Source organism: Pan paniscus, chromosome 3, assembly GCF_029289425.2.
Source record: "Pan paniscus chromosome 3, NHGRI_mPanPan1-v2.0_pri, whole genome shotgun sequence".
Lineage (NCBI taxonomy): Eukaryota > Metazoa > Chordata > Mammalia > Primates > Hominidae > Pan > Pan paniscus.
The window spans coordinates 150,508,079-150,580,167 of NC_073252.2; the positions used below are offsets into that span (position 1 = coordinate 150,508,079).

Here is a 72,089-nt window from a genome sequence, read left to right on the forward strand (position 1 = left end):
ACCCCCCCACCTCCCTCCCGGACGGGGCGGCTGGCCGGGCAGAGGGGCTCCTCACTTCCCAGTAGGGGCGGCCGGGCAGAGGCACCCCTCGCCTCCCGGACGGGGCGGCTGGCCAGGCGGGGGGCTGACCCCCCCACCTCCCTCCCAGACGAGGCGGCTGGCCGGGCAGAGGGGCTCCTCACTTCCCGGTAGGGGCAGCCGAATTTTTTTTTTTTTTTTGAGATGGAGTTTCACTCTGTCACCCAGCCTGCAGTGCAGTGGCTCAATCTTGGCACTCACTGCAAACTCCGCCTCCCAGGTTCAAGCAATTCTCCTGCCTCAGCCTCCCGAATAGCTGGGATTACAGGCGACAGCCACCATGCCTGGCTAATTTTTGTATTTTTAGTAGAGACAGGGTTTCACCATATTGGTCAGACTGGTCTCGAACTCCTGACCTCAGGTGATCCACGTGCCTCAGCCTCCCAAAGTGCTGGGATTACAGGCATGAGCCACCATGCCTGGCCTACTAGAAATATTTTTAAAAGTTATATTCTCATAAACAATTAAAATTTCATTCCTTCATTTAAAAATGTTTTGTAAGGAAGAATAAAGACAAGAATGTGTAATAATATATTTTAGATATGCAGAAAGTCTACTTAATTTTTAGGTTAGTCAATTTTATACAAAGCAGGTCCCTTTTTGAATTGGTATTGTTTCGTTTATTTAAAGAATTATATGGATCAAAAGAGGGCAATTAAGAATTATGAATTATGAATTCTTTTTCATAGACACAGAAATTAAAAGAACTTTTCCTTAGAAAGATGCATAATTCACCTCTACTCTTAGTAAATAAAACATTTCAGTAAACAAATATCTTATCCTCAAATACACTTTTATTCTAAATATTGATATTAATTACATAGAAATTCACATAGAAGCTATTCATTCTTCATATCTTATAGTGCTTTATTTTTAAATTTACAAATGTTTTTCAATCTATCACTGCCAAATGAGCAATTTAGCACACAAACATGTACTTATTTTATTTAAAAAAAATGGAGTTGAGAATAATTTATATATACATATGTATACTGACATTTATAAAATTGTAAATCATACTGGAAAAATACTATACATATTATTCTCAGTATGCAAAGTAGGAGAAAAACACCTAAAACCTTTAATCAGTCTTAAAATTCTGATAGTTTTACAAGTTAGTTCTAATCCGTAGCAATGGGACCATTTCTTTTTCTTTTCTTTGAGACAGAATCTTGCTCTGTCACCCAGGATGCAGTGCAGTGGCACAATCTTGGCTCACTGCAACTGCCGCCTCCTGGGTTCAAGTGATTCTTGGGCCTCAGCCCCCCGAGTAGGTGGGATTACAGGTGTGTACTACCACACCTGGCTAATTTTTGCATTTTTGTAAAAATGGGGTTTCACCATGTTGGCCAGGCTGGTCTCGAACTCCCGAGCTCAGGCAATCCACCAGCTGTGGACTCCCAAAGTGTTGGGAAGTAAGCCACTGTGCCTGGCTGGGACCACTTCTAATATGAGGCTTACAAGGTAGAATTTATATGCTGCTGGGACAAAAGCTAAGTGGTAAATATAACATCAGATGATCTAACTGACGTTCTTAGCAGATACTCTGCATCACTTGTAAAACAAAAGAAAGTCAAACACAGTGTTTTTTTTTTTTACATAATTTTCAGTTAACTTTAAATACAAGATACACATGTGTTAAATTATTACTAATCTACCAGATTATTTTTTAACTTGTTGAATACCTATAATCTCTGCTTTTTCTGAAAGCTGGCATTTATTAAACATGTGGAGTTTTCACATGTTCCTGGCATTATTTATAATTTGAGGTGTTTCACCGAAGTCAGAGTAATACATTGCTTACTCTCCACTGATTTGTACACTGGAAAAATGTTGTTTGCTGCAGTGTAGTAGCTACATATCATTCTTTAGTCCTTTACATGCAGACCAAAGAAATGAAAACTGGCTGGGCATGGTGGCTTATGCCTGTAATCCCAACATGTTGGGAGGCTGAGGTGGGCGGATCACTTGAGCCCAGGAGTTTGAGACTAGCTTGGCCAACATGGCGAAACCCTGTCTCTACTAAAAATACAAAAATTAGTTGTGCATGCAGTTGTGCACGCCTATAATCCCAGCTACTTGGGAGGCTGAGGCAGGAGGATCGCCTGAGCCTGGGAGGTGGAGGCTGCAGTGAGCCAAGATCGTGCCACTGCACTCCAGCCAGGGCAACAGAGCAAAACCCTATCTTAAAAAAAAAAAAAAAAAAAAAAGGAAATGGAAAACTGTTAAGAATATGCTTTTCATAAAAGTCCAGTTACTTATTTACAAAATACTAAAGGCCAATGATAAGGTGATATGAACTGAGGAGTACCATTACCCAAGCCTTCTGTACCTGAAGTCCAATTGTAAAAAAAACCCCAAAGCCCATCCACCTTTGTCTTAAACAGGTCTACATTGTACTTCTAAACTTGTACAGTCTTCATGAAATTAACGTCTTCATGTTATCTTAAGCACTTTGGTTTAGAAACTTCTTAAAATATCATTCAAAAAGAGCTTAGAGCATGTACAGAGTTCATATAAAGCTCTATTTTACATAATTGTATATACTGCTATCTCAGGAACAAGATATGTTATTTAGAAAAGATAGTAGGGCAAAAAAACAAAACACGAGGTCCAGGTACAAATAATTCCAGCCAGTTATGGTGGCTCACGCCTGTAATCCCAGGACTTTTGGAGGCTGTGGTGGGAGGATTGCTTGAACCTAGAAGTTCAAAACCAGCCTGAGCAACACGGTGAAACCCTATCTGTACAAAAGATACAAAAAATTAGCCAGTCCTAGTAGTGCACACCAGTAGTCCCAGCTACTTGGGAGGCTGAGGTAATAGAATCACCTGAGCCTGGGAAGTTGAGGCTGCAGTGAGCCATAATCACACCATTGCACTCCAGCCTGGGCATCAGCATGAGACCCGGTCTCAAAAAAAGAAAAATTAAAAAAAAAACCCAAAAACTACCCCCAAGAGGACTAAGAAGGAAATAAAACTTTGGTGCCAGACAAGACAGTATCAAGATAAAGCCAAAGAGTTGCTAAAAACAAAAAATAATAATAATTCAGGCAATTGGTTGTCTGGGTTCTGCAATTTGAAATAGTCCACTCGACACTAATATACAGGAACTCTTTTGGTCATTGTCACATAGCAGAAATGCTGCTATATGTGAAATTGTTCTGGACTGCCTGTTATAGCTATTAAATGGAAACCCCAGAATTCATCCTGAATGTCTCTGAATGTGAAAAGTCACATGCGTTAATTTAATTCACTATAAAATTTCCATGTTCTCCCACAAGGAGGATTTCAGCAGTGTCTTCCCAGCATGAAACCATGTCTTATCACTCCACCAGATTCAGAATTGGTACTAATTCTGACAGAAGCTGAAACTAAAGCCTATGTTTTCTTTAGTCAACATAAGGCCTTTTTTCAGAGATGGTGTGAATTAATCGTTTAAACAACCAAAATAAAAGAATAGACAAGTATTTTCTTAACATATCCATTTCCATTGCTAGAGGTGCGGTGATCAGCAGAAGCATCTGCCTGGCTGTCAATATCAAGGTGGATCCAGGCTGTTGGAACTGCTGGATCCAGGGGTTGGAACGGAGGAATACTAAAAATGAGACTTGGAACTTGGAAGGCCTACACCATGAGGGCCAATTCTGCCATAAGCCCTATTGCCCAGATATGTTACATAAAACATCCAGATATTACAGTGAAAGTCAGTGTGTGGCCAGACACAGTGGCTCACAATTGTAATCCAGCACTTTGGGAGGCCGAGGCTGGTGGATCACTTGAGGTCAGGAGTTTGAGACCAGCCTGGCCAACATGGTGAAAACCCCATCTCTACTAAAAATACAAAAATTAGCTGGGCATAGTGACACAGGCCTGTAATCTCAGTTACTTGGGAGGCTGAGGCAAGAGAATTGCTTGAACCTGGGAGGCGGAGGTTGCAGTGAGCCGAGATCGTGACACTGCACTCTAACCTGGGTGACAGAGTGAGACTCCATCTCAAAAAAAAAAAAAGTCAGGTGAGAAGAAGTAGCACATAGTGAAAATGAATATAATAATTTTACAGCTGGTCGGGCTCAGTGGCTCATGCCTGTAATCCCAGCACTTTGGGAGGCTGAGACAGGAGGACTGCTTGAGCCCAGGAGTTTGAAACCAGCCTGGGCAACATAGTGAGACCCTGTCTCTAAAAAATAAAATAAAATAATTTTACAGCTTTTGGTTCTCCTGTATTATACAGCATAACTAGGAGAAAAAAAAACTATGAAATTATTTTCCCAAGACCAGTTTTACTCATCTTTATCACATTTGTTTGATGTGGGTTATCCAGGAGCCACCTACATCAAGGTGGATCCAGGCTGTGGTCTTGCACTGGGTAACAAAGCCCTTCCCAGAGGGAGGAGTCACACCATTGGGTCAAGAGTCATGAATGGGTATTTTTACATATTTATTAAAACAAGTTTCCTGAGAAGTTTGACTAGGCTATGTTGTTGTTAACCTAGTTTGCTTAAAATGTACAAAAATGCAATCAAACTTACATATCTTTTAAATATTTGAAAGTCAGATTTTGTTCTGATTGCCCTATCCAATTAGGGAAAATTAGTGAGGGTTTTTTTGTTTTTTGTTTTGTTTTTCTAACAATAGTCTGAAACATAAAATTAAGTTTGGGTTTAAAAACAATTCTTGAAACTGTCATAAACATATGATATCTATTGATTAAACAGTAATAAAAAGACACAAGGTACAAGAATTGAGGCTTGGCTGTTCTGGCTGTATACTAACTTCATATACCCTGACAGAATAAACTATCTTTTTAAAAAGTGCTTTGTACGCTGCACAATTATAGCTTTACCAAATAAAAACTCAATGACATGTCACTGAAATTTGCTTCTTCTAGAATTTGAAATTATTTAAAATACTGCCTGAGAATACTTTTATCATATTATATAATATGACTTCATCAACATGAAGTTCCAGGACCCCAGATACTTCTCTGAAAAGTTCATTATTTGATAGGGTTGGATCAAATGTAAAGGCCCAGGTGTTCAAAGATCTTAGATACCTAAAGAGAGAAAGAGGCAAATGGAGGCTGTTATGAGAGTCAAAATGTTGATGAGAAACAAACTGAAAGTAGCACACATAGGCAGAAAAATAGACAAGTTATGATTCAGAAAACAATTGTATGCAATTTTGGCATAAATATCTGAGAGTCACTGTGGGCCATGAGTTGAAAAGGAACATGCAAGAGAGCAAGGAAAACACAAAGCCTCATTCAGATGTGCTGGTGAGAATATGACAGAAAATCTGTTGAACTTATGTACCATGAAGTCTGTCTTTTGTCAAAGCTCTATGCAGTCCCAGGATAGCGTGATAGCAGTGGTTAAACACAACCAGCTAGTTATAGCTTTCATTGTATGGAAAGACCTCTCTAGTCTGGAACTCTGCCTTTGAAATTATCCACATAGTTCAGAAGGCAAGTACTTGTTAAAGGGATCCCAAAAGGTAGGAGACAAGTAGTTTTTGTTATGCATTAGGGCAGACTTTCAAGCACAAGACACAAAATTGAGCAGCAAATGTTTGGGTAGTCCCATCTCCCTTCGGTTTATATGTGGGTAGTAAAATAAATAAAATTTTCCTTCTTTGTCTCTTTCTCGAAATAAAATATCAGGTATCCAAGGAGAGCTGAGGATTCTCAATTTGCTAGATTGCTTTAAAGGGGTCAGATTTAGAAAATTAAGGAATAAATGGAGAACGATTTTATTGGAGTAGGTGTGGTCAATAGGCCCTTTTCCATTTTGTGCCATTGCTTTTAGCACAAGGATGTCAAAAATATCACATAGAATGTCATCTCTGATGGACTGACAGAGACCTCCTGTTGTGCTGTGTTAGGACATGAGGCTTATCCCAGCTTGGCAGGAGAGAATGCTAAGCATGATGAGTGAGATCTGCCACAGGCACGGATATTTCCTGCTCCTCTTCTGTTTGTTTCAAACCACCTTCAGGATCTCTGAAACATAGAAGGCTGACAGATGACTCCCACCTGCACATACTTCCTACCCACATGTCACATCCAAGGGAGGTATGGTGAAACAAGTGTGAGCTTTGCAGAAATGCTGACAAGCAAGGGAATTTCAGCTGAGGAGAACATTAGTTCTTTCACTGAAGATTCCTAGTTTCTCTGAGAAGTTCTTAAGGGTGACCAGACCTGGCCATGCTAGGGTCTACAAGTTACCAAACGCCACCTCATCAGGACTGTGGACCCCTCTCACTGTGTCTTCTTGGCAGGCAGAGCTTACTGACCCCCTGGGATGGTGTATTCATTAAAATACTTGCTGTGTTTGGTGGCTTTTCCATGACATAACACTCCTCGAGAAAAGTTCCTGCTGAATGTAGTTTACCTGTCCCAGGACTTGAATAATCAGAGGAAATTATCCAAAGCTGGTTAGTGACCCAAAAGGAAACCATCGATAAAACAGCTTCCTGATTTAGGCCCTAAGGAATGAAGCAGAAAGGTGATGAACATTTATCATGACCAGAGTGAGTGCAGTGAGCTAGAAGTTGGCTGAGAGGAGGCAACACATGTTGATCAGAAGTGAGCACATCACCCGCCTCCTTCTCCACCCTCAGAGGCAGCGATGGATGGCAGCCAGGCCTTTTCCTAGTACTTCTCAATTGCACATTCTTCCAAGTGCAAGTGATGCCATCATTAGGAAGAGTGGGCGTTGGAAGAAACAGCAAAAGGTTCTTGTGTCTATGTTGATTTGAAATTAATTAAATTTGTATCCTCTTCATCCTCTGTTGGCAGCCTCAGCAGACTCCCTCAGGGGCTGCTTCTCTTGGAAAACATGAGCGCCATTCAGGTTTAGGATTCACTGTCACTGTAAAAAAAAAAACAAAAAACGCACACACACACACACACAAAACAGTAATATATTTCTTTCTTTTTTTTTTTTTTTTTTTTTTTTTGAGACGGAGTCTGGCTCCGTCGCCCAGGCTGGAGTGCAGTGGCACGATCTCGGCCCACTGCAAGCTCCGCCTCCCGGGTTCAGGTCATTCTCCTGCCTCAGCCTCCTGAGTAGCTGGGACTACAGGCACCCACCAACAAGCCTGGCTAATTTTTTGTATTTTTTTTTTTTTAGTAGAGGCGGGGTTTCACCGTGTTAGCCAGGATAGTCTGGATCTCCTGACCTTGTGATCTGCCCGCCTTGACCTCCCAAAGTGCTGGAATTACAGGTGTGAGCCACTGCGCCCGGCCAACGGTAACATATCTCTAAGAAGCTAAAGAGAGCTGGTCACTCCATTATGGAGGTGACTGAAGAGATCACAAACCGTCAGGAAGCCAATGGTGTCCAGCTTACAATTTCTGAAACGAAGGTCAGTCTAAATTTTATATCTGATCCCTGAGGAAGAAATCCATGAAAGCCAAAAAATAATCCCTAGCTCTTTCTCCTCATAGCCCTCCCCAGTGCTGATGCAGAGAGAACCAGATGGAGTTGGGGGTTCCCCGTTTAATAAATCTAATCCCATTCTCTATGAATACGTGCCAAATTGCCTTTTTCTGAAACAAATTTTCCACATGCCGTTTTCTCTCAAGAGTTTGTGGTCCCGGCATATCTTCAATAGCCCGTTTTGTTCATACCTACGAAGGAGCTGGAGGGGCCTTTTCAGTGTCATTTAGAATTCAAACATTGGGCATCCTGGGGTGTGAGCAGACATAAATGATGAACATGGTATTTGAATATGACCATGCTGTTGGCTAATTTGGTCTTTTGCTTCTCACTTGGCTGTCTTTGCCAAGTACCTGGCTCCACACCTTTTTCCTGGTGGGCCCACGGCTCCACCAAGTCTCCTGGAAAACAGGTGGCACTTCCCTTCCTCACGCTTCTCTTTTTAGTTCTGTACTCCCTTCACTCACATCCTAGCAGGCCTCTATTTGAAGTGACCTCTGCTTTCAAGGGAGCTTGAATGATAATGATCAACAGATCTGGTATCTCCCTCGCTCATAGGTGTGGATAGTCTGCAATAGGTGATATTCTTCTGACTCCTACTTCAGTGCTCTCCTACTCAGTGAAACTCCATGTGTTTCTAAAAGGACTTCAGAGCAACGGAGACACACATAGATAGATAGACAGACAGACAGATAGATAAATAGGTAGATAAGTAGATAGATAATGGATGGATCGATCCATGAAAGGGCAGGAGACATTGTGTATAGGTTTGTGTGTGGTGTTTGTTCATGTTGTGAACACAGAGGCATAAGCTATCATAAGGAGAGAAGAACAATGGGAAAGGAGGGGGAGGACAGAATTTTATCTGAGGCAGGGAAGTGAACAAAAGGACAAACTAGGGTAGGCGTGGTGGCTCACACCTGTCATCCCAGCTCTTTGGGAGGCTGAGGCAGGAGGATTGCTTGAGTCCAGGAGTTTGAGACCAGCCTGGGCAATACAGTGAGACCCCATCTCTACAAAAATTAAACATTAGCCAAGTGTGGTGGTGCACACCTGCAGTCCCAGTTCCTCAGGAGGCTGAGGTGGGAGGATTGCAGGAGCCCTACCGTTCGAGGCTGTAGTGAGCTGTGATTGTGCCACTGCACTCTAGCCTGGGTAAGAGAGACACCCTGTCTCAAAAAAAAAAAAAAAAAAAAAAAAGACAAACCATATCAAAATGTATTTCAAATGAAAGCCTGGTTGAAAACTTAGAAATGTTTCATCTGAAGAGTAGATATGACAACCCCTTTCACTTATGTCACCCTGAATAACTTTTAAATTAGCCAAGGAGGTTTAATTTCTTAGAAATTGGGTGGTAGTAAGAGAATATTTGAAAGATCCAGGAGTCTATCTCTATAGAACATAAGTCTCTGAATTGCATGTTTTCCTTTGTGACCTTATCTTGAAATTTCAGCCACTTGAAGCAGAGTATAATATACAGCTGAACAACAAAGGCAAAGCCCTCTTTTGTCCACAACATTAATCTTTGTCCAGCTGTTGTAATAGAAGTGATTTTTAAAGTTAATTATTATAAAATTTGTCCATATTCATTGGTTAAAAAATAGAAAATACAAATAAGCAAAACAAAAATACCAATAATCTCACTACATTAACATTTTGGTATTTATTCTCCCAAAGATTTTTCTGTGATAATGATATATATTCTTTTTGTACAAAATGGGATCATATTTTATATATTGTTCTGTAATCTGCTTTTCTCACTCTCATTCACATGTAAACATCTGTCTCTGCTAATAAATATACAATATCTTTTTAGTGGCTATATAGCTTTGTATTGTCTCACTAAATCAAAAACTTTTTTTAGCCAATCCCTTATTGTTAAACATTTAGGCTACTTCAAATTTTTAATTTTTATTTATTATAAACATTGCTACATCTTTGGAAACTTCCAATAGTTACCTTTGCATGTATCTCTAGAAAAGGAATTGTTAGGTCAAAGTATATACAATTTTAAAGCTTTAATGGCCCATTGTCAAATTATCCCCCTTTCCTAGAAATTTTTACAATTTACATTCTTCCAACACTACTCTTTAGGGAACTATCCTTTTCCCCACGTCCTCTCCAACATTGAATATTATTATTTTCTTTTTTTGTGTGAGTCCAATAGGTGAAAATGGTTTCATATTTACTGTTACTCTTTTATTACCACAAAGAATAAACCTTTTACAAAGCTTAGTTGGTAATTTTAATTTCCTCCTTTGCTGAATTGCTTATTAATAGTCTCTGATCATATTTAAAGTGGAACAATTATTATTTTATTTTTAGATAGGCTCTTGCCATGTCACCCAGGCTGGAGTGCAGTGGCAAGACCTTAGCTCACTGCAGCCTCGACCTCCTGGGCTCAAGCAATCCTACCACCTCATCTCCCCTTCCCCCAGTAGCTGGGACTACAGTTGTGTGCCACAACACCTAGCTAACTTTTGTGGAGACAGGGTCATGCCATGTTGTCTAGGCTGGTCTCAAACTCCTGGGCTCAAGCAATCCACCCACCTCAGCCTCTCAAAGTGCTGGGATTACAGGTGTGAGCCACCATGGCCAGCCAGCCTATTGTGTTTTTTGAAGTACAAGAACATTGAGTTTTTAATGTAGTTAAATCTATCCCCCCCCCTTTTTTTTTTTTTTTTTTTGAGACAGAGTCTCGCTCTGTCGCCCAGGCTGGAGTGCAGTGGTGCTATCTCGGCTTGCTGCAAGCTCCACCTCCCAGGTTCACACCATTCTCCTGCCTCAGCCTCCCAAGTAGCTGGGACTGCAGGTGCCTGCCACCACGCCTGGCTAATTTTTTTGTACTTTTTTAGTAGAGGTGGGGTTTCACCATGTTAGCCAGGATGGTCTCGATCTCCTGACCTCGTGATCTGCCCACCTCGGCCTCCCAAAGTGCTGGGATTACAGGCGTGCACCACGGTGCCCGGCCAAATCTATCCTTTTCAAATATGATTTCTGACTTGTGTGTCATGCTTTCAAACTCGTTCCCTCCTTAAAGCTATATAATATTTTTCTATATTTTTTCTGGCTTTTTTTCTTTCTTTTTAACACTCAAACTCACCTGGAGTATATTTTAGTATAAAGCATGAGGTTGAGCTCTAAATTTCTCCCCAAATGTTAGTCAGTTGTCCCAAGACTATTTATTAAATAATGCACTTGCTATGAAATGTTAATTCTAATTTGATTCCAAGTGTACACTGTTTTAACTGTTGATCAAGCGTGACACGCTCCCTGTGAACCCCCCACCCTTATTCCATCTTACAATTTCACTTTTTCCTTCTTTTAGAATTATCCTGGCTATTTGCAACCAGTTATTCTTCCAGATGAAATGTGCATAGGGATTTTTAAGATGACTGGGTTGAATTTAAGATGACCATTTTTACATGGTTGAGTCTTTCATCAGGAACACAGTATACCTCTCCATTCGTTCAAGTCTTTTATGTCCCACAATAAGAATCTGAACATTTTATATTATCACCTGCATTTTTTCAGTTAAGTTTATCCCTGGGTAGTTTACGTTTGTGCCATTTTTGTGATATTACCAATGTTGGTGTGTGCTAACAAGTGGCTTTTTTAGCATAGTAGATAAGAGCCCTGGGTCAGTTGTCCTGAGTCTGAATCAGGGTTCACTTTCTTGCTATGTGACATTAGGCAAATTAACCTTTCTTAGCCGGAGTTTCTTATCTCATCTCACCTGCAAAACATACATAACTATACCATGAGCTTTATTGTTTTGTAAACAATAAATGAGAAAATGCAGGTGAAATACCATACTCCAGGCCTGACACACAGACACATGAATGAATGTTAGTAATCCTTATTTTGCAGGTTTTACATAAGTAGCCAGTGTTTGTTGGTAAAACACTAGCATGAATATTGTTTCAAATATCCAAAGGCTTTCAGCAACCATCTTCCAAAACAAACTTTAAATTTCTAAGGAGAAGCATTTTGAAGGCTCACTGTGTGACACTGTCCATCAACAAGAACTTGTTTAACTTAAAGCACCAAAGAGGAAAAGAAGCTCAAGCTATGGTGCCCACTGCCACAGCTCTGTGGACCGTGAGCAACTGACAAAGCACTGCTACTAGTTGCCTCGCCTGTGGGACATCAGGCCACTCCCAGAGTGTAGCAGCTCTTACTGGTGCTGGGATGGACATCAGGCATGTTGGTAAAGCAGCAAGCTGGGACCTGGCCCGCCACTTGTGCCTGGAGGCATTCTCTCCCAAATGCTCCTTCCTTTATTTAGTTAGATATGTTTCCTGCTGTCTTTTTGGCTATTTATTTTCTCTGTGGAATCATCAAATAAACCTAGACATTTTTAATTCTGAAAAGTCCTAGAGTTCTCTGTTAAAAAGATCTTAGCAAACTGTCACAGAATTGCAACAAATCAAATAAGTGATCCCTTTTCAAACCTTTAGTTTGAAAGCAGTTTTGGTAACTTAACTATGATGGTAACATTAGCAAGCATTTTTTCTAGGAATGTTAGATATTTTAAGAATGTGGGCCAAGTGTGGTGGCTAATGCCTGTAATCCTAGCAACTTGGGAGGCCAGGGCACTTGAGCCTCAAGGACCACTTGAGCCCATGAGTTCGAGACCAGCCTGGGGAACATAGTGAGACACTGTCTCTACAAAAAATTCAAAAATTAGCTGGGCATGGTGGCTCGTGTCAGTAGTCCCAGCTATTAAAAGTAATGGCAAAAACTGCAATTACTTTTGCACCAACCTTATACCTTATGTTTGGGTGGCTGAGGTGGGAGGGTTGCCTGAGACTGGGAAGGTTGAGGCTGTAGTGAGCTGAGATCACACCACTGCACTCTAGTCGTCTGGGCAAGAGAGTGAGACCCTATCTCAAAAAAAAAAAAAAGAAAGAAAGAAAGTGGAACACCTTTCCCAAAAGCCTGTATAGTAACAGGCTGACAAATAAAACCAAATTTAATTGATTAGAAAGCATCATTGTATTGTTTTCTTTAAGAAGGCATGTAATGGGCATGCTACCAGTTAAATAAGGACTGATGCAACTGTAATACCTTGTTTCATAATTACCCCTTTGTTGCAGTCAGGATTAGATAAGTCATCTTTGTTCTCCTGACCAGTCTATCTTGTAACAATCCCTCTTTATGACCACAGCTCATGTACTCTGTCTCCAAAGATGGCAATAAACCGATGTTAAAACTTTCTTGTGTTATGATGCTCTCTAACTCATTTTTGTGGGGAGTGCAGAGTTCAGTTTAGCATAAAGTCACATAACAATTAGATCAGGCTCCCTTTCTCTTCAATAGAATGTCCTTTCTCCTTCCTGCAAGAGGCCTGGTCTCAGGTGGAATGATTGAGGTAATGCATCTGGCTAACATCAGAGGCAAGCCTAGTCATGCGCATAGATCATGCCCGTGTTGTGGATACAATCTGGGCCACTATTCAAGCAATGCTGTGGTTTTTAAAAGTAAGTACATCTTCTCTCATCCAACACATACATGCACACACACACGTGCGCACGTGCATCTGTGTTTTAATAGTATTATTTGAGGTTATCATCCTGCAGGATTATAAACTGTTACTTTGTATCCCTCATAATATCAAGCTCAGATTTGAGAGAATCCGACACTTAATACTTGAATTACAGATGATCCCCGACTTACAGTGGTTAAGTTACAATTTTTTTGACTTTACAATGGAGCAAAATTGATATGTATTCACTCCACTCCTTGACTTATGATGGGGCTATCTCTAGATAAACATAATAATTTGAAAATATCGTGCATTTTTGACTTCAAATTTTTTTACTTACAATGTGTCTCTCTGGACCTAACTCCACTGTAAGTCAAGAAGGATCTATATACTTTTAAATGACTTTGAGGGACTAAAGAAGAAAAGAGGAAAGAAGCCTCTGCACAAAGAAAAAAATTAGAAGTGGTCACAAAGATTTAATTGAGCAGACAGGCCAAAAAAAGCTCACATAAAACTGCTGTTTTCTTGCAATTAATGGTTAAGTGTTGTCAATGACTGTGCTGAGTGACAGACACACCATTCACTGAGTACTTTCCTGTATTAGCCTCATGGTGGCTGGCTTTCTTGCTGCTGAGTGTTCTTCTTTTTCTAATCTATAATTTGTCTTTTAATTTATGAAATATCTCTTATTTTAACAAAATAATAAAAGAGAATGAAAATACATTTTTAAAAGAAACTTTTCTCTAGATTGAGCTTTATCAGCTACGAACCTGCCATGTGAACTTGAACAAGCCACTTAACCTCTCTGAGTTCTAAGTTTACTCAAATTATTTTATTTTTAACTGGTTGTTTTGACATGATGTAGACAGTGTCAGGCACATATTAAGTGCTCAATAAATGTCTTTTGAAAACCTACATCAAAAATTATACTTTCTCAAAAAATGACAAAGAGAAGGGATGAAACAGGAAGAAATCCACAAAATTCTCTATTAAACTAACCTAAATTTTTCCTGAAAAATAGTGAAGCGACTCCTTTTTATAATGACATTGAGCTCAGAAACGTAAACTATAGAATAAACAGTAGAATTATTATAAGAACAGATATACTGTCACTCTCTCTTAGTTAATTTCTTAGGCACTAGCATATAGAAAATGTGATGTAAATGTCTTACTATTGCTGTAATTATTACTGTATTTTCAAAATTATAAACCCACTTGAGCAGAACCACATCTAATTCTTTCCCTAATCTTTCCCTATGTTGCTGCTTAATGTAAAATCATCCCTGTGGTCAAGAGATATAAGAGGAAAGAAGACAGGCATTTGGCTAATATTTGCGATTCCTTGTCTGTGGTTATTCATCTGAGATTGCAGAGACAGAAACACCAAGCTTTCAGGAAACTGTCTAACTACAAATGCCTCCAGAAGAAGGAAGAGGCTGGCTAGATTGGAAGAGTCATGATAAAAGGGACTTTTTCTTGTTTGCACCACTATCTAGTGGCATTTGGGAGGGTGTTGTGAGGGTGGGGTTAGGCAGTAAGGGAGTGTGTTTTCTACACAGAAGTTAAAACAACCAACCAAAAGGATCTGTTTTCTGTTGTTACCATGTGTTGGCAATGCTTAACCAGATCAGGGATGAAATTCTCTTCAACTTGAGGGCAGACTCCTCCTAGCACCCTCCTCCCACTGACACTATGCCCCTGTGCAGCACCAGGCACATAGCAGGTATGAATCACGGAAAAGATGCTAAGATGGAAAATAAGAATATGAAACACTCCCCTCCCCCATGATTCCTTTGTTGCTTTTCCTATTGATTTCTTTCAAACATGAAAACCATAGTGTCCACTTCTCATAGTATTTTGTACATCTCTGGTCCTTATTAAAATCCTGTGCTGTCTTTCGGATTCCATAGCTCAGGAAGAATATCCATTCAATGAGGACAGAGGAAAGTAATGAACAAGACTGGCCAATGAGACAAGGATAAAGTTCTGAAAGGCCTGAGATTATAGACCCTAACAAGACAAGGTTGAAGAGTTGAAGTCTTTGCACACAATGTGGTATATTCAGTGTAGGATGGTTATCAGATTGACTCCCTTTTCCCAGAAGCATGGTGGTCGTAGGTTCTATGGACTTAATAGATAACAGAGGTTCTATGTCAGGGATGTCTTTCTAGCATCAAGGAAAGTGGCACCCTGTAAATGAATTCCAGAAGTCTTTGTTTATCAGGAGAAAGGAGAAGTGTGCTTTCCACTAAATTCAATTTTTAATGACTGTTACATACTTTCTGAAGCATTAAATTCACCTGTATACTACTTCGACGACAGAGGAAGAATCATGCACAAGGTAAAAGCCAATGGAAAACTTTGGGTGATAATGGTGTGTCAATGTAGGTTGATTGATTGTGATAAATGTAGAACTCTGATGGGGGACGTTGATAATGGGGGAGGCTGTGCATGTGTGAGGGCAGAGGGTATATGGGAACTCTGTATTTTCTGCTCAATTTTGCTGTAAACCTAAAACTGCCCTAAAAATAATCTTTTAAAATCCCAGTGTGGGAGGGGGAAGAACAATTGCCACTGCATAAGAATAATTAGTTTCACTTGCGTGGTGCTTTAAAACTTAGCTACTGCCGGGTGCGGTGTCTCACGCCTGTAATCCCAGCGCTTTGGGAGGCTGAGGTGGATGGATCACCTGAGGTCAGGAGTTCAAGGCCAGCCTGACCAATGTGGTGAAACCCCATCTCTACTAAAAATACAAAATTAGCCAGGCGCGGTGGCAGGCACCTGTAATCCCAGCTACTTGGGAGGCTGAGGCAGGAGAACTGCTTGAACCCAGGAGGCAGAGGCTGCAGTGAGCCAAGATTGCACCATTGCACTCCAGCATGGGCAACAAGAGTGAAACTCCATCTCGAAAAAAAAAATTAAGATAAAAATAAAACCTAGCTAGGTGGTTTCATTCTCTTATATCATCCTGTGAAACTAGAAGGACAGATGTTCTTATTTCCATTTTTCAAGATGAAGAAATTAAAACTCAGAGAGCTAAAGTGACTTGTTTTAGTCTAAAGAACAAACAAGCATTCAAATTAGGTCTTAAAATGAGTCTTCTAAGTCCAATGACCCACTAATGCACTTTCCATCTGTATCTATAACAATTCACAAGCTTTTAGAGAAAAAAGAAATCTTATTTTTGTCCCAGGGTAGATACTCAAAGTAAACATTTTATGGATTATCAATGTCATTAAAACATTAGGATAGGAAAAAGAAATATAAATAAAATTATGACAGAAAAGAAAGATTATCCAAATTATAAGGTGTTAATATCCTTTTAAAAACTTCAGACTGGGCGAGGCACAGTGGCTCACTCCTGTCATCCCAACACTTTGGGAGGCCAAGGCAGCAGAAGGATTGCTTGAGCCCAAAAGTTTGAAAGCAGCCTGAGCAACATAAGGAGACCCTGTCACCACAATAAAGTAAAATAAAATTAGCCAGGCATGGTGGACAAACCTGTGGTCCCAACTACTCTGGAGGCTAAGTTGGGAGAATCATTTAGGCCCAGGAGGTTGAGGCTACAGTGAGCTGTGACCACACCACTGCACTCCAGCCTAGACAACAGAATGAGACTCTGTCTCTACACAAAACAACAAAACACCAAAAAACTCCAGAGTGATAAGTGGACTATTCTGAAATCACCAACATTAATGGGCCTATGCCAGTAATTAAGGAGAACTGAAAGTCTCATAGTAGATCAAACAAATTCCTGATTTCCCAGGATTGGTAGGTCCAGAAAGAAACCACTAGGGAACACAGGGACAAAAATAATGCTTCGCCCACCAATATTGATGTGTCTGGGTCTTAGGATACAGGCTTAGGATAAAGGAAGTGAATTTTTTTTTTAATCCAGTGAGCTGGGTCTTAGTATAAAGGCAGTGAGTTTCTGTACATCAGTCTTAACTTCCTAATAATTATACTAGCAATAACCAGTGCTTATTGAGAACTTACTTTGTTCTGGGCTTTGTTCTAAATCCAATGTACTTTTCTTAGATTTTTTAGTGAATAAAAAATTAACTTTGCAATATCATAATAACCTTTGAAGTAATCAGAAAGTGCCTAGTGGTACAAAGATCTGGGACTTGCCATTCTTGGTTCTCGAATGCTGGTGCTGGCATTACGAGAGGGCATAAAGTTAGGCCTGACAGCCATCCTGTGAATGCCACACAGCTCTGGACCCACAGTGGAATGTAGACATTCCCTTTTAAAACAATAATTTAACTATGTGAAGACTCTAGCTCATTTTCTCATTATTTCAAAAATCTGACTTTTTTTTTTTGAAACAGAGTTTCACTCTTGTTGCCTAGGCTGGAGTGCAATGGTGTGATCAGCGCCCACTGCAATCTCCGCCTTCCCAGTTGAAGGGATTCTCGTGCTTCAGCCTCCCAAGTAGCTGGGATTACAGGTGCCCGCCACAATGCCTGGCTAATTTTTGTATTTTTAGTAGAGACGGAGTTTTACCATGTGGGCCAGGCTGGTCTCGAACTCCTGGCCTCAGGTGATCTGCCTGCCTCAGCCTCCCGAAGTGTTGGAATTACAGGCATGAGCCACATTGCCTGGCCAAAAATCTGATTTTTAAGAAGATTTCACTGCCATACAATTCTGTAATGTTAAGCTTCTTCCATGTTGCCAACAATTTCAAAGAGCAAAAGGCAGGAATGTAAAAACCACTGAGGGTAGTTTTTAGCATCATTGAGGGTGCTCATCAGTGATAGAGTGATAAGATACTTAAGATATTTATGGAGTTTTAGTAGTGATCTGAGCCCTATACCAGACATATACAGTTACATATTTCCAGGTAAGATCAAAACATGGGGAAAATATTCCTTTGTAATATTCCCCCTGGCATTGTTGTTTTCTTCCACCTGCTTGTTAATCAATCTCTCTCTCTCTCTCTCTCCCCCTCTCTCTCTCCCTCTCTCTCTCCCCCTTTCTTTTAGAGACAGGGTCTTGCTCTTGCTTGTTGCCCAGGCTGGAATGCAGTGGTACAATCATAGCTCACTACAATCCTGAAATCCTGGGCTCAAGCAATCCTCTCACCTCAGCCTCTCAAGTAACTAGGACTACAGGCAAGCGCCACCAAGCATGATCTGGAATCTCTTTTAAATAGGATAGAATCCTTCCTGAACTGGCAATAATCTTAACATGAAAATGCCTAGGGTGGTGATATTGACCTAAATCTACAATAGGTATAGAATTTGGCATCAGAGCTGAGGTTTGTCTGAGTAAGACTGTGGTGGTGTGATGTGAGGAGAGATTTGGGATGGTAAATTCTTAAGTAAGGTTTAGGGGGGAGACGCAGAAAAAGGGTCCGAAGATAAACACCTGACTGCCCCAACCATTGCCTAATAATCAGTATTCCCTCGCGATGCTCAGGCTTCAGGGATTGCCTGGTGACAAGTGACTGACTGGCACCAGACTTCTGGTGAACATGGAGGGAGAGGATTTATCCTGCCTGAAGGTTTATTCCATTTATTCCAACAGAAGTCTGATATCTCAGGCACAGGCTCAAGTTTTCTTCTCTCCGGGTGTCCATGAGTGTTTGCTGCCAACAACTCAGTACCTCCAAGGTCACAGCAGAGCTCTGCAGAGCCAGTCCCCAACCTTCTGAACCATCAATCCTTTTTCCTTAGAACACTTCCCATGTCCTGACAAAACAGTTCTCTAATCAAAACACCCCAAACGTGGTCATTTCTATCCTCACAAAAGATAATATAATTTAAATGAGATTGTGGAATGCTAAACTATACACCCAAACCCCAAAGCACTAAAATTTTTCTATCAACCAGAGCCACCTAGTGGTAAAATGGAACATTTTTTTAAAATTCCCATTTATTTTCTCACTCTAGTTTACAGTTACCCACTTTAAGACTGTCGCCTCCATCTGTTTTCCTTACCAAACATCTATTTATCCAAGGTAAACAAACCTACAGTTTGTCATAATTGGAAAGCTTTATGACTAAAACAGAAGCTGAAGCAACAGTGTCTCTTTAGAAGGGCAAGAAAATGTCAATACTCATTTATTTCTAAAGATAAAGAGTCCTAGGATATTTACCTTGTGGCCTTCTATTTTCTGTAACACACTTCCTCTTCTCCACACTATGCACATATCCACCCACGTAAATGATCTCATACAATTTATAGGCACGGAGAAGGCAAGCAAGAAGTGTTCCACCCTGGTTCCCAATCCCCACCGCCCCCCCGCCATATACATATAATCTGTGGTAGAAATGAGAAGTACCTTGGGTTGTGATTTGATTCCTTCTCTTCCTTCAAGGTAGGTAAACATTCAAAGTCAGCTAGGACAGAATAAAAGCAAACTCATTGTTAGTTACTGAAATTGTATTTTCTATCCACAAACCTGATACAGTTAAATACCATAGTTCTCTGATCTGTGTGGTTACTTGCACAAAAATGGCCTCACCAAGGAGTGATAGTGGTGAAAAGATTAATGATGTCAAGGCTCTTGAAATGGAAAAAGCACTAATAACACAGATACAAAACTTCAACGTGCCTCTGACACTGGAAAGGACACAATTCATCACTACTTGGTTATTCTGTCCTTGCAGCACCCCAGTGCTCCAAAAGCTAGAATCTGCATGTCTCAGGATAGACAGTGGAATAAGATGGCTTCGCCTGAGGTTCCAATGTGTCTGCAGAATGATCTCCATCAGATTGCACGGTAGGAAAGAATTGGGTAAAGTGGGAAAACAGTTGATCTTCCTATGGTCATGAGTTCTTTTCTATTACACCACTCGTTATTTTTAAGGGCAAAAAAATTCTTTGATTCTATCACCTATGTGTCAAAATAACTCAGCTTTAGTTGTCAAATAGAAATGCCTTTTCCAGTTTTCTGGTTTTAGTGAGTATGACAGAATCATGATTTTATATTTCACAAAATCTCTGGCACAAAATGTAATACAACAACATAGCAAGAAGAGATTGCCTTTCTGTGGTGAATTTTTTTCTACTACCTTTTCTTTTTTTTTTTTTTTTTTTTTTTTTGCATTTTCCAAATTCTACTATGTATGCATATTACTTTTAGCAACTGAAAAACAACAAAATGAGACTCCTGAAGGACTATCTCAATGACCTGCCCCATCCTCAAATAGAATGGCTTTACAGAGTCCTTCTTTCCTCAATATGAAAAACTGTTAGAAATTGTACAAGTTAGCTGAGTGGCTCTTTTTTGAAATCACACCTTGATAAGCCTCTGGTAGCAATAATTCTTTTTTTTTTTTTTTTTTTTTTTTTTTTTTTGTTGAGATGGAGTCTCGCTCTGTCACCCAGGCTGGAGTGCAGTGGCACAATCTCGGCTCACTGCCACCTCTGCCTCCTGGGTTCAAGCTATTCTCCTGCCTCAGCCTCCCTAGTAGCTGGGAGTACAGACATGTGCCACACCCAGCTAATTTTGTATTTTCAGTAGAGATGGGGTTTCACCATGTTGGCCAGGCTGGTTTCGAACTCCTGACCTCAGGTTATCCACCCGCCTCGGCCTCCAAAAGTGCTGGGATTATAGGCGTGAGCCACCGTGCCTGGCCTGGTAGTAATAATTCTTATAACCAGTCTCTGAATTTTCTAACTCTACTGTAGAGTGTTGAATTTGACAGACCCTAGGGTATTTTTTTTAAGATAAATGGTAAAAAATACAAATGACATGATAATGCTGGGTTTTATTAATTTAATCTAAGTAGTAAAAATAATTAATTTTTAAAGGGAATTTAAAAAAGAAAAAGCAGCTGTCATCATTTTAAAGTCCCATTATTGATTTACTAAAAAGTAAGGAACATATACTTCCATTACTGCCAGATATCAATTGGAAATTTTTATATAGGGTATGTATATCACCATCTACATGAGCAATGTCCAATAGAGCATTCTAAAGTGATGGAAATATTCTACATTACACTGTCCACTTAGTAGCCATTGGCTACTAAACACTCAATATTTTTTAATTTTAATTTTAATTAATTTAAATTTAAATAGCCACATTTGGTGATTATCTATTACGTTGAACAGCACAGATCTATGGATACTACATTTGATAAAGTTTTATATCCATAGTCAGTTTAAAATTGTAGATCTTTAAATTCTGTAATGTATAAGGTAATGCCAGATGCTAACTTTTTCCAGATCATTTGGCCTCAGAGATTTCCTTTCTTGAATAAAATACCATTTTCTGCTTCAAAAAGACCATTTCAACAACTTGTACAGAAATAAAAACAAGTGGCAACAATTAAGCTGAATATTTAAGTATTGTCAGACCAGGTTTATTATCTGCATGTACCAGATCTAATGTGGGATTGGGCTCTGTCTCACTCCAGGATTTATTGAGATATTTATAAAGCTGTTGCAGCCTTCTGTTACTAGAGAGGAAAGAAAAAAAACAAATTTAGGTTACCACATACCATTTCTATTCATGCTGTTCATCCATTTATCAAGCTCTTCCATTTCAATTTCCATAACAGAGGGTGTATCTTCCTCAAAAATAGGGCTAGAAATAGAGAGCAAAAGACTTGTTAGAAAGAAATGTGAAAGATGCCTAATTTCATTTGGAAAGAGACTAGAATGCTGATCCTGAGGAAGATGAACTTGATTCAGTGCCTTATGCTCTAGGGAAGCCTGGGGGCTTGCCCTATTCCAAACTACCAAACTTTAATAGGAAGAAAGGCTACCACACAAACAAACATACATTTATCACAGGTCCAAAAGTGGGGTGCCCACAGGCCCAACAAGTGGACAAAAAAGGGAACCCAGGAGACTGACTGCTCCCCTGAAGGTGCAAAGTCAAGTCTGCAAGGCTCCCAGGGTGAGGCCCTTCCGGGGAGTTGCCACATTAAGCATTTTAGCCTTGCTTAATTTCACTTCCTGTTCCTTGGGGTTTTTTGATCAGTGCCCCAGGTCAAGAGGCCACTGTCAACAGGCTACAGTTATCACCTGTCCCTTCAATTCCCAGGCCTTTCTCTCTTGGAGAAATGGAGCAGTTGCTTTCAGAAATTCACCGCCCTCACTTGCAGAAGCTCAAAGTGCACAGTCAGGGGACAGAGCCCGTGGTTAGTGGAGATGGGGTTGGGGAAGGATGGACCACCAGCTCTGAAAGCAGCATAGGCGGTACACTGCGTAGAGGAAGCGACAAAGTTTCTAAACCAGGAGGCTGCTTGGAAGATGGGGAAGATATGGCATCACCCCAGAACATGCTTCTGAGTGGAGGCTTGTTTTTCTCTCTCCCACCCCTCCTTGCCTCCCTCCTCTCCCTTCCTCCTGCTCCTCCCACTCTTCCCTTCTCCTCCTCTCTCTCTCCCATCCCTGGGGGTTCTTGCTGTGTGAACTTCTGCTTCGACCAGGGCTCCCTGCTAAATACCAGCTCAAGTATCTTTCCTGGTGATAAAATTTCTAACCAGAGTAAATGAACCAATGTCCTTGAAATACAGCTAGGGATAGAATATTTAACTGCTATGCACTTGAAATTGGTAGCAGTCAGGATTCTTTTCTGAATGTAGGACAACGAAATAAAGCAGTTGCCAAGCTGTCTTTGCCCAGATCACACTCACACGCTGGATAGGGTTTGGGGATGCCAGCACATCCTCCCTTAGGCTGCCAAGGATCTCCAGCCCCGCCTGGGAAGCAGGAGGGTCCCGCAAGATGTCAGAACAAAAACACCTGGAAAGGCAGCTGTCCACCTTAACAGTTGCTGTTCACACCCCAGGTGGATCAGAAGCAGCAGGGAAAACTTACACTTTCACGTTTTCACTTCCCAGATCATCTAAAAGGAAATGAACATAAAGATCATGTTAGCTTTGTTCTTCTATAACAACTTTTAATTTCAACAACAGCTGAAGTCTCCTTTACAAAGAGAGCAAAATGACATTAAGTAACATTTTTAAAGGAGCGATCATTAACTTAGAGTCAAACAAGTGCGGATTGCCATATTAAAACGAGGTCCTAATCCGTGTGAAATCTGCTTTCTTTTAGATGTGGATGGTCTGCTGAGAACGCTCACTTCAGATCAGATGTTCATCCGTCTTTATTTTTTACATCCACAAGAAGAGGAAAACATTGGTAAGGAAAGGCAAGGGAGGGTGAAACAAGAGGGCTTGCTCCTTGGCCTCCTTCAGTAAAATGTCCCAGATCTAAAGGTTGCTGCTTCATCTCCTGTGATACACCATGCTGAGCACTGTGGCACTGTGCCTCACTCCTGGCGGAGGATGTGGGATCTTCCATCAAGGGCTCCCCTTGGAATTTTCCTTTTACCCCTGCTCTTGGCATGGCTGGATCCCTCACAACTTCAGGGTCCCAGCTTAAATACTCTTTCCTCAGGGAGGCCTTCCCCACCTACTCTATTTAAAGAAGGGCCCATCTTTCCTGTTGCCCCCCAGCTCAGCACCTTGCTTGCATCTTTCATAATATTGGCCACAATTTCTCATTGGTCAACCTGTCTGTTTGATTTTTTTTTTCCTGTCTGTCTCTCTCACTAGACAAAGTACAAAGGGGCAGGGATCGTGTCTGTCTTATTTATCGTGGTATCCCCTCAGCTCTGAGCCAGCTACCACAGTACCTGGTAAATGCCTAGTCAATATCAGTGGAATAAATGATTAGGTGTTAACCTCAATTGTCCAGCACTGGGGTTCAATTCATGTCCAATATTTCAGACTTAGCATAGTGAAACTTCCAACAAGCCTATTTTTAGTTCCTGTTGGTTGAAGTGAGAGTCAGGTAACTGTTTACAAAATGGCTCTAATGCACATCAGACTCCAAATGAACAAGTGGTGAGAATTGGAGCCTGATGTCCCAGCTGAAGCCCTGTTTCATTTGGCAGTAGAACCAACACATCCAGAGAAATGAGGCAATGATGTTGAGTGGATAGCATAGGCCTGCTGCACCATTTATCATGTGAAACCTATTGAAAAGCAACCCACTTTGTAGGGGCCCACCAAATAGTCAGAGGTTTCTGATCCTTGGCAACTAAAGGCCTCCTATTGTCTGTCCTGGAGAAATGGAGGTCCTCAGTGAAGGAGCACAACCAGCAGACACCTGGAACTGAGTTCCTGGCAGCAGTGAGCTGCTGTAATTTCCTGTGGGTTGGCAAGCTTGAATGACATTGCTAATCCAGGAAAGCTGGGCACAGATGTAAGTTTCATGCCATCACCGCTTGCCTTCCAGGAGCTGCAGGCTATGTCCTCCTGCCCTCCAGTAGGCATCTAAAGCTTCCTGCAGATGCCTGACTCCTCAGAAACTTAGATGGGGGAAAGGAGAATACACACACACACACACACACCACAAACCCACACTTTCTATCTAAAATATACAGGCTATTTCCTTAAGGAATTTTACTATAAATAAAGCTCCTACACAATTGAACATCCCTGCAGGTGACCCGTAAAGCTCCTCCCCTTTTGTCACTCCCTCCTCCTCCCTCTCCCTTTTCCCCTGCTGAATAAACCCTGACTATTTTCCCAGACAGCAAGTGGCTGCATGGCCCCACCGTTGTGGGCATGGATATATCTTTATAATCCGGGTTCCCCACAGGCTTCAGGGTGAGCAAAAGCTAGCCTGCAAGCAGATGAAGGAAAACTTTTAAAAGCCATTACAAAAGTGCTCCAGATGCACCAAATGTGAAGCTCCTGTAATCAGTTTTAAAACAGAGCAAAAAGCTTTCTACGGCCTCATCTTCCCTGCTCCATGGCTATTACCTCTGCTCCAGCCACCATGGCAACAGAAAAACATCTGGGAGGGCACACAAAGAGCAGAGCATTAAACCAGAAGGAAGACCAATTACTTGTCCTCAGCAATCAGGCCCTGCCCGCTCCACTCCACCTGGCCTATATATATTTATGAATAGCCACCTATTCCCTTTGCAACCAGGAGGCAAATGCAGCTCTTACAAAGCTCCATCTCAAACCCCTACTCCATTTTCCCTCCAACAATCCTTCAATTTCATCTCCTCCAACCCACTTTGTCCTCCTCCTTCAGTTCCTACTTTACCCCCACTTAGCCTGACAGTACCCTCCTCTCAGATCCTCTCCTCTGTGCATTCGATAGTGGGGTTGTCTGGTGGAGGCTAGGGGAGGGCAGAAGCTACAGGAGCCTCTGGCTTCCTTTTCTTGTTTCCACGCTGAGCAGTGAGCAAGAGAAAGAGTCTCTTTCCAGAAGATTTACTGAGTAAGCCAGGCATCACGTAGCCACAGCCTGTTTAAAGGGGTAGTTTATCGCCAGCTGTTTTCCCTGCAGCTCTTTCAGAGAGACCTCACACATCAAGACACTGCAAATTTCATACCAGGAGGTCTAGGAAGAATGATAGCAGAACATCACGTTACTACATCATGTTTCCCTTTCCCTGAACATGAAATGGACAAGCCCAAAGGAAAAAGTAATTTCCAATCAGATGAAGTGTTCTAAAAGTTTTGGCCAAGTCCTCTCCCATTGTCAAATTTAAAGACTTATTTCCTAGTATAGTATAACAGACCAGGCTCTACCCATGTGGGGTAAGAAACAGTATGTCTGCTTCTAACTTTCCCAGGGGACATAGTGTGCAGGTATCCATGCTCTCCTATAAAGCATTTCTGTGGGAGCTTTCCAAGCAAAACGCTGGTATGACCTTCCATGATAGTTGTATTTTACCTGAAAAAAATCAAATTTTGCTAATGTAAATATTCTGCTTTTATTAACTTTTAGCATTCAGTTTTTCTGAAAAGTTGTCCATCTGTTAAGCAGTTAGTGATCACGTCTGTGTTAAAGCATTGGCTGATAAGAGAAAAAAATTCAAATAAAACTCTCTATCAAAAACTTTTGTGATAAGCCAATTGTTTTGAAATTCTAAGTTTTCTCTGTTGTTTTTTTTAAAGTTAGGCATATTTAAGGTAAAAATAATGTACCAATTTTTAGTAAGGAAAATGTACAAATTTGACTTTCCCTCTGAGAGTAGATGTTCTTTAATAAACATTCTAACATTCTTTAATTAAGTCACTTATTCAACAAACATATACAAGCAGCTAGTGTGTGTTGGGCTAGGCGTTGAGTTAGGTAAAGGGATGATAATAAGCTAGCACTTAGCACTTATGCCAGGTACTGATTTTTTCTAAGTGATTCGCCTATATAAACCATTTAATTCTCACAACTCTATGAGGTGGGTATTGAATTTGCCCATTTTACAGATGAAGAAACTTAATCAGAGAGTCACGGTGCCAGGAAGTGCAAGCCAACCAAGCAGTGTGTATGGTTTGAGTCTGGACTCTCAACCTCAATGCCCACTGTCACACAAGACAAATAAGACTAGCTCTTGGTTCTCCTGGACCTTAACGACCACATCACCCAGAAAGAAAAGAAGAAAAAAGAGAAGGAAGGAAGGAAGGAAGGGAAACAAGTCACCAACTTATGACAATGTGAATACTGTGAACAAAGAGTGTGAACAAAGTATTCTGAGAGCACAGAAGAGATGGTAATTAATTTTTCCTAGGGGAGGATTATTCAAGGCTTCCTAAAAACTGGGCCCTAGCAGGGGGGCGTGGTGGCTCACACCTGTAATCCCAGTGCTTTGGGAGGCTGAGGTGGGAGGATCACTTGAGCCTAGGAGTTTGAGACTTGCCTGAGCAACATAGCAAGACTCCATCTCTACAAAACATGTTTTAAAAATGTCAAAAACTACTCAGGCATGGTGGCACAGGCCTGTGGTACCAGCTACTCTGTAGGCTGAGGTGGGAGGATCACTTGAGCCCAGGAGTTTGAGGCTGCAGTGAGCTATGATTGTGCCACCGCATTCCAGCCTGGGCGACAGAGCAAGGCCCTGTCTCTTAAACAAAACAAAAAGAGACCTGGGCCCTGGAAAAAGGGATGGCAGTTTGCCAAGCAGACAGGAAGAAAATTCCAGACAGAAGAAATGGTATCAACCAGGCATGGAGGCATCCTGAAAGTCAAGTCAAGTTCTGGGAATAGCAAATACTTCAGGTGTTGTTAGAGTGGAGGATGCATGGACCATGTCTGAGGTTGAGGCTGGCTCTCGCTTGTAAATGGCTTTTGAACCTTGAGACTTTCACAATGAAATTCAATGAAAAATCAATTTCTGGATTTGGAGCCTAAGAGCCTCACCATGTGAGTGGATACCTCCAACATCCCCCCAACCCTTGAGTCCATTAGGTAAAACCAGTCATGGTTTGGGGAAGGAAATTATGACTTTTCCTGAATTTTAAAAAATTTAAAAAGCTCTGTTTGCTTTTTTTTCTTAAGCTTAGAAAGAAGCCTCCATATGACCATGTTATTAGGAAGTCCTGAAATTTCAAGCAGTGGAGAAACGTGTATTTCCTACTTCTTTGGAATCTATTATATGGGCCTCTGCCATGAAAGGAAATACTCTTCGGGGCTTCTTCCCCAGCTCACATTTGCCTCATCTGCTGACTGTGAAAGATTTCTCTGGCACAGAGACAGTGAGGTAGGCATGTGGGACAAGGGCATGGCCCCAAAGCCAGAGGTGCCCTGTCATGGGTGTGAGGGACATAAAGTGAGTTTTGTATACATGTATGACTATGTATTGTATTAGAGATGTTCCTATCCTTTGAGTAACTTTTTGGAAAGACTATAAAGGCTTTAACTTAAAAATCGAATCCGAGCGAGTTTTACTGGCACAAGCCAAAAGTACCCAAGTCTGCTTTGGACCTAGAACTACCCTGACTCCTAGCACGTGATGCTCCTTGAATCACAACTGAATACTCTCAAAGTGGGTCTCTGACTGAGGGAATTTTCTATAATTGGTTTTCGGATTGATGTTAGTAATCTTTAGACAGTTGAAGAATTTGATTATAAAAGTTAGCATAGCTTCAATGGGAACAAGAACAATGCTTCCTCCAGGACTTTTCAAGATCAAATTGGGATGTGGGGTGGGGGAGAAAATAAAATCTGTAACAGAAATATAGATGAAAGAATGCTCTTCTGGTGGTGATGACCCCAAGGCCTCTAGCCTTCCCATCCCTAACCCTAATCTGACCCACTCCTTGATCAGCCTTTCTCTTTCCCCAGTGATGGGAAATGTTATACTGGCTTATTGGCTAAAATTATACAGGATCCTCATCTGGATTAGGGTCAAAGATGGCAGCAGTAGAAAAGCATCCCCCAGAAATATGCAGGTTCAGGTCCAGACCACTGCAATAAAGTGAGTGTTGCAATAAAGCAAGTCACATTAATTTTTTAGTTTCCAAATGCATAAAAAGTTATGTTTTTCCTACAATGTAACCTATTAAGTGTGCAACATTGTGTCTACAGAGACAATGTATATACCTTAATTTAAAATACTTCATTGCTAGAAAATGCTAACGATCATCTGAGCCTTCCGCGAGTTGTAATTATTTTTCTGGCGGAGGGTCTTGCCTTGATGTTGATGGCTGCTGACTGATCAGGGTGGTGGTTGCTGATGGTTGGGAAGGCTGTGGCAATGTCTTAAAGTAAGATCACAATGAAATGTGTCACATTGATTGACTCTCTTTCACAAAGATTTCTCTGTAGCATACAATGCTTTGTTTGATAGCGCTTTATCTGCAATAGAATTCTTTCACAATTGGAGACGATTCTCACAAAACCTGCCGCTGCTCTACCAACTATGTTTATGGAATATTCTAAATCCTCTGTTGTCATTTCAACAATGTTCATGGCATCTTCACTAGGAGTAGATTCCAACTCAAAAAAAAACACAAAACTCTTTGTTCATTCAGAAGAAGCAATTTCTCAGCCACTTAACGTTTTATCATGAGATTGCAGCAATTCCATGGCATCTTCAGGCTTCACTTCTTATCCTAGTTCTCTTGTTCTTTGTACCACATCTGCAGTGACCCCTCCACTCAAGTCTTGAACCCCTCAAAGTCATTCATGGGTCTTGGAATCAACGTCTTCCAAAATACTGTTGATGCTGATATTTTGACCTCCTCCTATGAATCGGAAATGTTCTTAATGGCATCTAGAATGGTGAATTCTTCCCAGAAGATTCCTTCCCAGATTTATCAGAGGACTCACCATCTATGGCAGCTATGGCCTTACAAAATGTATGTCTTAAACAATAAGACTTGAAATTTAAAATGACTCCTTAATCCATGGGCTGCAGAATGGATATTGTATCAGCAGGCATGAAAACATTAGTCTCCTTGTACATCTCCACCAGGCCTCTTGGGTGACCAGGTGCATTGTCAATGAGCAGTAATATTTTTAGTGGAATCTTGTATTTTGAGCAGTAGATCTTAACAGTGGACTTAAATTATTCAGTAAACCATGCTATAAACAAATGTGCTAACATCCAGGCTTGGTTGTTCCACTTATAGAGCACAGGCAGAGTAGATTTAGCATAATTCTTAAGAGCTGTCAGATTTTCAGAATGGTAAACAAGAATTGACTTTAAGTCACCAACTACATTAGCTTCTAACAGGGGAGTCAGCATATCTTTTGAAGCTTTGAAGCCAGGCAGTGATTTCTCCTCTCTAGCTATTAATAGTCCTAGATGGCATTTTTTTTTTTTTTTTAAGTAGGGACAGGGTTTCACCATGTTAGCCAGGCTGGTCTCAAACTCCTGACCTCAAATGATCTGCCTCAGCTTCCCATAGGGCTGAGATTACAGGCGTGAGCCACCATGCCCAGTCAGATGGCATCTTCTTCCAATAGAGGACTGTTTCATCTACATGGAAAATCTATGGTTGAGTGTAGCCACCTTCATCAACGATTTGAACTAGGTCTTCTAGATAACTTGCTGCAGCTCCTACATCAGTCCTTGCTGCTTTATCTTGCACTGTTATGTTATAGAAATGGCTTTTTCCCTTAAACCTCATGAAACACCCTCTGCTAGCTTCCAATTTTTCTTCTGCAGCTTCCTCACCTCTCTCAGCCTTTGTAGAATTAAGGAGAATTAAGGCCTTGCTCTGGATTAGGCTTAGGCTTAAGAGAATGCTGTGACTGGTTTGATCTTCTACCCAGACCACTGAAACTTTCTCTATATCAACAATAATACTGCTTTGCTTTCCTATCATTGTATGTTCACTGAGTAGCACTTTTAGTTTCCTTCAAGAACTTTTTCTTTGCATTTACAACTTGGCTAAATGTTTGGCACAAGAGGCCTGGTTTTCAGCCTATCTCAGCTTTCAACTTGCCTTCCTCACAAGGCTTAATCATTTCTAGCTTTTCACTTAAAATGAGAGATATGTGACTCTTCCTTCCATTTGAACACTTACATGCCATTGTAGGGTTATGAATTGGCCTAATTTCAATATTGTTCTGTATCAGGGAATAGACAGGCCTGAAGACAGGGAGAGAGATAGGGAATGGCTTGTTGGTGAAGCAGTCAGAACACACACAATGTTTATCAATTAAGTTCACTGTCTTCCGTGAGCATGGTTTCAGGCACCCCAAAACAATTACAACAGTAATATCAAAGATAACTGATCACAGATCACCATAACAGGCATAGTAGTATTGAAAACCTTTGAAATATTGTGAGAATTATCAAAATGTAATGCAGAGACACAAAGTAAACATGTGCTGTTGAAAAAAATGATACCAATAGACTGGTTTGAGGAAATGGTTGCCATAAAACTTCAATTTGTTAAAAAAAAAAAAAAAGCAATACCTGTAAAGTGCAATAAAGCAAAGTGCAACCAAACAAGGTGTGCCTGTATTTTGAAATTCAATTAAACTTTTTTTTTTTAAAGAAAGGAATATGCATATATTCACTTCTGGAAAATTTCATTGAAATGTATTATTTATCACTTACTATTATATGTAGTCCTTGTTGCTTAATTTTAAAACATCTCTGCTCCTTCTCCAATCCCACCCCCACCTGTAGGCAGGTTTTAGGATAATACTCACATGTCTGTAAAGCACTCTGAGATCCTTGGCTAGAAGGTTCTGTATCAAAGCAAAGAATATTTTGTTTTATTGATTGTTCACTAACACATGAAGCAATTTTCTGGAAATGGAAATACACCAAATATTTACCTTGTTTGGTTCTTTTTCTTTTATAGTATGTTGCAAGGAATACCATGGATAAAAGTAAGAGGACCAATAAAATCAATGGGATTAACACCATCAGTATAAACTCTAACTGATTTTCATCCGGAGCAAAGTTGGTAGAATTTATATTTGCATTTAATGTTTCTTTGATGGTCACTGCAGCAAATGTGCTTGGAATAGTCACTTTATTTGGTCTTTCAGATTCCAATGTTGTATCTCCTGAGTTTTCTAATTCCTCATAATTACCTGTGGGAATAGATACAAAATTGAAATTTCCATGGAGACAAAGTTAGTATGTTATATTGTCAATGATTTTTAAATTATTCCTAGATATATTCTGTGATAAATTTGACCCACTATACTTGGCCTCCAAGCTAAGTGTGACACAGAACATTGATTTAACATAAATGAAGCTCAAGCTGGGAGTGTATTGAATATGGAATCAGAGCTCAGAGAAAAACCTTGCACAAAGGTAGGCAGTTTTGCATTGACCAGACATTTTAGATACGCTTAAGCAAAGTGGATTCGGAAGCTTCCTCATGTTAAGGGTGATTTTCCAAGCCAAGTAATGTGATATTACAGGACATCTCCTATAGGGTATGATAATATTTTAACAAAATGTCTGAATAAATTTAAATTCACATTTACTAAAATTAAGTACATGCCATACAGCACTTTTAGATGTAAAGAAATGCACTCTGTGTCCTAATTTTTTTTTTTTTTTTTTGAGGCAGAGTCTTGCTCCATTGCCCAGGTTGGAGCACAGTGGCATGATCTCAGCTCACTGCAACCTCCACCTCCTGAGTTCAAGCAATTCTCGTGCCTCAGCCTCCAGAGTAGCTGGGATTACAGGCATGTGCCACCATACCCAGCTAATTTTTGTATTTTTAGTAGAGACAGGGTTTCACCATGTTGGCCAGGCTGGTCTCGAACTCCATGCCTCAAGTGATCCACCCGCCTCAGCCTACCAAAGTGCTAGAATTGCAGGTGTGAGCCACTGCGCCTGTCTGTGTCCTAATATTTAAATAAAAGTTTACCTATCAATGGAAAATAATTCTTTGAAAATGAATTGACTGTGCCGGGCATGGTGGTTCACGCCTGTAATCCCAGCACTATGGGAGGCTGAGGTGGGCAGATCGCCTGAGGTCAGGAGTTCGAGACCAGCCTGACCAACATGGTGAAACCTTGTCTTTACTAAAAATACAAAAATTAGCTGGGCATGGGGGTGCATGCCTGTAATCCCAGCTACTTGGGAGGCTGAGGCGAGAATTGCTTGAACCCAGGAAGCAGAGGTTGCAGTCAGCCAAGATTGCGCCATTGCACTTCAGCCTAGGCAACAAGAGCGACACTCCATCTCAAAAAAAAAGAAAAAGAAAAAAGAAAAGGAAAATAAAAACCATCAGGATGAGAAAGGACTACTGACTTGATGACTATCTGAAAAACTTGTCCTTACCTGTCTAAGCAGTAGTCATGGTAAGATAAGCTGAAGGTCTTTGTCCTAATATCATATAATGTTGTCTACCTTTCAGAAGGGGCCAACTGAGGAAAATACCTTGTAAGTTGATGCTACAGAACTTATCAAATGAGATAATTTACAAGAAAGTTATTCTAAGGTGAAAGGAACTATGCAACTACAGAAGTCAGCTGCTTTAAACCACACTCTGCGGTATAGGTTAGGCAATTACTTTACAGAATGATCAAACTGGACATTGCAGAGCCAATTCAATAGTTCATCTATCTTCATAATCCCATGACAATGGAGTCCTCTGATTTTGGTTGAAACAATAAAAATGTTTGGTCACTGCTATGAATTGAATGTTTGCATTCCCCTCAAATTCATATATTGAAGCCCTAATCCTCAATGTGATGGATTAGGGCTAAGAGGTGAGGCCTTTGAGAGGTCATTAGGTTTAGATGAGGTCATGAGAGTGGGGACCCTATGATAGGATTATTGCTCCTATGAGAAGATAAGAAAACCAGAGTTCTCTTTCCTTGCCATATGTGGATATGGAAAGGTGGCGACTGCAGGCCAGGGAGAGAGTTCTCACCAAATACTAAATCTTCTAGCACCTTTGATCTTGAACTTCCCAGCCTCCAGAACTGTGAGAAATAAATGTCTGTTGTTTTAAGTCTTGCAGTCTGTGGTATTTTGTTATGGTATCTGAGCTAAGACAGTAAGAATCTAATTGTGTTGATTGTATGAATAAATACTTTCCGTCTCCCACATCAGGGAATTCATTTGATAATCCCTTTAGTAAATGCAACCCCAAACCATCAGAATCAATTACAAACTACAGAGTAAACTCACTGGTGTTTCTCATGTGTATATGCCAAAGGCAGAATTGAAAAAAAAACTACCAATTTTTGAAGAGAGGAGGGGCTTCAAAATGGCTGACTAGATGCATCTGGCACTCACCTCTTCACAAAAAATAACAAAAATACTGAGTAGATAAGCTACATTTTGAATTGATCATTTAAGGGAGAACACAGGAATTCAACAGAGTAGTAACAGACAACACTTAAAGCAAGGAAGGAGAGGGAAATAAGGCATCCTTCTTCGCTGAGACTGGCTGGGAGCCAGGAGAAGCTCCCCAGTATGGGGAAAGGGTAGTGGTCCATATTTCCACTGCAGACTCCTGCAGCCTAGCCATGGGAGAGCCCCTCAACTCTCACAGGCCCTGAGACTAACACTGAGAGCGCCTGTACACTGTGCAATGGCATTGCTCCAGAGAGGGACCTTATGCGGAGTCCCACACACACCTGAGCCCTAGTGGCTGCAGCACAGTGCCACTTTGAGGGCCCAGCCCCCACCAGACTGTATCCTGCCCTAGGGCCCAACAGCCCCTGCATCTCCATGTCTCTGGAGCTCCTGCCTGCAGCCACCAGCGCTGCTGGCTGCTGCTGCCAGAGCCAAGGTAGGAGCCACTGGCAGCACCCCTCCCCCCACCCCCAGCCAGCAGCGGGGCGCTCACACATGTTTATGTGTGCCTCAAGGACAAACTCCACTGTCCTCAGCTATTGCTGCTATAAACTGCTGCTGCTAGGGCCAAAGCATGAGCAAAGCATAGCCCCAGCTGGCTGCCTATGGTTGCTCCCACTGAAAGCAATCCCATCCTCTGCAGTAGCGGACAGCAGTGTAGTCACTGCTGCCTTCACCTGAGCTTTCTATCAGCAGCCTGGGGATTGCTTCACCCCTGCCTATTACAGCCAGATACTGCATGCCCCACCAGAGAGTCAAAGAACAGGTCTGCACAGGCCAGCTCTCTCCCAGTGCAGTACTTGAGTGTGCCATTTGGGGCCTGGTGATTGCCCAGCCCAGTCTAGTCCATCACCACTGGCACCACAGCATTCCTCCCAGATGCCTGAGGTTGGGACTACCCACTCGGCTGCCACCATCATAGTTGGCATCAACCCTCATGTACCAGCTACAGGCCTGGGGACTGGCCTGCCCAGTCCATTGCAACCACTGCCAACACTAGCATGGGTACTTGGGACCCAGAGTGTTGTCCTACCACTGATACTGCCAACACCCACGCCAATCTGCCTACCTGCCTGGCTAACCACTACCATTTCTAGCACCCAAGCAAGATACCTGGAAGCCCAAGAACCAGCCTGCCTGGACACACTAACACCAGTGCCAGCGTATACTGCCTTGGGATCCAAGGACAGATATGCTCAACCCACCCCTGGGGCCTGAAGACTGGCCCACCTGGTATCCTAGTCCCCAGCAATACTTCACCACAGCCTCCACTAACAACCACATCCTAAGCTGCTGGGGAAGCCACAGATACTACTGGCACTGGTTCCAGCAGAATAAATCATATGGAGACTACACTAATGTACATACCCAGAATCAAAGCCAAAGCACTCTACCTAACCAACACCAAAGAAACACCTTACTTTCATAGGGGAGAACTTTTTCCTCCCCTATGAAAGTAAATTCAGAGGCCGGGCGCAGTGGCTCATGCCTGTAATCCCAGCATTTTGGGAGGCTGAGGCAGGTGGATCACCTGAGGTCGGGAGTTCAAGACCAACCTGACCAACATGGAGAAACCCCATCTCTACGAAAAATACAAAATTAGCCGGGCATGGTGGTGCATGCCTGTAATCCCAGTTACTCAGGAGACTGAGGCAGGAGAATCGTTTGAACCTGGGAGGTGGAGATTGCGGTGAGCCGAGATCATGCCATTGCACTCCAGCCATGAGAGGATACAGAAAAACAATACCCAAAATTAGAAAACAATTCAGGGTATGAATGAGAGAAATTCACCAAAGAGATAGAGATAATAAAAAAGAACCAAACAAATTCTGGACCTGAAGAATTCATAAAATAAAATCAAATACACTTGAAAGCTTCAACAATAGACTAAATCAAGCAGAAGGAAGAATCTCAGAATTTGAAGACAGGTCTTTTGAAATAACCTAGTCAGATAAAAATAAAGAAAAAAGAATGAGAAAAGCCTGTGTGACATACGAGATACCATAAAGCAAGAAGGCAAAGAGAAAATGAGTGTTAGAAAACCTTTTTAATGAAACAAGGCCAGATGCAGTGGCTCATGCCTGTAATCCCAGCACTTTGGGAGGCCAAGGAGGGCAGATTGCTTGAGCTCATGAGTTCAAGGCCAGACTGGGCAACATGGCAAAACTCTATCTCTACTAAAAATACAAAAATTAGCTGGGTGTGGTGGCATGCTCCTGAAAACCCAGCTACTCAGGAGGCTTAAGCAGGAGGACCATCTGAGCCCTGGAGGCAGAGGTTGCAGTGAGCTGAGATTGTGCCACTGTACTTCAGCCTCAGCAACAGAGCCAGATCCTGCCTAAAAAGAAAAAGAAAAAGAAGACCTGTTTAATGAAACAATAGACGAAAACTTCCCAAGTTTCACAAGAGATTTAGACATCCAGTTACAGGAAGCTCAGAATTCTCCAAATAGATACAATTCAACAAAGGACTTCTCCACAGCACATTATAGTCAAACTGTCAAACATCAAAGACAAAGAAAGAATCTAAAATCAGCAAGAGAAATGCATGTAGTCACCTATAAAGGAACCCCTATCAGACTAACAGTTAATTTCTCAGCAGAAATCTTACAGGCCAGGAGACAACAGGGTAATAAAGTCAAAGGGCTGAAAGAAAACAAAACAATGACAACAAAAACCCTGTCAACCAAGGATTCTATATCCAGCAAAGTTATCCTTCAAAAACAAAGGAAAAACAAAGTCTTTCCCAGACATGCAAAAGCTGAGGGAATTCATTACCACTAGACTGGCCCTAAAAGAAATGCTTAAAGGAGTCCACTGAGAAGCAAAAGAACAATATTTATCATCATGAAAACAATGTTAGAACACAAAACAAGCTCAACACATGTTTAAAAATTGAAATCATATCAAATATCTTCTCAGACCACAACAGAATAAAACTACAAGTCAATAACAAGAAGAACTTTGGAGACTGTACAAATACATGGAAATTAAATAACATGCTCCTGAATGACCATTGAGTCAAGAAAGAAATTAAGGAGGAAATTTTTGTTAAAAGGCTTGAAACAAATAAAAATGGAAACACACCATGCTAAAACCTATGGGATACAGCAAAAGTAGTGCTAAGAGGGAAGTTTATAGTAACAAATACCTACATCAAAGAAGTAGAAAGATTTTAAACAGACAATCTAGTGATGCATCTCAAGAAACTAGAAAAGCAAGAGCAAATCAAACCCAAAATTTGTAGAAGGAAAGAAATAATAAAGATCAGAGCAGAACTAAATTAAATAGAGACTAAAAACAAACAAAAAACAATCAACACTACAATGAGATATCATTTCATTGAATGGTTATTTTTGGGCACAGTGGCTCATGCCTATAATCTCAGCATTTTTGGAGGTCAAGACAGGAGGATCACCTGAGGTCAGGAGTTTGAGACCAGCCTGGCCAGCTAAAAATACAAAAATTTTAGCTTTACTAAAAATACAAAATTTTTAGCTTTACTAAAAATACAAAATTTTTAGCTTTACTAAAAATACAAAATTTTTAGCTTTACTAAAAATACAAAATTTTTAGCTTTACTAAAAATACAAAAACTAGCTGGGCATGGTGGCACACGTCTGTAGTTCCAGCTACTTGGGAGGCTGAGGCAGGAGGATCACTTCAACCCAGGAGCTGGAGGTTGCAGTGAACTGAGATCACACCATTGCACTCCAGCCTGGGTGACAGAGCAAGATTCCATCTCAAAAGAAAAAAAAAAAAAGGTTATTGTTGAAAAGGAAAAAGCAGTAGATGCTGGCAAGAATGCAGAGATAAGGGAACTCTTACACACTGTTGGTGGGAATGTAAATTAGTACAGCCACTATGGAAAACAGTACGGCAATTTCTCAAAAAACTAACAAGAGAACTACCATACAATCCTCAATCTCACTACTGGGTATTTATCCAAAGGAAAATAAATCAATATATCAAAGGAATAATTGCACTCGCATGTTCATTGCAGCACTATTCACAATAGCCAAGATATGAAATCAACCGACGTATCTATCAATGGTTGAATGGATAAATAAAATGTGGTATAGATACACAATGGAATACTATTCAGTCATAAAAAAGAATGAAATCATGTCTTATGCTGCAACATAGATAAAGCTGGAGGTCATTATTTTAAGTAAAATAAGACAGGCACAGAAAGACAAATATCTTATGTTCTTGCTCATATGTGGGAGCTAAAAAAGTTGATCTTACAAAGGTAGAGAGTATAATTATAAATATCAGGCTGGGAAGGGTGTGTGGGTAAGAGTAGGGGAAGAAGAGAGGTTGGTTAATGGGTAGAAACATATAGTTAGATAGACAGTATAAATTATAATGTTTAATAGTAGAGTAGGATGACTGTAGTTAACAATAATATATTTTATATTTCAAAGTAGCTAGAAGACAGGACTTGAAATGTCCTCAGCACATAGAAATGATAAATACTCAAAGTGATGGATACCCCAAATACACTGACTTAATCATTATAGATTCTATCCATGTAACAAAAAATATCGCGTGCCCTATAAGTATGTAAAATATTATGTGTCAATAAAAATCTACCACTTACTGATCTCTGCCTTCTGAGTTAAGTGGCTTTGTCCTACATTTACAGTAGTCCCCCATTATCCAAGCGGAACATGTTTCAAGGCCCTAGAAGATGCCTGAAATTATCGGTAGTACTGAACCCCACATACACTGTGTTTTTTCTAAACATACCTATGATAAAGTTTAATTTATAAATTAGGCACAGTAAGCAATGAATAACTAGTAATAAAATAGAACAATTACAACAATATACTATAATAAAAGTATGTGCATGTGATCTCTCTCTGGCTCTCAAAATATCTTATTGTACTATACTATTTTTGGCCACGGTTGACGATGGGTAACTGAAACCACGAAAAACAAAACTGTGGATAAGGGGGGACTACTGTATAAGTCTTTAAAATTGGGTAAGTCAATAATGTATTCACATATATGTTAAAGCCTTTGATATATCATGTATCACCCTGGACTAGTAAAGGACATTTGTCTTCCAGAAAACCTCCTCATTAAAATGATTCTGCTTGGAGAACTACTGCAGCCAGATCAAATAGCATTTTCACTGGTAACCTTGGCCAGTGAAGACTGGTACATATGGGTATGATGAGGTTGGGTGTGGGGTGGGGAATGGGGTTGGTGGTTGGTGCGGTTGATGGTAATAATCCTTTTACCTAGAGGTCAGTGAATCTTCCTTGAGTATCCAGACCCCGCCCCCCCTCACTTTACTTCTTTTGGTTACTTCTATGAATACTGTAGCTGCTGTTACTATTTCAGCATCTTTTTTTGAGAATTTACTAAGAACCAATCTCTATGCTCTGCCTTGTACCCGGATTATCGATTATCTCATTTTGTCCTCACCATTTTTTCAGATAGACATTAGGGCAAAGAGGTTACACAACTTGCCCAAGATCACAGAGCTCACATGGAGGAGTGACGATTTGAAACCAGGGGGCCGATGGCAGAACCAGAGCTTATAACCCCACACAGTGTTTTCCCTCCCTCAGGGAGGAATGTAATGCTTGCAAATCATAAAGTTTGGCCATAAAGTGGTGAATGAGAGGGAACCTCCTGCTCCCATTCCTCCGCCTATACTAGGAGGTGGCTTTCTGGCACAAGGCAGGACAGAGGAAAGGGTTCCCAGAAACCTCGGCTTTACTGGGGCTCTTGCTAAGGCTCCTCAGCTCAGATGCGTTGCCAGAAAAGCTGCCCAGAAGGACAAGGTCTTTTCAGCACCTCTCTGAGGAAGGTGAATGAAGTCCCTAGAAGAACACTTTGCATCTTAGTCACCATTTGACCCGTGGCCCCGGGAAAAGAGAAAATAGGAAAGGAAACAAGCTAACAAGAATAATGGGGACATCTAAACAATCGGGAATAAAAGAGAAACGGAAAGAAGCATACCAGATGGTCCTGACCTGTGTACATTTACTTTTCAGCATGAGACAACGCTGTTCACAGGTGGCCCTTGGTGGAACGGTGGAGTTAAAGAGGCTGAAAGTTCTCTCTGCAATGTCCCCCTCCCACATGCCCTCACATATGTTTTCCGCATTAAGCATCATTTGCTCTCTCAGATTCTCTAGTGGCTATTTAAATAAATGAGAATCAAGGGATTGTTCTCTTTCTCTCTCTCTCTCTCTCTCCCCAACTCTATGATAGCTTCAAAATAATAAATTACAGTAACTGGGATGTATTGAATGCTTAGTATGTGCTAGCTGCTAGGATACACATGTGCTATCTAATTCGATCTTCACAACTTTATTGCCCACATTTTACAGATGAAGAAACTGAATCTTGAATGTCTTGCCCTTGCCCTGGGGTACAATCCTGTCGTTTATATTATTAATTTCTACTGAGTTTTGAAGGTGCATTTCCTCAAGCATAGGTGACAAATAACAGATGAGGGTCTGGTCATAGCTCTGCCACTTTGTACTTATAGAATTTGGACAAATTACTTTTCTCTTGATGACTTAATGCTCTCATCTGTACAACTAAGGAGTGATCCCCAAGGTCCCATCTATTTCCACATCTCTGTTGATTCCAAAGTGTTCTACCTTGTTTTTAAGTAGTTTTTGAATAGGTAATCTGCACATGGTACTCAGTTCAGAAAGGAAGTTTCGCTACCACCCTTTCCCCAAGTTACTCAGTTTCCTTGCCCAGAAGTAACCATCGTTTCTGCTCCTTTGAGAGAAACTCTATGCATATACAAGTATAAGTATTGTTTCCTGTTTTCTCTTTTTGACACAAATGGTAGCACAATTTATATACTTTCTGCCCCTTGCTTTTTTCACTTAAAATTTTATCTTGAAGATCATTCCATGACTGTATAGAGAGCTTTTTTCCCCATTGTTTGAATGTATTATAATCTATTCCTATTGACAGAGATTTAGGTTCTGTTGTGTTTCCAACAATACTGCAATAAACCTCTCTGCTCATCCTTCAGTTTGCACACAGGCAAGCAAGTTCTACAGTGTATCTAAAAATGGGGAGAGCATGAGAGGGTGTTAGGTGCAGGGTAAGAGGGGACAGCATCAAACTACTCTTGGTGGTCTGATCAGAAAAATTCTCTAAGACAACCCTAGTACTCCAGTTTTCACATAATGAGAATTGACAGAAACTAAGGGAAGAACCAGGTGTGCAGGGAGTCTGGGATGTCAAAGGGAGGAAAGTTGAAAACACTGGGGATCAGCTCCAAGAGTTTGTGCAAGGAGGAATCAAATGTCATCAAAAGGTGAGCTGGCAAACAAAGATGAGCCATAGAATCAGATCAGCAGCCAGGAGTGGGTTGCCAAGGTGACAAGGGTAAGAGTTAGGAAGAAAATCAGAAGTGTACACCAACAAGGTGGAAACCAGAGGAGGTGCCAAAGGCCACAAAAGTATGGATGCAGAGGGCAGCTGAAGGGATTTTCCCCCAAAACATGACAGGTGTCCCTCCCATGGCCTATGGGTTAACAGCCACTCTTAATGCAGAGGACATGGGGCCCCCTAAAACCACTGTGTTTAAAGAAACACTGACTAAGGCCCATAATCATCCATGGAGATTTCCTGCGGGCGGCATCCTGGGCTTCTTGGGTGAAAGTAACCTTTTACAACTTTGGGAGTCCAGCCACCGTGGAGGAAGGCAGAACTCTCTTTCAGGAAATAAGTCTGGAGGTGAACCCTCCAGAACACACAGGGGTACTTGCCTGTGCTGTGCTCCAGGACTCCAAGGACATAACCATAGCATCGTGGAAGGAAGACAGGATTTGAATTCAGAAGAGCTAGGCTTGAGACTGGCTGCTGCCCTCTGCACCCTTGGGGCCTGGGAAGAATTCCCTCCCTCTCTAATTCTCCATTTCCTAAAAGCCAAAAAAGTAGGCCTTCTGCTCTGTCTAGCCCATAGTGTTCATATGAAAGTAAATGAAATAAGAACTGCTAAAATGCTTTAGGAGCCATAAAGCACCATACACAGGCCAGGTATTTGTGTCTTTGTTATTTTCTTCATCCATCACCTGTTCTCTTTCCCCCATCTCTGTACTTGCCTGTTTCTCTGCTGTTCCCCAGAAGGTTAATCTGCCGGGTATAACTTCCTCATTTTACTGCAACTTTACTTCCTTATCTAAATTTGGGCATATTTCAGGGTAAAAGAGGTGGGGCTAGAGGTAAAACTAGCAAAGCTGCAGAAGACAGAAATAGGACATAGGGTTAGAGGGCAAAGAGAGAGGCATTAACAAGCAAAAGAATAGAAGAGAAGAAATAAGGAACACAACAGGTTAGAAGCAGAAAGGTGTGTGAAGGTCAGTCTTGCGTGGCTTCATGCCCTGCATGGGACCAAACTCCCAGATCACTGGGTGTGAGGGCCGAGGCTGGTAGCCTCATAAGCTGCAGATTTGGCAGAAGCCCCTGCTGTTAGGTGGCCAAGTCACAGTCATCTCAAGTGACTGCAACACGAACTCTCCCAGGAAGTCTCTCTCCGTTTCACCAGTTCTCTTTCTCTCTGCTCAGATAATGTAGCATTTTAAAGAGATAATGGAAGTGGTCAGTCATGTGAATGATGAAACTAAGCTGCAATACTTCACTTTATTGTTTATCCAAAAATCTTAAGATCACTTGATAATAAACTGCACAGTGTACAGAGTCACTTACAAATACTTATTGACGATATTCACGCAAACACATCTGGGACTCATCTTTCACACATCTGGTGAGGATGTATGGGAAAATCCTTGTAAATGGGAAGAAATGTTTGAGGTAACGCCTGGCAGCCCCAACAGCTGGGCAGCACAGTGTCCCCATTATCCCTGCTCAGGGCATTATCACTAAATGGAAATGACTCTGCTTCTCCAGGAAGCAAACTAGCTAACTTCTCTTTTTCTGAAAGTGAAACAAATGTGCAACCAACACATACGTGCACTATTTACAATAGCAAAGACATGGAACCAACCCAAATGCCCATCAGTGATAGACTGGATAAAGAAAGTGTGGTACATATACACCATGGAATACTATGCAACCATAAAAAAGAATGAGATCAGGCCCTTTGCAGGGACATGGATGAAACTGGAAGCCATCATTCTCAGCAAACTAACACAGGAACAGAAAACCAAATGCCACATGTTCTCACTCATAAGTGGGAGTTGAACAATGACAATACGTGGACACAGGGAGGGGAACAACACACACTGGGGCCTGTCGTGGGGTGGGGTACAAGGGGAGGGAGAGCATTAGGACAAATACCTAATACATGCAGGGCTTAAAACCTATATGACGGGTTGATAGGTGTAGCAAACCGCCATGGCACACATATACCTATGTAACAAACCTGCACACTGGAATTTAAAGTAAAATTTTTTTTAAAGCTTAATTAATAAACACAAAAATATGTTATAAAACTGCAACCAAGCTCTAGCTTTTAAAGTTAGAAGAAGAAAGTATTATAAACTTACTGAAAGACTGTCACATTAGTAATACAATGTGAAATAAAACAATGACAAGAGAATGCTACTAAACTCAGGATGTCATGAAGTATGTTGGACCACAGTCAGTTGCCCCATTCTTTCATTTGTCAATTATGTGAACTCCATGTGCAAATTATTTAAACAATTTTATAGTTAAGATGGTAAAATGAAAGAAAGCATGTCAGATGTCAAGCCTTCAAACTCTTCCCTGCTTTGTGGAGTAACTGACATGTTTGAATTTCAGGATGATCAAGAAATCACACCCAAAAGCCTGACTCCTTTTCATTCTCCTGTACCTCAGTATACAATGAAGAGCCTGATTAGCATTAGAAGAAGGAGAGAAAAACAAACCAAGAAGTCTTCCAGTGGTTCTCAGCCTAGTCTGCACATAGAATCACTGAGGCATCTTTCAATAACCTGATGCCCACACCATACCCCAAACTCATTACATCAAAATACCTGAGGGTGCAGCTTCTAGGGAGGCCGAAGCAGGAGGATCACTTGAGTCCAGTCCAAGGCTGAATGAGCTATGATCACACCAATGCACTCTAGCCTGGGTAATCAAGCAAGACCCTGTTCTAAATATCGATCAATCAAAATATTTAGGGGTAGAACCCAGGTCTCAATAATTTTTACAGTTCTCCTTGTGGCTCCAGGACGCAGCTGAAGTTGTGTCTCACTTCTCTAGACCCTGCCCACTTCTGGCCTCCCCTGAGCCACACCAGATCATTCCCTGTCTTGTTCTCTATGGTCCTCGGTGAATTTGAGAAAAATTAGAGGTCAAGGAGTTGGATGCCAAAGGCTTGCCTAGCAGCTGCCAACTCTATCACCAGAATACAATAGCTTAAAAATCATCACTGAAGTCTCAAGAACCTGGAAGAGTCTAGCTAGGATATGAGAGAGGGCTGTGACAATCACACCTTCCTGAATAAGCCTGAATTAGAGAGATGCATGCCAGGGTTTAAATCCTGCATATCCCGAAAATGTTATGGCTAATAGAAGAGCTATCAGTAATAGCTTTGATTGGTGCTTTAAGACAGCGGTCCTCAAACCTTAGTGTGTATTGGAAACAACTACAGCCCTTCTTAAAACACAGATTGTTGGGCGTAGTCTTATAGTTTCTGATGTAATAGGTCTGGCAGGGGGCCCAAGAATTTGCTTTTTTTTTTTTTTTTTTTGAGACAGGGTCTCACTTGGTGGCCCAGCCTGGAGTGCAGTGGTATGAACATGGCTCACTGCAGCCTTGCACTCCTGGGCTCAAGCAAACCTCCCACCTCAGCCCACCAAGTAGGTGGGACTACAGACGTGCGCCACCACGCCTAATTTTTGCATTTTCTGTAGAAACAGGGAGTCTCACTTTGTTACCCAGGCTGGTCTCAAACTACTGGGCTCAAGCGATCCTGCTTCAGCCTCCCAAAGTGCCAGGATTACAGGCATGAGCCAACAAGTCCTACCAGAATTTGCATTTTCAACAAGTAATCACGTTGTGCTGATGCTGCTGGTCTGCAGGGCATACTGGTTGAAGTTGCTCAAACAATCTCATTTAGTTGTGGCTAATTATCAGTCACACCTGTTGTTGTTCTCCACATTTGCTGTGCATCAGCATCACCTGGGAAGTTTTCAAGCCCTATCCAAATTAGTTATTTGAGACTATCTGGGGGCGTGGCCTGGGTAACAGTATTTCTTAAAAGCTCCCCAAATAACTCTAGTAAGTATGTATGTTAGGTTGAGAATGACTGAGTTAAATAATAACTGAGTGGACTTTATTTTAATTTGCCATTGTTCGTGAAGACAGTCATTAGTTTTACATGTGATTAGACAACCCTCCACAGAAGCCTTTGGGAACAAAATTAAATTTTGTAGAGACAGGGAGTCTCACTTTGTTACCCAGGCTGGTCTCAAATTACTGGGCTCAAGCAATCCTCCTGCTTCAGCCTCTCAAAGTGCCAGGATTACAGGTATGAGCCACCAAGTCCTACCAGAATTTGCATTTTGGAGTATGCACCAATAAACAGTTTAACTCTTCAGTTGATCTCTTTTTAAAAATCAATTGTTCAGCATCTGTGGAATCTGATGTGATGTGGTCAGGGACAGAATGGGACTAAAATGAGAATAACCATGCCAGACTCTTCAGGACACAATCTGGCTATGGGAGGCTGATTGTGTTTGCATGGAGACACTAACTCCAAGTGGATGGATGACACCACTGGGACACTGTTGCTCATGGACCACGGACAGTGGCGCTGGGACACCAATGCTCAGACTATAGATGGTGGTGATGGGACACCATTGCTCATGGACTGCAGACAGTGCTACAAGGACACCGATACTCACGGACTACAGATGCTGCTCTGAAGTGCTCTGTACTTTTCTCTAGTTCATTTCCAAACGGTACTAACTTATTATTTATTATCTGGAATTACTTCATTTGTGTACTTGTCTACCATCTGTCTCCTTCACTGTTTTGTACGTATCCCAGCACCTGCAACCCCATCTGCTGTGTGTGGAAGGAATGACTGAAGGAAATGTCCAATAGGCCTGGTGGGTCTGTGGTGAAATTGCCAGTCACGCTCTCACCTTCTTCTCCAGAGTCTGATCTCCTCCTTCCCCTAACAACTTCCTTTCTGTCATACATACACGGTGTATCTCTAGTCACAAAGAAAGACAAATCTAAAGTGGTTTTCCTTCAAAAAGCTATCTAAATTTTTCAAACATACAAGGGAATGGAGGAATTGCTTAATAACAACTTATGCATCCTAAATAATGAGACTTCATGTTTATAGTTTTTTTTTGTCAGGAGCAATGAGGGTGGTTCATGCATTTGCCCCCATGTAAAGGTCAGGTGACTTGATTCTCTCTGGGAGCAGGACTCGAGAAGAGGAGGGATTGCTGTTTTCTTATAAGCTCAGTTGTTCCACATATTTGCCAATTTTATTAAGTGAAAGCCTTCACCTAATATGTTTTTTCTGACTAATTTACTTGAAGAAGTTATGGACAGAGTAAATAGGTGGTTGAACAGATACAAGGCAGAAGCATTGAAGATTAATGGCAGCTTGTAAGTGCAGAAAGGTATTTGAGATCATCAAGCAATGCCTGTGTTTTGTACACTTTTTCTCTTCAGCCACCAGATAACTAGAGGTGATGATGCCTTGCATCGAAAGAACATAAAGAAAGGATTCTTTTTTCTGGTTTTGAGGAGGTTGTCTGGTAAAGCACTTTCAGCCAGTAGTCTGCTCTGGGAAATTACTCGTTAGGGTTTGTTGTATTTTTACCTCCTTGAATTGAGAAGCACACCTGCAACTGTAATTTACTATCAGATTAAAACATGTTTCACAGTGGGGAGACCCACAATGTTCCAATGTCTTTTTCATTTTAAACTTTTATTTTGATGTCTTTTTAAGAGGAAGCTTGCTCACATTTAATCAGATTTGCTCAGGCCCCAAGGCTGTTTCTGGTTTGAAGTCACTCACTTGGGGAAGCTGCATTTTTGACCACCTGACTACCTTTTTATACACTGGAATCCTACAGTAACCTGTAGCACCTGGCAGTTTTAAAGAATGTGTATTTTTAGGAGACAGAATACAAATATATTTTAAAAGCTTCAAAAAGTTCTTCGTACCATCAATGAGATAAGCAACATGAAAGTGCTTTGAAATGAAAAAAAAAGGATTATTAAATGATCGTTATTGCCAAACTGAATACTTTCCCAATTTTACTATATTTCTACTTATTTTATTATATTTCTTCTTTTCAAGGGCCAATTTCAAAATTACAATTGAAAAAGAGTAACTTGAAAACAGATACTCCCAGCCATGCCCTTGCCTCAAGACATCTGCCGTCTCCCTGGCCTCTGAGGCAGGGTGGGAAGACACCGCCACCCCATTCCATAGGTGAAGAGCTCTTTCATGGGGTACATGGGCATCCCACTCCTTGCTCGGCTCAGCACAAGCTCAGCATTGCCAGAGAGAAAAACTGGAAGACAGAGACAAACAAAACAACAACTGGTAGGTGGGTGCTTGTGATAAGTTAAAGATAGGAAACCAGGGAACGCTGTGGGCTGCCACCCCAGGGGCTTGGTCGCCACCAACAGTGAAGGAGGAACAACAGGGAGACGATGTGCACCAGAGTCCCCATCGCCAGCCTAAGCAGGAGCACAGGAGCAACAGCGTTTGATGCTTTCCTACAAGAGGCTGAAGAAGGAAACAAGTTGCTGAGGTTTTGAAGAATCGTGGGTCACATTTCCTTGGATCAGCTAAGCCCCGAACAGATCCCTAAAGCAACTGGGCTTCTGGTCCTATTTCACCTTCAAAGAGAATCAATCCTGCCCTTCCATCCTGAACAGTCTTCTAGGCTCAAGCACTCTGAATTTTCCTGTTGTGGCTGGAGCTATCGATGTGGTGCTAGTCTCACTCTCTTTGTCAACCTCTCTTGTGCATTTATTAATACAAACTTATTATTTTTTCCTAACTTAGTTTTTAACGTGATTACTTTCACAGATTTTTTAAAAGTTGATCTGCTCTTGAATTCCTGGTTTTATTCTATGTAATTATCAGTATTTTTTTTCAGAAATGGTCTCTTTTTATTTGAATGGTTGATCTAGGACTCAGCCTAAATATTATTCTAATATGTAGCTGTACATAACCAACATGTCTATGATGTTAGTGATGAACCAGAACCAACGCAGAGATGGTCTTTGCCTGATAAAAGATAATCACAATCCGAAATAAAATTACTAGGTAAAATACAGGATGCCTAGTTAAATTTGAATATCAGATAAACAATGAAACATTTTTAGTTACATGTCCCATGTAATATTTGTACTAAATACTTATACTAAATTGTAAAGGACATCCTTATAGTAAAGGAAAGCATTGCTTATCTGAAATTCACATTTAACTGGTTGTCCTATATTTTTATTTGCTAAATGTGGCAATCTTAATCATAAACAAATAAGCAAACAAGTATAAGTCTTAGAAAAGAATAAATCAATTTTTAAATGAATGAATTTAGTGTTGTCAGGGAATAATAACAACATGTCAGCAAACCTTGGCAACCATTGGAATCCCGTTTCTGAAAATTACAGCGTAGTGTGAAGTAGAAAATAACAACGATGGTTTTAACTCATATGAAACATAGAAAAAATTCAAAAACAAACTAGATTTATTGGTTTTAAGGAAAAGAAGCCAGAACAACTACCAGAATACTGTTCTGTTAGGTAACTCTTCTTTTAACCACCTTATTTAATTACTCAGGAAATATTTCTGTGTTTTCCTCAACAACTGGAGTAGATTTTCCCATGAGTTTTATGTTACACAAAGTTTAGTTATTTTTAAAGTTATCAAATCAGCTCTTACTGGCTTGAAGTTAAGTATCTATGGAACTTGTATTTCCTTTGTTTTCCTTTCAAATATCTCCCCAAAATGCTTGTAACTGTGTGTCCTTTCTGTAAATAATTTTGCCACTTATTGTGTATTTTTCTAGGTCTGAACTTGTGTTCATATTTTCAGAAGGTGGGTAAAAATGTTTTCTCTGCAGCTACATAGTATTTTCTCCAGGAAGGCTGGCGGGGGCAGAGTGCAATAATTGTTTTGGTTTGAAGGGACAGAGGTGAACTGTTCATACATTAAAAGATTTGGGAGGCCGGGTGCGGTGGCTCACGCCTGTAATCTGTAATCCCAGCACTTTGGGAGGCCAAAGTGGGCGGATTACTTGAGGTCAGGAGTTTGAGACCAGCCTGGTCAACATGGTAAAACACCCATCTCTACTGAAAATACAAAAAAATTAGCTGGGCTTGGTGGCAGGTGCCTGTAATCCCAGCTACTCGGGAGGCTGAGGCAGGAGAATCGCTTGAACCCGGGAGCCGGAGGTTGCAGGAGCAGAGATTGCACCACTACACTCCAGCCTGGGCAACAGAGTGAGACTCCATCTCAAAAAAATAAAAATAAAATAAAATAACTAAATAAATAAAAGATTTGGGATAGTTAGCTAATATTCTGGAATAAAATTATAAAACTGGGTTAACTAAAAATAACATTTATCCAAGTATTGATATATTTTGATTTTATTATTTAAATGATTATAATCTCCTCATATATACAAGTAAATCTTGGGGCATTTGATAAATTTCATGTTTATGCATTCATTGAGTCAGCCACTACACTTTCGTTGTGTGCCTATTAACGTGCAAGTGGCCATTCTAAGCTTTGGCAAGTGCAGGTGAATGAGACCAGCTTCTGCCTCCCAGGGAAGTGGCTGTTAAGTAGGGACGATGGCATGCAAATCAATAATTATAATACAGATTAATAAAAGCCATCATGTGTTTGTATACAAAGTCTCATGAGTACATGGGAGAGGAAGACATTCATTGCATTTGGGGCTAAGGGGTACTCAGGTATTTGATGCAGGGGAATGGACCAGTCAGTTGAACCTTGGGAGTTCTTCAAGCAAAGAGGGAAAAGAAAGGCATTACAGTTGAGGGCACAGCATACAGAAAGATTCAGTGGCCCAAAAGAGCTTGGCACACTCAAGTGGCTGTATTATAGGGCTCACGGTGGGAAGCAGGAAGTAGCAAATGTAAAGCAGGTAAGGAACTCAAGACCAGCTCATCATTAGCTTGTAATGATGCCAAGGGGATTGGACTCTATCTCAAGGAGATGAAGAAGCACTGAGGGATGAGTACAGGAGGAAATGATTCCATTTTTATTGCAGAACCATCACTCTGGAGGTTATGTGAAAATGGGTTGGAGATGAGACTAGAGGCAAGAAGACTGGTTAAGAAGTTAAGAAAATAGCCTAGGTGAGAGCCCACAGGAGTCTGAACTGGCAGGGAGCAAAGAATGAGTATTGTTTTGGAACTGAGTTTAAGGCCCCTGTGACATGTCCAGGGAAAACTGGTGATGAAAATACCAGGTTGGGCAGATAGGTCTGGCTGGAGGGTTATTTGGGAATCCCCAACCCAGGGGTGAGATGAAAGTGGGTGTGGCTGGGCTCAATGTCTCACGCCTATAATCCCAGGACTTTGGGAGGTCTAAGTGGGAGGATGGCTTGAGCCCAAAAGTTCAAGACCAGCTGAGCAACATACTGAGACCCTATCTCTATAAAAAAAAAAAAAAGCAAAAATTAGCCGGGTGTAGTGGCATGTGCCTGTAGTCCCAGCTACTCAGGAGGCTGAGGTGGGAGGATTGCTTGAACCCAGAGGCTTGAATCCAAGATCGTGCCACTGTACTATACAGCCTGGGTGACAAAGTGAAACCCTTAAGAAAAAAAAAAGGGTTGTCATGACCCAGGACTGGTGTAAGGAGTGAGAAAAGAAAAGAACACTGACATGAAATGAGCAGGTGGTAGAGAAAGATTCATAACCAAACACTGGAAAGAAGCAATCAGAGTCACAGTAGGGGACCCAGAAGAAAAGAGCATTGTGAAGATCAAGGATAAGAGAGCTGCAATCACTGATTAATTAGGACAAGTGCTATGGAGAAAAACATAAAATAAGCACAGAAATGGGTCTTTTGGGTTTAGCTTTTAGGAATCACTGGTGATGGAGACAGAGCGATCTGAAATCTGTACCTGACACAGTAGCCACATGGCAGAGGATTGAGAAATGAATGGAATGTGAGAAACTGAGAGTGTATTGACCATCTTCAAAGAGACTGGGAGACGTGAAAAAGAAAGATGGAGGAGAGCAAGAAGAACTCACAGGCTCTCTCATTATTTTCCATTATGAAAGTATACCTACTGAAAAGAATAGAGGATGATTTAACAAGTAACAAGGCACTCATCCCCTAATTATCTTAAATTTTTCCATATTGACAAGAGCAGAGGTTGGCAAACTTTCTCCTAAAAGGCTAGAGAGTAAACATTTTAGATTTTGCGGGCCAAGAGGCAAATACCAGCTATTATGAAAGCACTTATTTATATAAACATTAAAGGTAAAACCATTTACAAATGTAAAAATCAATCTTAGCTTGGAAATAAAGGAAGCTGGCTGGGTTTGGCCCATGGGTCTTAGTTTGCTGAGCCCTGGACTACCATCTTTTTGCTGACAGAAACAATATTTTGGATATAATTGAAGCCCTCATTATACCCCTCCCTGATCTCATTTCTCTTCCTCACTCGTCAAAGGTAATTATTGTCCTAAAGTTACTGTGTATCATTCCCACTTTTCAAACATGTCTATGTCCCTAAGCAATATATAGCATAATTTTGGTTGTTTAAACATGTTTAAATAAGTATAATTATTCTATGCATAGTAATCCTTTTTTTCTTTTTTTTTCCCACCCCGCTTCTGCATAATAATTTTATTTACTTCTTTATTTGTTTTGAGACAGAATCTCACTCTGTTGCCCAGTCTGGAGTGAAGTGGCACAATCTCAGCTCACTGCAACCATTGCCTTCCAGGTTCAAGCAGTTCTCCTGCCTTAGCCTCCCGAGTAGCTGGGACTACAGGCATGCGCCACCATGCCCAGCTAATTTTTGTATTTTTAGTAGAGACGGAATTTCACCACATTGGTCAAGCTAGTCTCGAACTCCTGACCTCAAGTGATCTGCCTGCCTCTGCCTCCCAAAGTGCTGGGATTACAGTCCTGAGCCACCATGCCTGGTGGCATAATAATCTTTAACTGACTTTTTCATCAACATGACTTTTGATACATTTGGCTTGATACATTTGATACATGTATCAACATGACTTTTGAGACTGATTCACCTTGATACATTTGGCTGGAATTCATTAATTTTACTTGTTATGTTGTACTCATTCTGTGACTATACTAAATTTTATTTTTCCTTTTGTTGATAGACATTTAGGTTGCTTTCATTTTGTTTTGTTTTGTTTTTCATTTTTACAAACAATGCTATCATCAACAACCTCAGCCATATCTTTTGACTGCACATTTGTGAGTGAGCTAGGAGTCAATTCTTGGGATTGTGGAGCATGAACATCTTCTGCTTGTGTAATATTTCCAAATTATTCTCCAGAATGGTTGTATAGAAAAATTTCCTTTTTCATATAATCTGATAAATGCGGTAACCTGAAAATTCTCCCAATGTGCAACACCTAGAAATGTTGAATAAAACATAAAAGGCAATCTTTTAAATGCATAAAGAAATCTCAAGAAAGCAAGAAAATGCCTAAGGCTTAGGAGAGATATATATTTTTAAATGCTTAGAGGAAGTTGAAATTCGGAGTTATATCTACCAATGCGGATTTCCTCAACAAAGGTGTGGGCCCAGGGAGATAACAGGCTATATAATGTTTTCAGGGAGCTCCTGTCCATTCACTGGGTCAACAGTTAAAGCTAAAATTTCAGACCATGGTATAAGAAAAAAAGTCACTGAAATGACTTTGGCAAAGTTCAGAGTCAGGTCAGCTACCCCAGGCTGATCTTGCCATCATCCTGACACCTGTGGAATCTGGGCCCTCCTCTGATTTTCAATTTGGATTGCTCTATTCCTTTCTTCTTTCTTGAGGGCAATCAGTTCAGTCTCCTTGGTTACCTACTTCTGGCACCTGGCTTGCTCCACTGCCGGCTCTGGTCTGCCAGCTTACCCCCTCATGGAGGCTTTGTTGCTTCCTCCTGCAGCTCTTGGAAGCTGACCTCTGATGCTTGCCACTTCCCATTCAAGGCTGGGGATTAAGCCTGAGGTCCAATCATGGGCTCCCTTAAGCACACCCCTGTCTCAGTTTCTTCCAAATCCTAGTTTGTGATGACAAGGCTGGGGTTATATTCGAAAAGAATTGGGGCTTAGAGCACTTCATAGTAGCTTGGTGACAGGATCAGATAATTTGGGGTTCTGTTAAGTAGGGTGAGCCATCCTCGGTGTACCAGGTTCTGCTCTCAGGGCCCCCACGATTTCCATCAAGAATGGGAGGCAAGGCCAGGTGCGGTGGCTCATGCCTGTAATCCCAGCACTTTGGGAGGCCGAGGTGAGTGGATCACCTGAAGTCAGGAGTTCAAGACCAGCCTGGCCAACATAGTGAAACCCTGTCTGTACTAAAAATACAAAAATCAGCCAGGTGTGGTGGCATGCACCTGTAATCCCAGCTACTGGGGAGGCTGAGGCAGGAGAATCGGCTTGAACCCAGGAAGTGGAGGTTGCAGTGAGCCGAGATCACACCACTGTGCTCCAGCCTGGGCAGCAGAGCGAGACTCCATCTCAAAAAAAAAAAAAAAAAAAAAGAATGTGAGGCAACAGATATGACAAGCAGCAAGATTATGTCTACACAAACTTTAGCTAAAAGTTACCAAATAGATAATAAGATGTTTAAAATAATGACATAAAAGAAGGAATAAATAACACAAGGGAAAAAAACCCAAAGCAAAATGTGTATAAAAAAAGAACACATAGGCCAGGTGAGGTGGCTCATGCCTGTAATCCTAGCACTTTGGGAGGCCGAGGAGGGTGGATCTCCTGCGGTCGTGAGTTTGAGACCAGCCTGACCAACATGGAGAAACCCCATCTCTACTAAAAATACAAAATTAGCCGGGTGTGCTGGCACATGCCTGTAATCCCAGCTACTTGGGAGGCTGAGGCAGGAGAATCGCTTGAACCCACAAGGCAGAGGTTGCGGTGAGCCAAGATTATGCCATTGCACTCCAGCCTGGGCAACAAGAGTGAAACTCTGTCTCAAAAAGAAAAAAAAAAAGAACAAATTTTCTAGAAATGCCAAATAATGATGACTAAAATTAAAAGCCCAATGGATGGCTTGACCATCAAGATAGACAAGGTGATTGCACTAATCTACCCTCGGACCAGTAGTGCAGAGTTCCTGTCTCTCCATGTGTTTGCCAACATTTGAGAGCGGTACAAACTACATACGAATAGGCAAGCTGCAGTTTGCATTGTTTCATTACAGAATTGAGCCCATCCCAGTCAATATCTTCCCTCTTATGGTTTCCTGGGATTCCAAATTTCAGACACAGAAGGACTTTAAAGCTCATCGTCTCTGTCTGTTTTTTGAGGGAGTCCCTTAGAGTATTTAGTCGTAATGGCCAGTTCTCAGTAGGGCTCTCCCACAGTGACTGCCTGACATAAGGCTGTTCTTCTCCTCGCTGGTTCCCACACCCTGAAACCTCTTACCCAGTGACTTCGACATTCTGTTTTTCTTGCTTCTAGTCTTAAATCCCCAGATTCTCTTGTGCTCACCCTTCACCTCTTTCAGCCCCTCCCTTCCTCCTCAGCAGTCTGAGTTTTAACCCAACTCTCATCATTCCTCTTCCTGTCAGCCAGTCTCCGACCCAGTGCAAACAAATGCAGCTCTATACTTGACATGCAGCCACTGCAAAGCCTAGCCAAGAGTTCTGTGCTGCACCTACAGCTGGAAAGGTTCAACAACCACAGTTTTCTAAACCCAAAACTAAATGAGTAGCCTGGCAGAGCTTGGAAACCCAGAGGTAGTATGGAGTATGATTAGAGTATGGACTCCTGAGGCAGAATCTTACTTAGATTCACTAATTAACTGTGTGACCTTGGGCAAGTCACTTAGCCTCTCTGTGCCTCAGTTTTCTCAAATGTAAAAACAGGGATAATAGTGCCCACCTTATAAGGTTGTTCTGAGAATTAAATAAGTTAGTGTATGTAGCATTTAGAACAGTGCCTGACCTATAATGAGTTCTATATATGTTAGCTACCATTGTTATTAATACTTGAAATTGGGACTGTCCCAGGAAACAGCAGATGTCAGCCGTGTTCATTAAAATAAGATATGAGATACCACAGTGTCAGAATGTGTAGCCTTACTTACATAGCTAGTATTTTCTACTATTCTTTCTCTCCTTGTCAAGATTCATCCAATACTTATATAATTCTTATTCTTCTGAACCAGCCCAGAAAATCTCCCATTCCTCTCTGTTTGGCCACCAAAACAGTCACAGCATCCTTGTTTCTGCCTCGTGGCCTTTAGCTCTCCCTTCTGCAACAATTCTGCTTTTAGCAACTAACAAATCCCATGTTTTTGGTATTTAGGAAATTGCTTTTGGTTTTCTGATAGTATTAAGCTGACACTGACAGGGCATAAAGAACAGAGATGGGGACACCCCTGCCCCACTTTACTCCATGAGCAGAACATCTCCTTGAGTTTGAACTTTCTTAGGATCCTACACTGGCCAAGACACCTAGGCCCAAGCTTTCCTTTAACTATGCTCACCCATTCGATTATAGTCCCAGAAAAGCTGCTTTCTTATTTCTCTCCTGGTGACTTCCAAGTGAATTATTTCTCTTGGGGTAGAACTCAATTCTATGTCAGGCTATCTATCTCTAAAAAGAGAAGAGGTCGCTGACTCAGAGGTAACAGTGCTGGTCTCATGCAACTGCAGATATTATCTCATGTTGCCCGCTCGTTGTTAATAAAGTCTTAATTTGAGATGCATCTCAGAGTATACTCACAAACAGTGTCAGGCCGTTCAGTAGGTTGGATTCATCTAACAAACATCCCCAGGTATTTTTTGAAGAATTCAAGGAAATATACCTGTGACACCTAGAAAGTAACTTATATCCTGAAGCCTTAGGCACTATTAGCTAAAAGTAGTGTACATTAATTAATTTTAAAAATCTTTAATTTAAAATCACCTTTTCCATGATGAATCATCTCAAAGTCATAGCTTTTATTCAACAGCTTTTTGCAAGTGGGCATTTTTCAGACATTGGGAATCCCGGCAGGGCCCAATTAGCATGTTGGATTATTTAGGTAATCCCTGCACTCTACTGAAGTGCAACTTTTCATCTTTGACTTCTCTTTACATTCCAACACTACCTGTTTTCAGGAGCTATCAGTTTTTTTTTGTAATCAGCCTCATATCCATTCTAGGGATGATTTTCATATTTATCAACAATTATTTTCTCATTTATGCTGAGCCCTTACAGGATTTTGGAAAGTCAAAGGTGAACTACAGAGGATTTTCCCTGGAGTTGTTCACAGCCAGTTGGGAGGCATGAACACAATTATGGTTCAAAGTGATTAGCAGAAGTTTAGGTCTATCAAGGCACAGCAGCAGGTACGAGTAGAGCTCCAGGGAAGGGGCAGAGAAAGGAGACATCAAGGAGGAGATCACATTTAGTTTGATACTTTTAAGGTGATACAAGAATTTGGTAGGTAGGAAAAAGAATGTATTCATTATAGGCAAGAGCCACGGAGTGGGAAGACAACTGGAAGGAGGTGCCACTGGGAAGGAGGTTGCAGTGAGAGTCTAAGGGGCAAAAATGAGGAACAAGTGAAGGGGCATAAATGAGGGGTCCTTAAGGGGGAAGATGTTCACGATCAGATTCAGGTGTCAGAAAGGCAACTTTAACCGAGTCTCTTCAGATTCTCTTTTTGCATCTCCTGAATTGCAGACACTAGGACTCAATCATTTTTTAGAAGCTAAAAAAAAAGTTCAGTCAAGATGAATTAGTATTAAGGGAGTGTTTGAGGCACCTGTGGCAGTGTTGCGCAATAGAAGAGGTGGAAGGAGGATGGCTAGGCTTTTCTTCCCTGATGTCCTACTACGAAAGGTTCCAGAGCTCTTGGCAGAGACAGTGATTGGTTCCGGGGCGGCGGTGGGGGGAGGGGGGCAGTGGTGGTGGAGGGTGGAGGAGCTCAAAGAACTCTGGAGTAGAAGCCAGAAGAGCTGACTAGCAGCAAGACCCAGACATCTCCCTTCTTCCACCTCTGTTTCTTCACCTGTGTGCTCAATATGGTTTGAGCTGCATCATCTTCAAGTTCCCTTCCAGCTCCAAAACATTGGGCATAAAACAACACATCAACTTCCAAACCCACTCTGAACACTAAACTCAATTTAACCAGACATCTTTTCAGCTGGAATGATTTGCCTTCCACTTTGTTTTCTACCTCAGATGCCTGGGGGACCACATGGAGAACACCCAGGGGAAGAGAAATTGATGGAGTGGGGTGGCTGGGTGCTGGCTGCTGACCTCCAGGAAGTTGTCACATCTGTTAGGTTGGGGCTGATGTCCCTCATTCTATCTAAAGAACTGTAGCTTGAGAACTTTCCTTTTGCTTGGTAAATACTGCCCTACACTAGAAGCAGTCGGTGTTCATTGACAGAAACAATGGGCAGCCAGTGTATTTGCCCAAAGGCAAGTCAACAAGAGAGGCAGCTGAAGGTGCTTGTGCTTGTTGTAGCAACTGGCAAGGGTGTAAATCAGTTGTTGCTTTTAGCCCATAATAATGAGATTCAATATTTTGTTTTTTCCAATACCTTTGATTGGTTCCAATCATATTACTTTTTCAAACAAACCTTCATTAGTAACAATCAATGCAAAAAAAAAATCTGTAGAAGTAACAAGGTGCAATAAAGGTAGATGAAAGACTTTACTTGATGTGTTAGAGGGGTACCCTCTAACACATAGCTCTTTGGTAGCTCTTCGGATAATTTCCCGTTTCCTTTTTTTTTTTTTTTAAGTTTATGTCGTTTCTTTAGTATGCTTTCTAGTAGTAAATTTTCACACCCCAGTTTTTCCAGGAGATTTTGGAATCAGCAGACTTCTCAGCCCACACCATAAAAAGCAAATTAATCATGTCTCTGTTTCAGCCAATTGAAGCTTTTTTTTTTTTAACATAAACTGCCAAAAAGTTTATGGTTTTCTTAATATGCCCATTAAAGCTGGTAAATTACAGGGACGCACACTTCCTGGAAGACAAAGACTGAAAGAGGGTTAAATGAAGTGAGAGCTGGAGCCAGTTTAGACAGCTGCAGCGAAAGCGAAGTCCCCTCTCCATCCCACCCCCCAAAAAAAGGAGTTCTAATTTTCTCCACTTCTTTCACAGAAAGGATTAGATTTTCTGGGTGTCACCCTCCCCGGCAGAGTTCTGTAGCCTCGGGCACCCTACCAGCTTTTGCGATCCTCCTTCCCAGGAGTAGGAAGTGGAGGCGGCTTACCCCGGCCGACGGGAACGAGCGCGATCACCAGGGCGAAGACTAGGGCTGCGCGGGGAGCCTGCATGTCCGCTCGCCTCGGCAGAGGCGCGCTCAGGATGCTGCGCCGGGCTGCAGCCTCTCTGAAACGTGAACATTTCCTGTTTCCTGCTTGTTTGGGTCGGTGCTGACTTGAAGGAGAGGTGTGTGCCTGTTTTTTAGGAAGTGATGTAATTCTGCAGGAGCCTGTCAGACCAGCAAGGATTGCAAAAGAGAAGTTGCTGCTGAAGCACTGGTTCTGTTATCACGCCTCTCCAGCCCTTTGGAGTCCCGGCCTCCAGCTTTTGAAACCGTCCCCGGGGCAACAGAGTCCCTTGCTCAGATGTCGTTCGGTATCTGGGACTGGGAGGGGTCCTGGACCACACGCATTCTCACTCTGTGATTTTGCTTATCCCCCAGGTGAGGCTCCGGGGCTGCCTAGAGCCTAGGAAGAAGCTGTCCTGTAGAACTTTCTGCCCTGATGGAAATGTTCCAAGTCTGCGCCATCTGATACAGTATCAGCCACATTGGCCACTGAGCATTTGAAATGAGGCTAGTGCTGATGGAATTTAAATTTTATTGAATTTTTATAAAATTGTAATAACTCCAAGTGGCTAGTGGCTGCTGTGTTGGATAGCGCAGGCCCAGACAGCAGGGACAACTGCATCGTCAGAAAACTGCCAGACCACTTCTCTCCGCCAGGCCCATTCTCCTTTCTCCACCCTGGAATGCCCTCCTCCCACCAAGGCCCATGCCAGATGGAGGTGGATGCCACACCCACACCTTAAGGTTATGTTCTGCTTCCCCAGAGAGAAATGATCTTTTCAAGGTCCATTTCCAAAGGAGAATATGCTCTGAGGGTGGAGGTAGGGGTGCATCTGCATCTCACCTTCCTTCCTTCTTACTTGACAATCAAGTTCTCAGACAACAAACAAAACAGGACTGAAACGAAATAGAATAATGGTAGAAATCCTATCCAATCGAAACAATACAGAAAGGTTGTGTCTAGTATATAGGGGAGATTAGTGTGTGTTGGGTGTTCTATTGGAGGTCCCTCCCTTGGTTTAGGTTTAGGGCCTAAGCATTCAGAATGCAGTTTCATAATCGTGGTGCCAAGAGAGACAGACAGATGGAGAGAGGGGTAGTGTTGAGGCATCAGACACATCTCATCTCTAAACCTTTCCCTGCAGATCACCATCTGAGTCATGACTTCCCGTCGTTTGTCTTCAGTGATCTGGTTGGTGCAAACATATGAGGTGACTGGAATTCCTTAGCCCCTGACATAGCTGTTAATTTTTTCTTTAATGCATTGCTGCTTTTCAATGTCATTAGTCACTGTTTATCTCAGTTATTATTCACAAGAAATAGGTTGGTGATTCATGTGAGGATCAGTTTGTTAATGGATTTACAGTATGCACTTTAATGTTTTAAACTGGCAATTAAGTCAATTCTTGATAAAATATGCTTTTTGCACCACAGGTGACAATACAGAACAAACAGCAGGAGAAAATAGACATGCTCAAAACTGGGTGATTGATTTGAAAACAACAGAGAAAGAACTATTAATTAAACACTTGCCGAGCATGTGAATAGATCACGGGCTCCAAGACCTGCTGGTACTGAGTTGGGGTGGCAATTATTCCTGTACAAGCACGTGTTTCTGCAGCTGTGACACACACGTGCAAGAAAGCAGGCCCAGGGCTTGGGAGTTCTCTCCATTTTACCATTTATGCCCTATTAAAATATTATTAAATGTTATTAAAACATTGTTGAATCCCAGGCTGGAGGCAAATGTTTGGCAAAGGCAAGGTTGTCAGCCTTCGTTTCTTTCATCTTAAACTTCAGCTCCCTGTGGAAGCTTTTGCAGTCAGGTATCTGTGGATTGGACCACAGACTGTCTTATTCTGTGGACCTCTGCTGAGCCCCATGACATGGCCAAACAGTTCATTACAGTTTCAACAAGTGCACTATGCATTGCTTCTGAGCAGTGCAACACTAAATCAGAGTGAGGTACAAAATAAACCGGAGCTGCAGAGAAATCCTGCCCAACCATGTAATTTTCTTTTGACCCCTGTGCTCTCTAAGACCCTTAGCATGATTAAGCTGATCTTAGGGGGAAGAAAATTACCATGATCGATCAGAAAATGGTAGCACCTCAATGATCTCTTTGCTGCAGTTAAAATCCCAGGGAGGCTGTGTGGTAGGTAAAGGGCTATTTACCTCTGTTTTAATTTTAGCAACCATTAATTTAGGCAAGTAGCCACCCAGCCTCAGATTAAATCCCGATGCACTGGTGGCAGGAAGTCAGGGCCTCAGTCCCAGATGTGGGGCACAGGGGAACCTCGGAGTGAGTGGCACACAGGCAGGGGTAATGTCACTTTGGAGCCTGCCATTGGCTGTCTGAAAGCAGGAAAGAAGTATGGTGCTTCATCATGTTCAGAAGGGCAGGAAGGGACACTGGGAACCACGTCTAGGGACTCTTTATTACTTTACACAAAGGAGTGTGACTTTTACAATCAACTGTCTGTACTACAGAAGTGACTCTCATCCTATCCTCCCTCCCTTCCCCCCGCCCCCTCCCCACCACCAACTCCATGGGCCATAAAAGAAGAGGGACTCCAAGGGAACAAATCCAGATAAATGATAGGATCTTCCAGTGGGTGCAGACAGCCTTCTCCACATTCCTCTTCACACTCCGATCCTGCCATTCCCAATACACACAGATGTGCACATGCACTCAGATACACACACAGCTGTCTCTCACACACACATTCATGCACATGGTGGAAATAAATGAAGACTAAATGAGCACAAGCAAATGAAACCAAGCAATGGATATTAATTCAGAGCTTGCCATAGCAAGAGAGTCAGTCACCATCGCTGCATTTTGGCACAGACCCAAAGGCAGGCCAAGGAATGAGAAAACTTTACAGTCGATAAAAGGAAGGCTCAGGGCCGGGTGCAGTGGCTCATACCTGTAATCCCAGCACTTTGGGAGGACAAGGTGGGCGGATCACCTGAGGTCAGGAGTTCAAGACCAGCCTGGCCAATATAGTAAAACCCCATCTCTACAAAAATACAAAAATTAGCTGGGCATGATGCGGGGTACCTATAATCCCAGCTACTCGGAAGGCTGAGGCAGAAGAATCACTTGTACCTGAGAGGTGGAGGTTGCAGTGAGCCAAGATCCCACCATTGCACTCCAGCCTGGGCGACAGAGCAAGAGTCCATCTCAGAAAAAAAAAAAAAGGACGGCTCAGGTATGGCCTGAAGGGAGGCTGCTGGCACGGGGAACTAGCAGCAAGTTCTAGTGATTGGTGAGGGGGTGCATATTTTGCTGCTGCTAGATCAGAAGAGGAGATAAAAATGAGGGAATCTGTCAGAAGGTGCTCTGACCTCCTACAAGTTTGATTTCTAGCAGGCTGGCTTCCTAGACTTGCTACTGAAGACAGTGAATTGGTTTCTGGGGGTTGGTTGCTGCAAGCTGGGAGTCAGTGTTCTGTTTTTGCATATATTATTTGGCCACTGTCCATTTGTACATTCAGTCTCCCAACACACACCCACAGGCACACTCACATACTCAGAAATGTGCACACATGCTCACACACACACACTCTCACATTGACACTCACACACAAATGTTCTGGAGCTTCTTTCTCTGTCTAAATGCCTGCTAGTGACAGTGGATGGTTCCTGGGTGTTTGGTTGGCTGTGGGCTGGCCCTCAGACAAGATAATAGTAACATCAGACGGGGCCTGTGTATCACTCTGAAGCCAGCTAGGAAGGTGCAGGGAGGAGGCAGATTGAAGTCCCAGGTTCTGAAGGAATGCCCAGAGAGGTAGCCGGGCAGGGCAGAGGCTGGGGCGGAAGGATTAGGCTGACATTTAGGGTGTGCAGAGAAGCCACAGCCAGGAGAGGGGCTGACAGCGATTTCACTGCGCGTGAAGTGGGGGCAGCTGGAGCCTGCACAGCCGGGTTCATCTTGACCAGCTTATCTCCACCCTTGGGGGTCTCTGTCTCTGCATCCTGGCTGCCAATACTCTTCAGAGAAACTGTTGCAAGGTTTGGATAATCCTAGGGGCTTCCATGACAGGGTCTTCCAGGGCCTAGGTAGATGGCCTGGTCACCACAACATGAAACTGTAAAGGATCGTGATTAGGAGCTAAAGTGGCAGTTGACACGTGGGACACAGTGCAGAGCTCTGGGCTAGAGGGTGCTGGGGCATATCTAAGAGACAGAGCAGCAGCTCACTGGTGAACATCCACGGTCCTCCTCTAATTGCCCTCTGAGAGCGATGGCATTCTCTGTCTTGCTCTCCAGTCTATCCTCAGCATTTAGGACAGAGAACAGAGAAGTGAGTAAATGGGGGGAAAATCCCTTTACAGCAGTATTTTTTTAAGTGCACTGGAGGGGGCCACCTATGTTAGAATTATTCAGGGGAGCTTGTTAAAATGCAGAGTGCTGGACCCTATGCCAGAACTATTGAGTCAGAATCCCTAGAGCTGAGGTCCATAACTCTGTATTTGTAACGTTTGAGGGGATTTTTATGCATGACAGATAAAACTCGAGAATCATGTGTTAGTTAGTTCCTGGAAATTATTGCTAGTTCCTAGAAAGGTCCCTTTTCTCCAAAGGTAAGAAATAAAAAGCACATTGTATTTGCCTGTTTTGCCTTGACTGCCAGGAAGCCTGGAACTAAAAGTTGAAGCTTGGTTGTGTAACTTTTATTAGCCCGGGTGTCTTTACCATTTCTAGGAATATTTCTTTTCCTGGCTAACTGTAACTCATCTGTCTAGCCCTAATGTAGAAGACGTCTCCACCAGGGAGCTATCTTAGAAGCCCTCCTCCTCCCCCTAACCCAAGCTGAACAAAATGCTCATCCTTTACTGCCACCCACATAACACCCATCAGAATACAACCAGAAGACCTGGCTGTGTCTCTGTCTCCCCGCCTTGATTACCCTCGTCTCACTCATCTGTGGTCTCCTGCATCTGTTAAAAGGAATTAGACTTCTTCTTCTATTGCTGTTTTGTTTTTGATCAAATCATATCTTAAGGCCTTTTCCCCCCAAGTCTCTCCAAATATTTTGCAAGTAGGACATACCTCATTAATAAATATATAGTATTTATACCAAAGTCCACTCCAGAATGATACATGCAGATTGATGGCCTCAATGATTCTTCTTTTGCTTTTCTGTTGAATTTGACTTTCCCGATTCACAGTTGATAGTGCCCTTGCCAACTAAATCTTCAACACCAATGGAACTAGAAAAAACAAAGGAACAAAGATTTGGAGGATGTAGCAAATTATAAAAGAAAGCCTGGGCAATACAGTGAGATCCCGTCTCTACAAAAAATAAAAAAATTAGCCGTGCATGGTGGCACCTACCTGTAGTCCCAGCTACTCAGGAGGCTGAGGCAGGAGGATCACTGGAGCCTGGGAGTTCAAGGCTGCTGTGAGCTATAATTGCGTCATTGCACTCCAGCCTGGGCAACTGAGGGAGCCCCATCTCAAAAAATAATAAAATAAAATAAAATAAAATAATTGGGAAAGATGCTAGGGTATATCCAGTGCCAGGGTATATATGCGGGTAGTGCCAGAAATAAGCAAAATTTGAGAGGATATTGTATCAGGTGAGAGAAGGTAACAGGTGACTAGTTTTCAATTTAAATAACTTATTTTTCATATTACAGAGACAATACATGTTTGTTGTGGAAAAACTAAAAATACATAAAAAGCAGAATCAAAATTATTCTGTTTTTAAGTTCTTCCAGATCTTTTTCTATACATATTAACTAGCAGTGTTATTCCACTTTGTTTCCTGTACTAGCAGTAGGTATGACAATCCTGCTAACTGGCCGGAGGTATAGAATTCCCAGGTAACAAATTCAGATATGGGAAAATGGTAACTTGCTCTAGTTTTCTATTACAGCATCAACTTTGAATTCCAATTCTTCTGCTAGTGGTAAACCAAATGCAGTCACTTACTAATACGATCAATTTAGTGATTTCCCAGTTATTTGGGATTAACTTCAGTTATTTCTGGGTCCCTCCCTTGCTCCACCCTTTACCCCCACTTCCGTTTTTTTCTAGAATTGCCTCCAGAATGCCAAAGAGTTGATAGGGAAAGTTGTCTCTAAAATACAACATTGGTTCTTCAGTCCTTAGAGGACCAAGAGCTAAGAATTAACTCCTTATGTTTATATTTTAGAATGGCCTCCTTTTTGTAGATCAAATGGTCTAATTTCCTAGTTTGGATGGGTTCAGGTAGGTGTATAAACAGAGAGTGTCCAGGACTCCCAAATGCATATTATGTTTATAGAATTTCATTTACTATCCTGCCACTTATATTCATGATAATTTCAGTAACAATGCAACGCACTCTCTCCAGGGAAGGATGGATGTGATGAGACATGGTGGGTCCGCTGGATTGAGCACCAGAAGCCCAAGGTCCCAGTCTTAGTTCTTTCACTAATTAGATTCTCTTGCCTCCATTTGCCTTATATGTAAAACAGTAGGGCTGAGTAGATGATCTCTAAGACGCGGCACTCACATTCCATGAGTCTATCAGATTCCTGGTGGGGAGGCGCATACAAAGATTTTCAGAGGCAAAGGTAGACCTAAGCTTCTAAAGACATGGACCTGCTACAAACAACCCAGCCAGGTCCTCAAGCCTTTCCATCATCACTGAGATCCAGAAACGAAGGCCTGTATTTACAGCAACATCACAGTCCTGCCAGGATAAGAATAGAGGGTGGTGCCTTCCAGAACTGCCAAACAGCTGGGCATCACTGAATTGAAATAGACAGCCATAAACAGGGTGGGCTGGAGAAGCATGACAGTTGTGAAATCAGGGCAGGAGGAAGGAAATAAACAGGCAAATACACCGGAAAGAAACATGATGTGGTTGCTTCGCTATCTGTGAAGCAGCAAATGCAAAGCTTATCTGAGGCCAGGAACAAAAGTCTTCATGTCTACAGTGATGATCATCTCAGCTACGAACACATAACAATAAGCACTGGTGTTGGTAACCATGCTTTAGCACCCAAAGGTCCACAACAACTTTGCTATGCAGCAAGAGGTCACTTGCTTACATATCTCATTATTACATTCTCTCTTCGTGAAAAATGGCAATCCGTTGGAGTAGACTAGATCATTGTTCCCAGTTCTTCATGCCTTTTCTGAATTACAGTTGTTCATCTATGTCCTTGCAACTTGGTAGTTCCTTCCACTAGAGCTGGCAAAGTTTATGTCCCTGCCTTTCTGATGCTGGGCCAGGCCATGTATGACTTGCTCTGATCAAAGATATATGGATGGGAGAGACAGTGTGCTGGGTGTGGTCAAAGGTCTCTAAGAGCCATCACAGACTTTGACTTGCCTTCTTGTCTTTCTGTGATCTTGCATTTCTATGATCTTCGAAGATGAGCCCCATAATGTGAAGCAGAACACAAAATCGGAAACCCAGACTCCAGCCTAGTATAGCCTGTGTCAACCAAACCTCAGCTGCAGACCCATGAGCATGAAACTAAATGGTTATGATTATGAGCTTTGGAGGGATATAAGATTGTTCCGTAGCATTAGTGCAGCAATAGCAAATTGATTTATCTCTTAGGATTCTTCATTCAGGAGTTGCAAACCTGAGTGAAGAAAGTCAGATAAGAAAATAAGAACTGCTTTTGGTAAGCAGAGAAAAACTTTGAGAAATTGGCTGTCAGGTTATACTGTAAAGCCTTTGGAAGATAGGACTGTACACACTTAACTTGTCATGGTCATCTTTTTCCCTTCTCCTGCAGGAACCACTGCTCAGTCTAGAGCCAGCAATTATATTCAGCTGGGTCATGCTATGTTTTCACCCATGGCACTCCTGGATTCCTGAGTCACTGGACAGTTGTGTTAGAACCCGTGTTCATAGAAGTGTTTATTGGACTGAAAGGATATTAATAGCACTTGCAGCATTTAAGCTGTACTCGTGATCTTTATCACATTATATTCAGATGATATAATTTAGATGATCTCTTTCTGCACTAATTGATTATACGCTTCTGGGAATGCTTCTGGGAAGCAGGATCCATACCTGAGTTAACTTTATGACTTCCTTTTACTCAAAGCTCTGCCCTCCAGGAGAGCCTAGAGCCAAGTAATACATGTTAAATGAATACAAGAATTAAAGAATCTTAAAATGGCCCTTATTCAAATAAGATAAAAAAAATCTCTTCTTGCATATGGGCACCTATGTTTGTAGATGGTCACAAGTTACTGAATCAGGGACAAATAAAATAATTCTTACTGTCTCCCTGCCAGGAGATTAACTCCTGAACCTTTGCAAGGGTGGCCTTTCATTGGAATGAGCCCGGTACACACACCCTGCCTACATTCTCCTCCTCTGGTGTTGAGTTGTTTTTCTCCATTGCACAAACCTGTCTGTCCTTTCTCCTCAGGGTCCTTTGCAAAACACATTGCCACATTGCCTCTTAAAAAAAAAAAAAAAAATCAGACCCAACAGATGGAAGTTTGAATGCCTGGCTTTTGTCTGTGAATACCTAAAGGTGTTCGCTTGGTGATGTCTGGAGGTTGTTCAGGCTGTCATCAATTACAGTGCATGCCAGGCTCCTGTGGGGCTTTGGCAGGAGAGGAAGCTTATTTTAGATGCTTGCAGAGCACTCATAAAACCTCCTTCTTTGATCATCTTTAGGGATTGAGGATTTTTCTGGCTGAGGACAAAATAAGAGAAAAAGCATTGTCTTCACATAAAAACATTAGCGTGTTGAAAAAACAAGGAGACAAAATATGCTTGCATATGCAGAGAAAACTGGAAGGATGGGATCCTCCAGGAATTAAGAGTGCACCTCTGGAGAAGGAGATTGAAAGCTGAGGTGAGACAGGGCACGGAGGAGGAGGAGGGAAAATAAAGGAGGCAGGTTTCCCTTAATACGCTTCTGTACTATTTGAAAAAAGATTAATACTGTGTATTACCTTCTTAATATTAAAAACCAAATAAGAAAAGATGTGTAAGGAGAAAAAAAGAGATGTACAATTATGGAATGACTTTTGGGCCCATAGGTAGTTGGTGATGCCAGTGGAAAAGAAGACAGATGACTCAATTAAAAAAACTTAGATTTTTAAGAGACACTATGTATCAAAGTCAGAAATTATAAGTCAAAAGTAGGATTGCCTAGTAAACAAAAACCAAAGGGATGAGAAAGAAAAGAGAAAACATCTTTAACTCAGGAAGTGAAGTTTTTTTTTGTTGTGTTTTGTTTTGAGATGGAGTCTCGCTCTGTCGCCCAGGCTGCAGTGCGATGGCGCGATCTTGGCTCACTGCAACCTCTGCTTCCCAGGTTCAAGCGATTCTCCTGTCTTAGGCTCCTGAGTAGCTGGAATTACAGGCTCCCATCACCACGCCCGACTAATTGTGTGTGTGTGTGTATTTTTAGTAGAGACAGGGTTTTACCATGTTGGCCAGGCTGGTCTTGAACTCCTGACCTCAGGTGATCCACCCCCCTCAGCCTCCCAAAGTGTTTGGATTACAGGCGTGAGCCACTGCACCCGGCCATGAAGTTTTGTTGCAGAAGATTCTGTGGACAGAATCCAGAGAAGCTACTGAGTCCATACATAGATAACTGGAAGAATATCTTTATGAAATATCGGTGTGGGATAGGGGAAGGCATCCCAACATGGAATTTTTTTAAAGCCTTCTTTGATGACCAGAAAAGACTGTGGGTGAGGCTGGAGGCACAGTTAGAGGGGAAAGATGGAAGGGTGACCAGAATGCAACTCTAAAAGCTCATTCCAAACCCCAGGGGTTCTCGACTGGGGTATTTGTTAATGTCTGGAGACATTTTCAGTTGTCACAACTTGGTGGTGCTACTGGCATCTAGTGGGTAGACATCCTGTAACACAGAGGCCAGCCCCCAACCACAAAGAATTCTTTCACCCCAAATGTCAGAAGTATGGAGCGTGAGAAACCCTGTACTAAAAAGTGAATAATGAGATTGCTGAGCAGTTAATGCCTCACATTGTGTGTGCTTTACAGTTTACTAGGTGTTTCCACATCCATTTGCTCCTCATCACAAACCTAGTGGGTTGGCAGGGCAGACGTCTCTATTTCCCTGTGGCTGCTGAGGAAGTAGAAGTTCAGAGACTGATCCAAGGGCACACAGCCTGGAGTCCAGGTGTTTGGCCCTGTCTCCACACTCTGCTGACTCTCCTGTCCCATGTGGCATACCAAAGTCATCTTTGAACTAGATGCTTGGGTGAATATGTGCCATGCCCCAGAAGGTGACAGGGAGAGGGGCTGCCAATGAAGCAAAAGTAGAAAACTCACAGTGCCAGGGGTGACATTACTGAAAGGCACTGATGGAAAATTGCTCAAGTGCCAGTGAAACAGCTACAATGGTTTCCCTTTTGTGGTGGCTCTTGGTCACATTTTGTCATACACCCACAGGAGTTTTTGATACACAGAGACCTGAAAGCGCTTGGCTTGTTCAAGGAAGGAAAATTACATGCAGTTAGAAAGTGGAGGTGATGAAAGAGATGTGGCGGACAGTGAGGTTGGAAAGCAGAGACACGATCCTGGAGATCAAGTGAAAAATAGAACTAGATTAGGTGTCGTCCAAAAAAACCACCTAATTGGCCAAACTGTAGAAAGGAGAGCTTTACTGGAGATAACTGGTTTACAAGCTGAGAAGATAAAGTGTGGATTGAAGGTGCTATCTCTTTGAAGAGGGGAAGGACAGGTTGGGTTTTATGCCTTGCACAGCCTGTATCACACATATTCAGCAGGTTTGGGGGCAAAAGTTGTATTTATAAGGGGAGCAAAATGCATGCACAATGGGTAAACATATGTAATATATATCCTGTGTTCACTTTGGGGTGGGGTTTTAGCATTAAAATGAGGTGGAATTTGGCTGTTTACATCAAAAAGTGAACTATAGGACACAAAAACTGTTTGTATGCAGCCTTTATAAGCTGCCTGAAACTGGCTTAAGGTCTGCAATTGCTTATCAGAAAACAATGTTTGTAAGGCCAGTCCTCTGTCCAGTCAGAATCATAGTGGCCTGGGTTGTAAATCAGAGTTAGGAGGGGTATTGTTAGTGTGTTTAATAAGTGTGTGTGTGTGTGTGTTTGTAGCTATAGAAATTTAGAAATTTCTACACGCCAGCCAGGTCCTGAACCCTCAACCTGTAGGAAACTTTTGTTTCCTTAACCTTGGGGTCAATCATAACTGGTGAAGGAGCATCTATTTTGGTATTGGAGATCACAGTCAGCAACCACGAGCCCTGGACATTTTGAAGGGCAGTAGTGACATGAGTTGACCAGTGTTTTACGAAGTCTCCACTCCATGAAGGACATTTTCTTTGAAATCACATTTATTCCTCTTGCCCATATTATAAAAGTGATTGCTTTTAAAAGCATTGCATTTGATGTCGGTGGGTTTTCACTGAGGGCTGAGTACTCTGCTACAATTTGGATGACAGAACTTACAGAGAAATTGGAAGCAGATGAAAATAGCATCCTGCACAGGCTGTCCTTTTGGGTGCCTATTTAAATACATAGTAAGTGAAGTCATAGCACAAACACTCTTACGAGCAGCCATCACCTGACACTAACCCAAATAGGTTTATTACTACAGTGCTACATTCAAATGAACCAAAATAGCCTACAGTGTGTACACAGGGTATCTAGTGTCATTTACATTTGCTGTCTCTGAAATGGAGTTCATCACCCTAAAAAGTGTAAGAAAGGAAAGCACTTAATTGCTCATGGTATCATGCTGTGCACCAAACCCAATAGTGACTGTCTTTACCTTTTAATTACTTACAACTCATATTTTAATAAACATTTTAATATTTTTTTGGGTACTACATGCTCACTGTAGATAAACTGGAAAAATGCAGATAAGTAAAAGGCAGAAAATAAAAGAGTCACCCACTATTCACCACAATACATTTCTTTCCAGAGTTATTATCTAAATTGCCCTTCTAAACACATTAATCATGGTGCCTTTTATTCCTAACTTCCTCTTACAGTTTCAGAGAAGATGCATCAGGATACTTTATTGTTCTAAAGTAAACACTGCTTAGATCAAAGGTGGCACTTGACCCAAAGCCGTCCAGTAATCCACAAGGTAGCGGGCCTGAGGTCTTCTGCCCTAGAGGAGTGATAATGAGCAAATCTAACTTGTCCTTCTGAAATCTGGACTGAAGGATTTGTGGCCCATTGGCCAATTGGCAGTGAAAAGGGTGAAACTCACAAACATGGAGCTAGAAGGACAGGTCAACGAGAGAGAACACCTGGGTCAGATGAGAGGGCGACACAGAGAGAATCAGCGGTAGGGCTGAGAGTGTGCTAGGTCCATCCACAGATAGCCTTATAATAAAGCCCCTCTTTCCTTTCCCCTTAAGGCAGTTAGACACTGTTTTTGTTTTGTATAATCAAAAGTGCTACATGGGCCACGCACGGTGGCTCACACCTGTAATCCCAGCATTTTGGGAGGCTGAGGTCGAAAGATCGCTTGAGCCCAGGAGTTCAAGACCAGCCTGAATGTGGTGAAACCCTGCTCTACAAAAAAAATACAAAAATTAGCCAGGCTTGGAGGCACACACCTGTGGTCCCAGCTACTGCGGAGGCTGAGGTGGGAGGATCTCTTGAGCCTGAGAGGCAGAGGTTGCACTGAGCCAAGATAGCATCACTGCATTCCAGTCTGGGCAACAGACAGACCCTGTCTCAAAAAATAAAAAAAAGTAAAAAAAAGTGCTATATGCTCAATTTTATTTTAGTGTTCTCAGTCATTAGCAGGAAATGGACATGAAGTAAATCTTAATGTTTATGCAAATGAAATAATTCACCTGTTCTCTCAAACAAAATTGTACTGTGTTCAAGATCTTGGGAAACTCCAGGTAAAATGTCATGATTCCCAACCTCAAGGAACTTATTATGAGATATAACTATAAATATCTACAGACAAATAAAAATATAGTTATTTTAAGAAGGGTAAAATGACATACTTCATTGAGGATGCTTTTGGCTTCAAGCAACAGAAAACCTCACTTAAAATGCTTAAAAAACAGAATCTCACATTAAAAAAAGTCCTAGTCAGGCATGGTGGCACACCTGTAGTCCCAGCTACTAGTGAGTCTGAGGCAGGAGGATTGCTTGAGCCCAGTAGTTCAGGTCCAGCCTGGGCAACATAACGAGACTCCATCTCTTTTTTAAAAAAAAAAAAAAAGTCTGCAGATAAAGCAGTTCCAGGGCTTACTGGTCCAATGAATGCCTAAACACCATCATCAAGGACATGGGTTCCTTCTGTCTTTCTGCTCTGCCATCTTCAAAATTTTATTGACTTTTGGTCCTAAGGTTTGTTTCCTCATAGATGCCAGGTGACTATTTCTCTTCCAAGGATCAAACCCTTACACAACAGTGTCTGAAGTTTGGAAAAGATGATGTTTCTGAGTTGTAAGAAAAACTCTCAGCGCCCACTAGCCGGCTTCCCTTCACACTCCATCACCATTGTCACTGGCAACGGAAATGGAATTACCTAATTGGTTTAGCCTAATCAAGAATCACCCCTGAGACTGGAGAGGGGCGCGTGAAACACATTGTTACCCAATACCTCAACAAAATAGGGGTTTGGTTAACAGAAAGAGGGGGGCAGCGCAAAATGATTCTTGAGTGGGCAACTAAGGGTGTCTGTCATATATGGTTTAAAAGGGCAAATTTAAAAACTACTGATGGGGGTTGGGGAGATGTTGGTCAAAGGATACAAAATTTCAGTTAGATAGACAATAAGTTCAAGAGAGCTATCATGAACTTATTTTAGAACAGGGTGAGAATAGTTAATAACAATGTATTGAGTTCTCAAAAACTACTTTAAAAAGTGGGGGAAATGACTAGTAAAACAAAAATGGGGTAAAAATTAGAGTTAAAATTAGTATAAGAATCTAGATTAAAATACAGATTAAGAAAAAATTTAAATATCACATAGTTTAATGAAAAGAAGAAAAAAAAGCTGAGGAAAATTGAGATCTAACTGAAATATTAAATCCAGAAAACTAAGATATCAAAAAGATGAAACGATAAAATAAATTAAGCCCAGCTGTTTTCAAAGGATGGTTCTTTGGCCAGAAGCACCAGCATAAACTGGGAACTTGCTAGAAATGCAAATACTGGGCTCTACCCCAGGGCTA

At 41.7% G+C, this 72,089-nt stretch overlaps 2 protein-coding genes across 2 annotated transcripts; one reads left to right on the forward strand and one right to left on the reverse strand.

Annotated features, from left to right (window-relative positions):
- Positions 1-4,505: 4,505 nt before the first annotated feature.
- Positions 4,506-58,415, reverse strand: TMEM154 (transmembrane protein 154). The gene is made up of 7 exons (XM_003815894.5): positions 57,889-58,415; positions 31,011-31,271; positions 30,882-30,920; positions 22,788-22,815; positions 21,461-21,546; positions 19,294-19,351; positions 4,506-6,949 (listed from the first exon to the last, which is right to left on the reverse strand). The coding sequence occupies exons 1-7, from the start codon at positions 57,950-57,952 to the stop codon at positions 6,934-6,936; spliced, it is 552 nt and encodes a 183-aa protein (XP_003815942.1). The 5' UTR covers positions 57,953-58,415; the 3' UTR covers positions 4,506-6,933.
- On the forward strand, positions 26,162-27,677 carry LOC117980090 (uncharacterized). The gene is made up of 2 exons (XM_034959274.2): positions 26,162-26,487; positions 27,273-27,677. Exons 1-2 carry the CDS (start codon positions 26,171-26,173, stop codon positions 27,580-27,582), a joined length of 627 nt encoding a protein of 208 aa, XP_034815165.1. The 5' UTR covers positions 26,162-26,170; the 3' UTR covers positions 27,583-27,677.
- Positions 58,416-72,089: the final 13,674 nt, after the last annotated feature.

Coding starts and splice junctions, on each gene's coding strand:
- LOC117980090 (XM_034959274.2), top strand. CDS start 26,171: ATGAGGTGGGTATTGAATTTGCCCATTTTACAGATGAAGAAACTTAAT. Junction 26,488..27,272: donor CTGAGAGCACAGAAGAGATG/GTAATTAATTTT, acceptor TTTTTTCTTAAG/CTTAGAAAGAAGCCTCCATA.
- TMEM154 (XM_003815894.5), bottom strand. CDS start 57,952: ATGCAGGCTCCCCGCGCAGCCCTAGTCTTCGCCCTGGTGATCGCGCTC. Junction 31,272..57,888: donor GCTCGTTCCCGTCGGCCGGG/GTAAGCCGCCTC, acceptor CTATTCCCACAG/GTAATTATGAGGAATTAGAA. Junction 19,352..21,460: donor GAACAGCATGAATAGAAATG/GTATGTGGTAAC, acceptor ATTCTGTCCTAG/CTGACTTTGAATGTTTACCT.